At 44.4% G+C, this 72,089-nt stretch overlaps 1 protein-coding gene across 2 annotated transcripts; it reads right to left on the bottom strand.

The window, feature by feature from the left end:
- Positions 1 to 24,979: 24,979 nt before the first annotated feature.
- LOC147456044 (karrikin insensitive 2 receptor CA-like) lies at positions 24,980 to 64,888 on the bottom strand. Of its 2 annotated transcripts, XM_086514620.1 has the most exons (4): positions 64,775 to 64,888; positions 63,793 to 64,226; positions 25,663 to 25,867; positions 24,980 to 25,568 (listed from the first exon to the last, which is right to left on the bottom strand). In XM_086514620.1, the coding sequence occupies exons 2-4, from the start codon at positions 64,158 to 64,160 to the stop codon at positions 25,485 to 25,487; spliced, it is 657 nt and encodes a 218-aa protein (XP_086370746.1). In that variant the 5' UTR covers positions 64,161 to 64,226; positions 64,775 to 64,888; the 3' UTR covers positions 24,980 to 25,484. The 2 variants fall into 2 exon arrangements, with proteins under 2 accessions (XP_086370746.1, XP_086370745.1); XM_086514619.1 differs by having other exon boundaries at positions 24,980 to 25,867; positions 64,775 to 64,887.
- Between the last annotated feature and the right edge of the window lie 7,201 nt (positions 64,889 to 72,089).

Genomic DNA, 72,089 nt, shown 5'->3' with positions numbered 1-72,089 from the left:
GTACGGGGCGGATTGTACGATGGTTCATCATACTGCTTGAGTTTCACTTCACGGTTGTAGTCAAAAAAGAAACTACACACCAAAGAGCGGATCATTTATCTAGAATGGTGCATGGAGAAAACCCTGTAGGAGTTGATGATGATTTGCCAGATGCATATCTCTTCAACATAGAAATGGTTCCAAGATGGAGCGAGGATGTAATTCCTTTGTTGACTATTGGGTCATTGAATTTGACAAGACAACCATCTAACATTGCAGCATCTAGATCATTGGTAATGCTGGCTGGAAGGCTATACAAACAGGGATCGGATCAAATCCTTAGGCTTTATGTTGAACCAAGTGAACAGGACTTGTATCTAAACTAGGCGCATGTACAAACAACGAGGATTCACAATAGGCATGCACAGACGTATCAAAGATTGATGAGAATGGGCGTATATTGGTCGAAAATGCAACAAAGTGTTCATATGCATATCAAATCATGTATTATCTGCACTTTTCAAAAGCCGATAGAACACGCGACTCTATTCAAATTATCTGTAGCACCCAGATGGAGAAACTACATTGTAGAATACCTCACCACTGGAATACTGCCTGAAGGGATGAGTAGATCACGTATCAAAACGATCACAAAAGAGGCAGAAAACTATGTATTGATTGAGGACAATCTTTACAAGAGGGGAAAAGACAATCAATTGAGAATGTGTGCGACAGAAAGGAATACGTTCCTATCTTAGAGCAAGCACATGGTGGACAAGCTGGAGGACATTTCTCAACTGACAAAACGGCCAAAGCAATTCTTATTGCTGGCATATGGTGGCCTACACTATTCATGGACGCCGAAGAGTTTGTGAAACGATGTGATGATTGCCAGAGGACAAAGATTCCTAGAGCACGAGATGACATGCCCTTGAGACCAATGATGGGGGCAAGAGCGTTTGCAAAATGGGGAATAGATTTTGTAGGACCGATTGCGCCTCCTGGATATAAAACACACGCTCAATACATTATTGTGGCAACAGATTATCTAACAAAGTGGGTTGAAGCGAAAGCAACAACCAAAAATGATGCAAAAACGACAACACAATTTTTGTATGAGAACATTTTCACTAGGTATGGCTTACCAATAGAGATAGTGAGCGATAGAGGGACTCATTTCGTCAATGAAGTGATCGAATTCCTATTGAATGAATTCATGGTAATTCACAAGAAGTCAGCTCCCTATCATCCACAAGCTAACGGCCAAGCAAAAAGTACAAACAAGATTTTGGTGACAATTCTCACGAAAATTGTTAGTGAACCGAGAGCCGACTAGGATCAGAAGCTGCATTCAGCTTTATGGGCATATAGAGTGGCGTACAAAACCTCAATCGGAACGACTCCGTTCAACATGGTTTATGGAATTCAAGCGATTTTGCCACTTGAATTTCTTATCCCCACACTTCGGGTAGCTAAAGAATTAGAATTGACGGGCCATGAATTATCCAGTCAAATAGATATCCTGGAAAAACTGAATGAAACTAGATTGAGAGCAGTTACATCAATCTAAGCGCAAAAAAAAAACATGAAATCATTCTTTGATCAACATGTTATCAGCAAGGAATTTGCTACGGGGGATTACGTCTTAATGTATACCCTGAAACAACATTCTCGTAAACTCAAAAAGCGAGGCAATGAACCCTATGTGATTCATGACATATCATCTAGCGGTGCCATTAAGCTTGCGACATTAGAGGGAGAGGAGATGCCTAATTGGATTAGTGACTGCAGATTAAAGAAGTACAACCTACCACTAACCTCAGAGATGCTTGCCAAAATCCACGCTGCGAAGGAGTGCAAGAACAAAGCAAATGAGACAAAGGCTCAAGCACAAGAGGAGGCCAGAATCAGGATTTTAAAGCGAATACAGAAATTACAACAACAAAGACTTCCTCAACCAGCAAATACGGCTCAAATTCCTCTTTCTATAATTCACACTGACGAGCAATGGGAAATAGGAATTGATGTTCGCATCAATGTCAGACTTCCGAATGGCAGATATCAACGAGCATTGATTGACACAGGGACAAGAGTCAATGTGGTCAACTTCTCTACTTACAAGATGCTTACCAATGAACCCCTAGTGCAATCCACATGAGATTTACAAGCCGCAAACGGGGCAACAATGCCAACATTGGGAATAGTAAACTTACCAATCAATATTGATGGAAATAGTTGTCCTCATCAATTTTTCGTAATGAAAGACAAAGGAATCAGAGAATCACTTTGTTTGGGAGTTCCATGGATGAGAACGTACAATGCAGTTACCGAATGGTCAGAACATGCATTGATGTAAATACACAACTCTAACACGTACATTACTCGCCAAAACAGATCACTCGTGGCTGATTATCCCCATCGACAAAAAGCAATCAGCTCATCAGCCAGAAACACCGAAAACGGCTGTTCGAAAAGTATGGATAAAGAAAACCGTCATGCAGAACAAACAAAGACAGATATGGCTACCCAAGTCACAGCTCCCAACGACAGCAACACCATATCAAAGGCCTTCAAGAGCTAATACATAGTGGAAATGGCAACCAAAGCTGGAGACAACCAACAATTCGGCGACAAAGATCGAAGGAAGACCAAACAGTCAACACAGGAAGCTTGAACTAACAAAATGGCAATGGAAACCTAAGAAAATTCAGGAACCTACATTAAAATCAGCAAATATGAAAAAAACTAAATACAAATGGGTTCCAAAAATAGTTGCCATCAAAAAACCAACAATCAAGGAGAGAGCAATTAAACTGCAAGCGCTTCTGTTCCATAAACAGCTAGCCTCGCCATCCAAAGCCACTGAAAATTACATTCAGTCCCCACATTTTTCACAACACTTTGTTTCCCAATGCATTCTCTCAAACATGAGGATAGGGCCACATGACACGGCCGTGCATAGACACAGATTTCAAAACCCATGCACATGCACACAACCTTCGTCCGGGACGACTCAGTTTAGGAAGGGGGGAGTAACTGCTGAATCTAGCAGCAGTCAGGACCATTAACACTAGAATGGTAACAGGACACTTTTATGTCCTTGGACACTTTTGTGTCCTGTTAAGTGACCATTTTACTTGAATTATTTGAAGAGTGTGAGAATGAATTTCTAGGTGCTATATATCCACAAATTTGCCTTATGAGCTGAAAAAAACTTAGCATTTTTTTTGGAGTATCGATCTCACCATTAACCTTACTCTTGCACAACATTTTTTAGCCTAAACTATGTGAAAAAACGGGTCCTGTTTTTGACTTTTTTCCAAGTTTTGGCAACTATACCACTCTAAACTTCATGTTTGTGAGGTTTAGATGGCTAGAGGTTAGGCCTTCATAGTTCTCAACATGTTTTGATGCTTGTAGGGAGAGCTAAGTGTTAAAATTGAAAGTTATGACCAATTTACAAGAATTGCATAATCCTATTTTTTGGCCAAAATTAGCACTTTTATGATTTTTTTGGTGGCTTTCTTGATATCCAAATTCAATTTTGATTGTGTAAGTGTAATGTATAACATAAATCTAATCTTCCTTGAGTTTTGGGGGACCTAATATGCTATATAGCATAGTATAAGATGATGGTTGAGTGTTTTGATTGACTGAAGAATACGATACATTTTAGAGTAGCAAGTATAACTTTCTCAATATTGCTAGTTTCTTAGGCCAATTGTGTGTATTTTGTAGGTAGTAACCATATCTAATCATAGACTACAACCTTGGCTAGATATTGAGTAGTTTCGATGGGTTTCTAGAGGTCATAATGCTAAACCCAGTTTTTTTATGTTTGCTGTATTTAGCACTTTATCATTGCCCCCAAGGTTCCAATTGTAAGAGATCCATTATCTTTTTGACATGCTCCATGGCTCCTTTTGAATCCAAAGGCCCAAAGGGAACTAAGAAAACATGTATATAGTATCTGTATTGAGCGTGACTATAGAAACTTTGATAATAGGTCCGTAGAATGGCAAAAATACAACTTTTTTGTACCTATTTTTTTTGCCAAAAAAAAATTAGTGAGGTAAAAGCAACCATATGTTTTGGTCACCAACCCATTGAAGTTAACGGGGCATTTTATCTCATGTCCTACAAAAATCCCCACTCTTATTTATATGCAGTCAACCGTAAGAAATTGTTGTTTCGGGCAAAATGCACTGGTCCATCAACTTTGGAGGCTTGTAGTAACCAAGGGATGAGTAAAATTACAAGTTTTCTCATTTTTTTCATATGAAGTAGTTATTGAACTATAAGCTCATGAAAGGATTTTTCAAAATGAGTGGAGCTACTATGGTTTTGGAATTTTTTCCCAAAACCCTGAAAGGACACTTTTATGTCCTGTTAGGTTACCATTCTAGTGTTAAGGGGTCCAACGTGTATATATGTACATAATGCGTGTGTTTGTTGTTTTTTTTCATTTATTAGAGTTCAATTTCGAACAAATTTGATCAAAATCTGGCATTTTTTAGCGTTTTTATAATCCAACCAACGTAATAATGAGCTGTAATGACAAAATCTGGAGCATTGGGATGCTTCTAGTGAAAATATATGCTTAGGGGTGAGTATAATAATTTTTGGCTAATTTTTGTCAGTTAATAAGTATTTTCAATTTATTTTATTTTATTTTCGTTAATAATCTTTCAAAAATCAAAAAATATCACCCACAATGTCAGAATCAAGTTCTGAAAGCAAACGTCGAAGTATCATGATAGGCTTATCAAGCATGGAAGATATGAAGCTAATCTGAAGATGTCGAATTTCAGCCTTAATGATCATGACTACATTTCGCCAGAATCGCATCGAACGGTGATACGACGCTAGAATGATGAACGGTTCGACCCACAGGTGGTATACAAATTATCTCGAGATCAAAGGTAAGGAAAATCGGCCCTATGTCATGAAAACCTCTGGAAGATATGGGTCAGGTAGGCCAAATTCTAGCTCATTGTTCATTTTCACATTTTGAGAGAGAAGAAGAGCTTCTTGACCTAGAGCGAGCTGCCACATTTCTACCCCATACGGACGTTTTGAGAGAGAAGAAGAGCTTCTTGACCTAGAGCGAGCTGCCACATTTCTACCCCATACGGACGTTCGGAGCCAGCATTTCATACCAGATTTCACAAGTATGTTCCTTATCAAGTAAATATCAAGTCTATTACGCATGCAAGCGTGAATCATTGCACGAACGGGCAAATGGATCAAATCAAAGTCGGATTGAGTCAAATAGGTCAAGGGCCCTTAGAGGCATCATGACAAAACTTTTTCAGGGACAGAACACATCAATGTGTTCCCCACAATGTCAAGAACAAAGCCATGTGATCAAATCTCAGTTTGGTGATGGTACAACGATCGCAATCGGTGTACCCCATTGACCAAAATTGACACAGAATTTGCAAAAAGCCTCCCCTCAACTTTGCCAACAACCTGCAGGTGTCAAAAATTAATTTGGGATCTATGGTACGATCGCGATCGGTGCCCCCAGGATCAGATTTTGCAAATTTTGGCTTGGCCCAGGCTTAGAACTCAGTGAGGGATACACTCTCTTGGATTTTCATTAAAAATGCACAAATTTTGCTCATAGAATGGGCCAAAATTGTCAAACACACCGAAACGGGAAATTTGACCTACAACTACCAAAATTCGACTGAAAATTATGACGGGTGGTTTGAAAGGCATACCTGTCCGACCAGGAGTCAGCACGGTAGTAGAAAACCCTGATTCAGTCTCGAGTGATCACACAAGGGAAGAATTTGGCCGAACTAATGTCAAAGACTAAAAGGCAACTTAGAGATGCCCAATTATCCCATTGGTATCCAAAGAATGTCTGAAAAGTGCCAAAGTCTGGAAAATCTCCAAAGACGGGGTAAAAAGTGCATGACCAAGTCAGAATCAGATAGCTGAGTAGGCTGATGATAGCAACACATCATGGAAGCAGTAAAAGCTCAAAAACTAACATCACCTAACTCCAGGCTCCAACCAGAATTCATCAGGAAAAACCCAATATGGTTAGACTTAGTAAAATAAGGTCAAACAGTGAAAAATTGCTCTAATTTGTTCATTTTAAGTCCAAACTTGAAAATAAATCATCAGTGGGCTAGGCAGGCATAGGAGACTAAAGCCATCTAGTTTTCACCCAAAAAAGCCCAGGTACTGCGATCGCGATCGGTGTACCTCAGCATCAGATTTTGACCAAAACCTAACCGATCTCTTGTACACATCTTGTTCAAGTCACACATCAAGCTTCAAGCCAATTGGACATCAAAAACCCATGAAAAATCAAAGTCTAGTCCAAAACTCCCTTGTAACCCATTGGGACTTATAAACTCAAAAGTGGTTCAAATAAAAGATAGAGTGGACCAAAATGACCCTCTAGCTATCAGCAAACCACTCATGTGATCAAATTTTATTTTGGCCTCTGTACTACGATCGCGATCAGTGTACCTCAGGCCCAGATCTGGCTCAGATTTCAATCAGTCATAGCTCTAGTCTTCCTAGTCCCACTGGTGAAATATGGAGAAGAATGGATGAGATTTGTTCAAGTTATGATCAGTTTTAACTTTTGAACTGCTTTTTACTAAAAGTCTAAATGCTACTGGTTGCGAAAGGAAAATCCTGACAGCTTGTGATTCTAATGACACAGAATGCCTCGCCAAAAGCAAGCAAGGCAGTGGACAGCAGCACCATATGAAATGGATGAGCTCTCTACGAACAAAAAATCTCACATTTCGGATGAAACACTAGCTCAGATCCCTGCTCATATTTTCATCGCAAAGTTTAGGGATGTTGATGGTGACATGCTAAAGACGACTATCATGCCACGGGAAATATGGAATCTCCACCAAAGGCCGGAGGTCACCGAAGTCGTGCGGCCTGTTCATTTGGAGCAATTTTTCATATTGCAGCCATGGGGAACAGACTACATGAGGGCCCACGAGCTCATGAGCTCGATACAGTATGATGGGCAAGCAATGCTCACCGACAAGGGGATGGTTCAAAGGTAAAAGTAAAGATCACAAAAGAAATCATCAACGAAGCTTTGCACTTCCTTCCAGGGCAACATGACTTGCTAGCAAAGACCAAGTCACTGGATAACGAGAAGGCATTTATCAAAGCAAAAGGAAACAAGTACAAGTACAGTGACATGATATACGGTGAGATGGAGTTACCAATGAGATTGATCTCTCAGCATTTCAGGGTACAAAAGCCTCCTCCCTACACCGAGCCAATCCTGCACATCGCAGTAGTCATGGATCTAGCAACAGCTCAAAATAGAACCATCCGATGCGATTATGGTTCTTACATCTTGGAGAACTTGGTCGAAGCAAATTTGAAAAGCTCGGCAAAGAACAAAAGCTACATGAGTGCAGGGCCAATGCTAACAAGAATAGCATACCAAGATTTGGGCATGATTAAAGACCTGTCGGCGGCCAGTTCTCAAATGGCCTTGATTCAGAAAGCAAAGATGGTTGCTCACTCAGTAAGGACGACCACTAGCGCAACATCATCGCGCTTGGCCAAGGCATCCAACAAAAGCTCAAGTGATGAAGAAAAGACAAAGACTGAAGACGAGGGAAACTCTCAAGGGTCAAAAGACAAAGGACCATCGGAAATTGAAGAAAGCGAGGAGGAAGACTCCACCACACCGCTTGAGAGAAGAAAGTGGGAAAGAAGTTTTCATCGCGATCTTTGTACCTCTCCAGAATGCTGTGACAGTGATAGGATATGCTCCTGATAGTCCCCTATAGCTTCCCTTCAAGTTTCGTGCGAATCCGATATGATTTGCATAGTAAACGGGCATGATGACTATAGAGCTGTGTAGAAGGACATAGGCAGATTACTTGGCTTTAGTGCGTTTGATTTTCTTGTAGAGTTAGTAGTTGCATCTCTTCGAGTTCACTTCATTAGGATTGACACCCTAGTGAGTTTCCATGCCTCATCCTGGTCGCTTCCCTTGTATTGATATTTTATGTTGATGCATGAGAGCTATGCTATGGACGTCCATCGCGGTGACCCGCAAACACTGTAGTGATCCTTCGTTTTGAGGCAATGACGGCAGGGAGGGGACCCTTTTGGCAGGGGGCATTTTCTTTGTTAATGCCCATATTCCCCGCATCTGTAGCACAAAATGGGCCGATTGAAAGGGCGAGTCGAAGGACGAGGTGGTCCTTGCTCCTGGTGCATTGAGTTGGAGTTGGAGGTGGAGGCATAGAAGCTTTGAGGTGATGAGGGAGCATGGGTATGATAAAAGCTCTGAGAGGGAAGAGTGCTCTGCATACCTTGCATAGGAGGGGCTTTCAGCAAAGGTGGCATATGGTGTGGATGGCCACAGGGAGAAACCATGTTAGATGCAGGTGCTGGCCCTTGCTGAAGAGAAGGACCAAGACTTTGTTGTATTTGTCACAACTACTTGAGGTAGTAATAATCCTTGTCCTCATGTCCAGATTTTTCACAGAAGTGGCAGTATTTCCGAAGGGGGCATTCCTGTGGAGGGTGCCTTGGAGAGCGGCATGAGCTACACCAAACCGTAGCCTTAGTCTCTTGCTGACACTTGAGCTCTTCTAGCTCGCGCTTAATTTGTTCCAATGCCTCATGATGTGGAGGCTTCTCTTGTCTAAGAGAGAAGGACCTCTCCTCTTGAAGAGCTTGCTGTAACTTTAGGGCTTCCAGTTCCCTGCGTAAAGAAGTTAAAGGATCAGAAGGACTTTCCAAAAACACAGAGGGGGTCTCTATGTGAAAGGGGTTGGTGAATAGCTTCCTAGCCCCCTCTATCCTCGTAGCAGCTGCGATGAACTCCTCCAAAGTGGCGTCGGGTCGGAGACTCTCTCGTAGTTTTTGCTGAGAACTTTTGGGAAGCGCCTTCTCTACCCACTTCTTAACCATAAATTCACATGGTTGCTGGGGAAGCTTGGCAACCAAAGACTTGGTTTTCGTCATAAGTTCTGAAAAAGTCTCCTCTGGCTGGAGCACCATGTTGGCTAACTCATCCAACACCTTCTCCATGTAGTCACCATGCCTGAAAGCTGCACAGAACTGTTGCCTTAAGGCTGCCCAGGTTGCAAAATGGTTCTCTGCAAACTGGCTGTACCATTTGTCTGCTAAGCCATCCAAGGTGGATGGAAAGAGTACCAAATAAGCATCTTCCCTGTTAAGACCACGACCCCTACAGAGAGATACAAACCTCCTTGCATGGTCGTCAGCATCTTCTGAAGAGAGTCCTTTGAATGTAGGGAACTTGATGTTTACCTTAGCCAAAACGCTAGCCAACGGCTCCATGGCCCCTTGCTGAGCCTGTTGCTTAGTAGCCTGCTGTAGCAGAATAGGAGAGAGCTTTACTGGAGAATGTGATCTGGAAGATATGGAACCCGAGGGAGGAATGGGTGATGTCGTATGTGGAGGTATGATTGATGAGGTTGATGGGCTTCTAAGAGGTTCCAAGGGTCGTCTTCTATTGTAGTACTTCAGTGGACTCAGTAGTGTGCTTTGACGCTCGACTGACCTCCTTGTATGGGTCATGCAGCGACCACCAAACCAACCAATCTTTTGGGCAAGAAAACTTTGAACTGGTTGAAGACTGGTCTAGACTCTACTAGACTAGGCAAGTGACTAGACCAGGCTGGACCAGGGACGAGGTACAAACCAGGGTGAGAGATGACTAGTAGTTTGACCAAGTTAGGTGTTAGAGATCTTCTCTTAATACCATGGAAAATGCCTTCCTAATTGTCAATGGTTACTTTAGGCTCTTAATCCGATTTAGGCAGCATTGTGTACAATGTACTAGTGCTTTGCTTAATCCCTCTTGATCTGAGTTTACTATTGTGATGAGCCTGGGGAGGGTAACAGTGTCAATATGACCCCCCAAAGTTACAAAATTGTAAGGCAATGAAAAAAAACAAACAAAAAACAAAAGCGTCAACAATGTAAAATCTTGATTTGATACTTCACTCACATGTATTGCCTGTGGTACTAGAGCCCTAGAGGTTCCCAGTGTGGGCGCTTTTCCTTGAAAAGCAAACAGTCCAAGGCATACAAAATAAGCACACACATCAAAAATTGAATCAATTTGTGTACCTACTCACTGCATATGCTTTTTAATTATATATGGAATGTAATTACTATGCCATTTTTGGTTGATTTTGCAGTGTTTGAAGAAAGCTCAAGACTACAAACTCAAATGCTCTTCCACCTCGACGAACGGGCTTCATCTCACTAGCTTCTGAGGACAGAATCTACCTCAGGAAGGGGAGTATGGTAACCGTCACGGACACCCTATCACCTTCGACAGATGCCTTATCATCATTTATTTGAGTCATGGACCGGGCTTGTCGGTCCAATAGGTGTGTAGGTGATCCCCGATGAGAAGCACACCACTTATCCCAATCTTTACATGATTTTTACTATGATCAGCCACTGTGGACGCCCATGTCTGAATGGGTCAGGCTCTTATAAAAGGACCATTTTGACTTAAAATCCTCATTCTTTGGGGTACATGCTAAGAAGTGCTCTTGCTCTACCTCTATCTTCTGGGTGAAAGCATGAAAAGGTGGTCAGGTTTTGAGGCAAAATTGGTGGATCACTTTGGTACTTTCATATTGTGTGAGGGTCAATCTAAGTCAATTAGAAGGTACCAAGATTTCAAAACATCACTTCAAGATTTCATCATTTTTTGAAATGCAAGCATGCAACAAAAGGTAATTTGCTCAATGCCAACACGCGCCAAGGTCGTGTTGCATGGATTGCTCCTACTTGCAAATCTTTCGGAGCTCACTTTCTGTTGTGTTGTGCCACTAGTGCCACGAGACTACTGACAACCATTTCTTCCTCAAGGTAGTGAGCTCTCTCTCTCTCTCTCTCTCTCTCTCTCTCTCTCTCTCTCTCTCTCTCTCTCTCTCTCTCCAGTTGATACTCGCTCATCTTTGGGTCAGATTTCCTTGCGTTTCTAGACTATTGAAATGCTGGATTTTCTCTCTCTCTCTCTCTCTCTCTCTCTCTCTCTCTCTCTCTCTCTCCAGTTGATGCTCGCTCATCTTTGGGTCAGATTTCCTTGCGTTTCTAGACTATTGAAATGCTGGATTTTCTCTCTCTCTCTCTCTCTCTCTCTCTCTCTCTCTCTCTCTCTCTCTCTCTCTCTCTCTCTCTCTCTCTCTACGTTGAGGGTGTTGCATTCATTGTTGGATGAGGGTTAATAGTTTTTTTATTGGGACACCAAAAATGAAGACACCACCGCGAAAGTGCACCTTACCAAACAAATCACTGGTTGAGGTGTCATCCACTAGCTTGCATTCCAACAGTAGCAAACGGCCCAAGAGTGGTGCAAGGGTTGTTGTCAAAGGACACCTTTCTTGCCTCTGATAAGAGCAATGGTAATCACCCATTTCCTTCAATAAATTAGTACTTTGTGGTTAAAAAATTAGATGCTAAAGGTCTGTCTTTCCCATGTCCACATTTCATTAGTTTTATTACATTGAATGCATAGTTTTACATGGCGATGGAAGTGTTTTGACTAATCCCGTTCCCTCTGAATTTTTGTGCTCAATAGTAGCATCTCGAAAGAGCAGACCAAATTTTGCTTTACACGACATGACCTACACAAGGAGTACAGTCTAAGTTTGGAAGGTAATTTGTACCAACATTTGTCTAATGAGGATGTGACAGATGAGGATTGGCTCGCAGTCTTCACAAAGAAAAGGGAGAAGGGTGCCAGGATCTTCTTGCATATGGTGCCACCTGAATATGCAAAAGAATGTAGGTTATTGTTTCACAAAGTATATCGAGCCATACCAACCAACAAAGAAATCACACACAAGTTTTCAACCTTGTTTGTATATGAGAGATGCCCAGCTGCCATGCAGAGTCCAACGGGTCAGCGGAAGGTTGCATGGGTTGTTTTGGTGAACAAGTCCTAGATCACTTCAAGAAGCTCCCAGGCGGGATGGACAAGAAGCTCAAGAACTAGATTGACTACAATGAGAATGGTCAGCATGTGACTCGGACCAAACAATCCACTCCAAAGGCTCTCATTGACCATGGCGGGATAATTCCTATTTCTTGCAGTTTGGGCCCTCACTCATTTTTGAATTACAGCTCTGTTAATCTCCAAATTGTGGTGAGAGTGGAGTAGATATTGGCTGCAAGAAAGAGTACACTAGAGAGTGTGAAAATCACACTAAATGCATCCCAAGTGCAACTACAAGAGAAAAGTCAGAGCATGTGGAAGATAGAGGGAACATCTTCAGCTACAGCAGTGCTTCAAGGGCAATTGACCGAGCTTCAAACACTGAAAGACAGCATGGAGGGAGGAGCATGTGGTGCATCTGATTTTGAGCTGATGGTAGTTGATGCAAAGATCATTGCTCTCTCACGTGCATTGATGGCTCTAGGGGCTGATGCAAGCAACTCAAAGATTAGAGACGATGTTGACCGTATAGAGGTATGCAATGTAAAACTAAACCTTGCATTTAGGTTTTTAAGTGCAAAATGTAAGTACCATGTGAACTTTCTAAGTGGTTCATAGAGTTTTGTAGTTCTATGAACCACTTAGAAAGTTCACCACCTTTTTGGAAAATTACCTGACAAGTACAACTCTCAAGATTTGTTTTGTACTTGTCAGGTAATTCTCCATCTTTTTGAAGAATTGCCTGACAAGTACAACTCTCAAGATTCAACACCTAACTCTGCTTATGTTTTGCATGGTACTTTCCACAAGTCCCAATGGAGTTTTTTTGGTACTTAACAAGGCACAAGTAGATAGAACTACACAAACTCCACCATTTAACAAGGATTAAATATGTTATGGTACTTTATATAAGTACCAATGGATTGGTATGGGTGCTTCACAAAGCTTAGGGATGGTAAAAACGAGACAGAACTCTCAGATTCCACCATGTGATTTTAATTATATACACCATGATACTTTTTTTAGTTACCATTGTTGGTGCTTCATAGAGCTTATAAATGGTAGCAAATAGGTAGAACTCTCAAAATCCAACATTTGACTATGATTGAGTAGATCATGGTACTTTTTGTAAGTACCAATGCAAGTTTATTGACCAATAGTTCACAAATCTTAGTGATGGTGGTGGAAATCACAAAGTCCTCCATTAGAATAGGATTAAAGGTACTTTGTGAGGCTAAGTAATATGGTAGCTTTTTATATGGTAGTTCGAATTCAAGGTACAACCAAGAGTACCCATAGGCACTTTGTACATATTGTTGTATTACTTGGTAGAGTTTATAGTACCTATCATAGGTACATTGACAAAATATATGCCTTTATCTTTCAAGGTACCTTTCATAGGTTGACACTTTTTGAAAGTACATATGTCCTGTTTCCAAAGTACCATGCATGTGTTTATACATTGTGAAAGTACATTTCTTTTTTTTCCTAAGCACCATGCATGTGTTTGTACCATTGGAAAGTACATATGCCTTTGTTGCAAAATGCCTTTCATATGTGCTTGGTAAGTTCATATGATTGGTACTCTGAGCTTGTCCTTGGTACTCTCATAGATACTTAGAGTGTATCCTTGGTACTTTTTTGACATGGACTAATATTTACTTGTCAAGTGTGGTGTAGAAAGAACTAATTGAGCTGGCAGCACCAGAAGCTACATGTGCTGCTCAAGTCACATTTTGCAAGAGCTTGCTGGATCAAGTGAAGTGAGGTGACTCAATGTTTCTACGATCGACAGTTGGCGAGCATGGGAGTCACCGACAGGCCAAGTGACTATTCCAGTAGCATGTGTTGCATGTGGTTTAGGTTTTGTGGCTTCCGAAGTAGTGTGTGTATACACGATCATGTGGCGATACATACCATGCTTTGTGTTTTGCTGGATGGGCTGGGTCAAAGAAAGAATGTGCCAACCCTGCCTATAATCAAAGTATTCCGGAATCGGCAAAGTGGATGCGTGTGCATAATGGTTGGTTTTCTATTCTCCATGTCTATCGAGATTAATAGAGTTTGTTAAGAATGTAAGAATATTTTTTGATTACACAAGCTACAACTTATGTGGTGTAGTTGCAGGTTCCATACATATGCCGTATGTGGCAACATTATCAGCTGAGGTGCCAAACCTGAATGTTGATTGATCCATCTCCGAACGCCCACACCATAGACAATTGGCCTCCATTTCTCTATCTCTCAATTTATTGCAATCATCACACTTGTTTTGGTTAAAAAGTGCTTAGTCTACTCCTTGAAGTATGTAAAACCCATTTTACAGAGATACCAAAAGAAAAGGGGGCTCTCAAAGTTCATGTCAAAGAAATAATAATTATCAGAGATCCACCCCCCTATATTCCAAAAACCATCACATTGCTGCCATTTGATATCCCCTCACGACCAGCATTAGTGTTTGATCTTAATGGTGTCCTCTATACTTCATGGATTGAAGATCCTGATAACCCGGATGCTCAACCACCGGATCTTGAAACTGTTGGGTTCCACCTCATCAACGAAAAGGATGACATGTTTGACTGAGGCTTTGAAGTATTTTTTGCATGCCCACAGAGCGGGAATTGTTGTCTTCAAGTACCTCTTTGTTCCCAAGGATGCAAAACAGTTCTTAGCTTGGGCTGTGGGTTGGGCAAATATTTACATCTGGACTTCAACATTGCTAAACAGAGTGGACATAATAATCAAGGTAGCTTTTGGGGGGCTTTGTGACTTCTTCAGCGGATGCGTTGTTGGACCACAGTTATGTGATGTAGCCACATTCAAAATGGTAGGTGGAAAACCAATCTTTTTCAAGAATCTGTGAAATTTTCTAAAGCTGGTTCCGCAATACGGTACGAGAAATGTGTTAGTGATAGACAACAGTCTTTATAAATGCCATTATAATTTGCCTAGTTCCTACATCATTGTACCTGGCCTAGAGGATCGGAGTATTGAATTCCTGTTCAGGGATTTGCAATAGGTTCTTGCCAAGTGGCGTGATGCTATGAGTCGGCCAGCTGAAGCTTTCACCTTCAATGTGAAGCCTACATCGGAGGACAACTATGTTAATGTTGTACTCAAGTGAGGTGGAAAGACGACTAGTTATGGAGAATACTTGACGGGGCCATATTTGATGCCAATAAAATTTTAGCCATAGTATCTCAGCCTTAAAAAGCTAATGTAATTTTAGGAAGCCAAGCTTTGTAGAAAACCCTTGTATTGCCATGTTTTGTCATTACAGCTTAATGCTCTCTACTAACCCATGTATATGCCTACTTCCCATGAGGGATGGTTTTTTGGATAACATTTTGAATGCCTCTATAGTGAGTGATCAACATGTAACTTATGGGCAACACGAAAGTTGAATTTATAGTTTTCCCATTATGTCAGTTTAACATGCTTTGGACTTTAGTTTTTGTGCTTTGGACTCAATTTATGTTGTGGGTAGTGGGTAGTGTGTGTGTGTTTGGTTGTGGATGTGGATGGTGCCAGACACGTAAGTAAAGTGTTTTTAAGGCCATGTTGTGTAGTCATTAGAGGCCTCTTGTCATTACAATCATGTGTTTTAGCATTCTAGCACTAGAAAGTAACAATACAGGTACCAACCAAGGTACTTGGTGTACCTCATGTGCAGGCAGGTATTTTAAATGGGAACTTTCAAAACACCCACAATGGTAGTTTAGGGTACCCTATCTGCAGACAAATACATGTGAAGAATGATGGGAGACTAACAAAAATGGTACTTAAAGTAACTAATCTACAGATATGTTCCATGCATGTTACTTTAAGTACCTAATCTACACACATCTACATTGTAGAACATGCACTAAAAACATGTCATTGGTATTTTGAGACTACCTGGATACCCCCGTTAAGTACCTGAACAAGCAGTCAGATGCTTGAAACCTGAACTGTAGTAAATTTTAAATTATTTTGAAGTACACGTGTTGGTATAGTAAATGGGAGATAGACAGTTTGTTGTCAGCGCTCTAATATCATGTGAGAAGTGGTGGTGGGAGAGAGAAACACACCACACATGGACTGTAGAAAGAGAAAAGAGAACCAAGAGGCTACATTTGTGATTAGGTGTTTTGGGAGGACTTGGGTACAACAAACAAAAATCGCAGCAAAACAATTGTTTATTAGGTTCAAAGATACAAAGACCTACAAAACCATCTGCATGCTGTTGTACACACTTTCGTAAACTCTGGAGATAATCTAAACTTATGTGGCTCTCCATGCAAGGGTTCCAAAGGTATCTTGATGGATTGAACCAAGTGCGATGCCAATAACACTTTTGGCTGGTCAGGAGGTATGTAATAAACATCCATGGTACCATTGACTAGCTCATAGTAGTAGCCCTCAACCAAATAGGAATTTGGAAAAATGCAGTTGTCCCAAGAATCTCTTAGAGCTCGTGTTGTTTTGTATTTCTCCTTTGAGCACCTCAAGAGGTAGAAGTCTGATCCGTCTTCGTTCGTATTCGTGGGAAAGTTGTCACCTACACGCAGAGCATCAATAATGGCATCATGATGTCCACCATGCATACGCAAATATGATCCATCATCGTCACTTGACTGATCACTTTCTTCGTCATGGTTGTCCAAGGGTTCTATGTTGAGATACTGCCAATTTTCAACATGTGTGTTGTTAAGGCATTGCCTCCAACATTGTGACATACAAAACTGACAAAAACATGAGAGAGCTCTGTAGCAAAGTGCACACTTGTCAGTCCTAAAGTGTCCATTCACACAATGCAAAGAGCGCGACCCTTCCACTCACTTGCAATTCCATTTCCTCTCCCTCGTCACATCTGCCGCTTCGACGTCCCAAAAAACTCGAGTCACCTCTGACCGGGTGTTTTCATCATGAAATTTATGTTTCAAGAAACTAACGACATCCTTGGCACACTTCATGTGCCATGCATCATATTTCAATTGCTCATGTGTTAGATCCTTTTTGACAATTGCACCGACCCCATCATGCTCTCCTTTGCCATGGCCCGATGCAAAGAAACTCCATAGCATCTCAATGTGCATTTGATTGGATTTCATTTTTCTCCTTGAAAGAGTAACTCTCAGCAAAGTCTATAACAGAGACTACCACATCTCTAGGAAACCTTTGACTGCGGTTTTTGAATTGTTGAGATTGCCACCTGGCAATTAAACTGTGTCTGATGTAGGTGGTTAGATGCTTTTTAAGGAAGGATGTAAAATCTGCACATCCCATTTCCTTGACTAGTAGATCCTTGCGCTTCTTGCCTTCTTGATGGGCTGATGGAATGTCTTCAAACACCTTTACTGAAATCTGGAATGCATTTTCAAATTCTTCTTTTGGACAGAGCACTAACCGCTACGATCCACATTGATCACATTCTCCCTTCAAGCAAGAGAGCTTATGAAACATAGACTCATCTAGCTTTGGACATAATACCATCTCATCCAATTTTTTGATGCTATTGTGCGTGTATGCAATAGCTCCACACTTTCCTTGATCCTCTTCTATGAAGCATACTTGACACTTGCAGCCACACCATTCACTGTCCACTCCTGTCTTGCTTTGTCTCATCTGGTTGAATGCATCCTTGAGGTATATCATCTGTATGTGAGCAATGCAATAACAAGTGTACCTATCCTTCAACTTGCGAACAAACCAAGGCTTCAATTCCTTAAAACATCTGAGAGAGATCTTGACGTGTGAATATTGCATTTGGAATCTCCTATAAAATTCCACCTATCGAATGAAAAGAAAATCTCATCAAAACTTTGAGGCCGTGAAGTGAAGGTAAAGTCATTGCAACTTGAACATGCTACCTAACATGGTACTTTTTAAACCTTTTGTCTTAGGTACTAAAGTACCTAAGCCACTGTAAATGGTACTTTATGAAGTACTAGTTTTTGCAAAGTACCTAAGTTCTTGAATAACACAAAGAGTACATTTAAAGTACCTATATACCTAGAGTTTGTATTCCAAAAGTACATGTTGGTGGTCTCATGCTAGCTTCTACCTAATCAAAGTACTTTGGAAGCTTCCAAGTAGCCCAAGAGAGCCTATTGGTATGTACTTTCATAGTTGTAAAGACCTATGAGTTTACAAGGGTGGTTGTAAACTACCATTAAATGTACATCCGTTTTTCCAAGAGGACCCTAATAGAACTCATGAGTCTACATTGGTGCTTTTGAGAACCAACCCCTTTGACATGGTAGTATTATTAGCATCTACATGTAGACACTCTAGGCAATCTTCACTGTAATGTATTTCTACAAGGTACCTGTAGAAAAATTGGAAGTGTTGAAGTACCTAGTCTATGCACTTTGGCCCAATGCACTTTCTTTGCCTTTATGTATACTTGAAGTACTTGTTTGACCTCATGCTAGCTTCTACCCAGGGTGAAGGTGTTCTTCATGGTTCTAAGTATTTTAGGAGATCCATGAGTATATATTGGTAATTGAAGAGTTTGTATAGACTATACCTATGGTGCTTGCTATGGTGAATATATTTGAGTTTATATTGGTGCTCCAAGAGTACCAAAAGATTGCCTTTTGGAGCGTACACACCTCTGAGGCTTCACAGACAACATTATACATGATGTAATACTACTTAAATGCAGTTACTACCTATACGCATGGTACCTATACTAGAACATGCTAGAAAACAAGATAATTCAAGCACTTTTAAAGCATACTTGGGACTCGTCAAGCAAATGTATTGGATGCTTTATGTAAAATTTATACCCCAGACGCTTTCGACAAACATCCTTTTTGTTTGGGGACACTCGCGTCTCCATCTGCCAAAAAGCAAACACAATGTTTCTTATCTCCTGCGTGATGCAATGAATTTGAGGTTGTTGACGTCAGCATAATGCAATGGAAATACTCATGCTTCAGCCTGCTGTAATCGTGAATTAGTTGCTGCAAAATTTCGTCGATGCAACCCTGTGAACCTCGCCATCTCTGAATTGCTTATAGAGCTTAATGGATCCCCTTTGCTATTCACCAACATCATGCATAAAGCTCTTTTTAGCTTCAGCTCCTCCTCAGACAATGATGCTTTTGACTTTGGTGATTGTAACTTGTATGTTGGAGAGTATAGACTTCTATAATCTACAGTGCAGTCATCAAAAAGCTGGCTTCTCTAGAAGCAATCGAAAGGTGGCTTTCTTAGCTTCGCAATTCATGCCTACGGTAGCTTCTTGCCAGCAAAGCACCATTGTTTTGCAAATTGTACTCATATCTTCAAGCATTGACAAGCATGCTGCATCCCGTTCTCTTTTTCTTTGACAACTCTCTCGTTTCATCATGGCCCAATACTGTCGCATCCTATGTGTGGCTTCCTGGCGAATCGTGGTCGAGTAATCAATGCAGCCATGAGGGGACATCCCATCATTTCTTGGATTGTCCTCGACATGATCCTAAGATCGGTGAGACCACCCCATTGGATTTGAAGCTTGCTGATCGTAACCAAAACCATTGTCTGCAATTATTGGCTGCCCGATAATGTGGCGATCATTTGGAGGATGTTGTATTGCTACTTCCACGGACGTGGGCTGCAATGAAGAGGAGCAAAGGAGACGTGTGTGGGCCTTACACGTAAAGATATGTGGCCTCAGAGACCAAGATAATGTGGATAAAGAGGTGAAAGAACTCATGACTCTGGTGGGGGTCAATGAGTAGACCCATATGAGGACTTGGAGGGTGGGCACTAAGAAAAGTGGGAACAACGGAGAAACCTCGAAGGAAAGGGCACTCATTCTCCGCTTCCCCTCCATGGAAGCGAAGAAGAACTTCTTGAAGAAGAGACCGACTCTAAAGAAGACTGTCATCTTTCTTGGAGATGACCTCACCCTCTCGCAGATTGCTCATATGCAAGAAGTAATGCCGCAAATTAGAGCAGCAAGGGAAAAGGGGAAGATTGCTTTTTACAGGATGGAAAGGTGGTGATATTGGAGAGACGCCCCGCATGACGGTGTGAGACCTATGGGACCACACTAAAGATGGCAACCTGGAATTGTAATGGATCATTCTGTCTTGATATAGAGGCCTTTGAGGATAGATTCACGGGGAGAGACGCATCAAGCACCTCGGAAATCCATGCCACAGGTGAGCGGATATAGATGGGAGATAGCCTGCAGACAACAGACCATATTGGAGCATCGAGGATGGGGCTCAGGGGGAGTGGCAGTTCTATTCAGGGAGGAGTTGCAGCCACTAATACATATAGCACACAAGGATGAACATGCTAGGTACATGTGGGTGAGGCTCAGGGCAGAGACGAGCAGATGCCTCTACATTGCTATTTGTTAGTTTCCTCCTAGCACGTCTGTATATGCATCACCTAGAGGACAATCCCCCTTTGCTATTTTGGATAATGACATATGGGAGTTTTCCAAGGATGGTGACATTATCATACTAGGGAATTCCAATGCTAGGACTGACCACCACCATACAATATTTTATGATACTTCCGAGGAGATGCTTAGGGAGCTGGACGTCACAGAGATGGGTCTATCCAAATTATCACAAGATGAGGAATACACTGATATGGCAGATACTTGATAGATATGGGAACTGCACATAGATTGGCCATTGTGAATGGCCAATCTATGTGTGAAAGACTTGCTTTCCACACCAACATGGTGCCAGCACTGTGGATTATGTTATGGCCCAGCCAAGTCTCATTCCATTCTTTCAGGATTTCATGGTCGGTACTAGGCCAGTTGGAGTAGCAGTTGATCATGCTATCTTGTCTTTCACCCTGACCTTTCAATTCGATACAGCTCCATTAGGAGAGGTCCCCACACACACTCGGTATACCTTCATGAGGGAGACGGATTCTATGTATATGGATGAGATATACAGGCAGCTATGCACCCAGGAGCCGGGACAGCCATTAGATGAACTCACTCAAATACTGACAGAGACGCTCCATAATGCACCATCAGAGGCATATCCCCACAACCAGCCGACATGGAGACGATCTAGGAGCATGCCCTAGAACAGTTGGTATGATAACGAGTGTAGAGAGACGAGGATCAAATTACACAGGGAAGTGCTCATGGGTATTACCACACATAGACAGTCACAGATTATCTTTCGCTGCCTAGTGCGACGAAAGAAAAGGGCTTATCTATCTCAGTTAGAGCGGGATTTGTATTGGCTATTTATAAGTCAGGACTCAAAAAAAGCATGGAGGCTATTCCACGAGCATTCACCACCACCAACGGTCACCTCCACTGAGACATGGGGGGAATATGCCACATCTCTCTACACAGCGAGACATGTTCTTTCTTTACTGCCAAGAGGGTAAGGAAAGCCATTGACAGGATGAATACAAGGAGAGCACATGATCATGATGGTCTGGTAACAGAGCACTTCATCCATGCCAGAGATATGCTTACAGAGCTCCTGGCTATGATGTTTAATTGAGCCGTGTATGAAGGCTTCCCGGAGACTTGGAGTATGTCTATGATTGTGCCTATTTTCAAGTCAGGAGATCCCATGATTCCCGCGAATTATCGCACCATCGTGATTGGTCACACATTAGCTAGGTTGTATGCATCCGTTCTTGATCAGGAGCTGAGTAGATGGGTAGCACGAGAGGGCATAAGAGCACCAGGGCAAGTAGGTTTCAGGAGAGGTTTCTCCACTCTTGACCACATTCTGACACTCATAACTATTATTGAGGAGGGTAGACACCATGGCAAGAGGATCTATTGTAGCTTTGTGGATTTCTGCAAAGCTTTTGACATAGTGCCGAGAGCCAGACTTATACGCAGACTACAGGACATGGGTGTGCCTACAGAGCTGATATGGGATATTCTGGCTCTATACAGGATAGTGATGGGGCGGGTACGCACCACTGAGGGAATGTCTGACATGGTCCACTCCACTATTGGAGTAAAGCAGGGATACCCCCTATCCCCGAATCTTTTTGGGATGTATGTGGATGAGTTTTTGGACTATGTAAAGCGTCAGGGGGACAAGGGGGCTCAGCTAGCAGGGACATGGGTTCCGTTGTTACTATATGATGACGATATTGTGCTGATTTCTGACTCTCCAAAGGGGATGCAGCGTCATTTGGATGCTCTACATACATTTGCTCCTGACAGTGGATTGTTTGTCAACCTGGGGAAAACCAAGATTATGGTGTTCAACACCACACCATAGTGGGTCAGGAGATTGGCACCCACATTTACGTATGGTCAGGAGACTGTGGAGTACACAGATGCATATACTTATCTTGGGGTAGTCTTCAGTGGACCGGTGTTTTCACTAAGGAGAGCATCAGAGACTAGACTGACGAGAGCATATGCAGCTTTGGGAGGACTGGAGAGGTTGTGTTTGCAGGTTCAGTTTCAGGAACCGCAAACAAATCTTTGACTTTTTGACACTCTAGTGACTCTAGCTATGCTCTATGGAGTTCAGGTATGGGGAACCTCAGTAGACCACCATGGGAGATCTGGCAACACAGATGGATGGAGATGGATGGAGAGGCCTCTGGTCTCTATGATCGCTCGGATGATTCGGGCTAAGGCCTCAGTACCACATGAGATTATTCGAGCCGAGCTAGCCCCCCCCCCCCCCCCCCCCCCCCCCCCCCCCCCCCCCCCCCCCCTCTGTGGTGGAGGCATTGACTAGATCAGTATCCTTTATGCACGGTCTATGGGATCTCCCTAGGGACAGATACACTCGGCTTGCCCTAGAGTCATCTCGACAACTAGCTCTACAAGGCGATACAGCATGTTGGCATGGACGCATGACATCATGGTTTCAGTCGCATGGTCTCAACATAAGTAGATTACCTCCACTTCAATACTCCCTAAATGCACCCTCCCTGTCTCTCACACGGACAGAGATCACCAAACTCATACGTCAGGATCTGATTCAGCTAGATACCAGGAGCACATGGATACACTCGACATAGGAGTTGGGCACGAAGATGGCCTTCTACACAGAGCATCTTCTCCAACTCACGGAGGACGGCTTTGTGACTAGGCTTGCATACATGGATGGATACACACTTATCTCATAGGATAAGATGCGCTATTGAACAGATACGCACATCCTCACATCAGCTTCAGATCAAGACTGGCCGATTTCGAGGGATGTCGACAGGGGTCAAGATATGTCACCTATGTAACTTAGAGCCAGAGACAGAGCTGCACTACACATGTCACTGCCCGGCATATTATGAGATACATGGTCGCTTCCACTACCTGTTCAGAGAAGGTTTCGGACCTTTTTCTAGAGTCATGAGATACAAGGATCAGAGGTGTCTCGAATTGTTCCTACTAGAGCTGCACAGACTTAGGGAGAGCTTGCTAAGGACATCAGGGGAAAGATTGTCTCAGAGACGAATCACATATTTCTTTACACCATCCAAAGGAGAGCCAACGAAGCAATCATTACAGCAAATCTCAGAGCCTACTCATACTAGAGGTACGCTACTTAACCGAGCCCAACTAAACTTGGCAGATCCAGACACCCACGACCTCAGGGGGTCCCCCACTACTGACGAAGGCTGCAACAGAAGACACAGATCACTCTAGCTCGACATGCAAGACGCCCAACCAGAATACTGACCATGAAGGAGGTCGATGAGATCCGACAGTGACCGATGAGAGATTTCATCTAAACCCACACACCCCACCTGCCCCCCTATTTCCTTTTTCCTTAGTGTTCTAGTGTTAGTTCTTTGTTAAGTTTGTAATTTCCATAATTTGCATAATTTCCATACTCATACATGGTATCAAATTCACCAATTGTAACTTCTTGGCCTCATAGGTAATTTTGGCCTTTTGAAGACGTTAATATAACATATCATTTCATTTCATTTCTCTCTCTCGAGCAAGGCATGGCTACCTATCTGCCTTTAGGCTCGCCCGACACAAAAGAAACGTGTGCATCTTCAAGATACGCAGAGAGGGGATGGGAGCAGGAGTCGCGTGAGGGGAGCCCAAAGGGTGGTATTCGTAGGGGCTCTCCGTCTCTCGCTCTCTTGCTTGCAACACGTCCACAGAGAGTGGAGGTTGACGTGGATTTTCCTTTGGGGAAGGGTGTGGAGAGAGAATATCCGTCAACATCTTATAAAGAAACTGAGTTTCTTTATTAGTATGCTAGTACGTACGTATGTACACACATTGTAACGTACACGATGTACGTGTACGTACCATGTACGTTACAAAGTACGTGTACATACTAGGTCTCTTTATTCAACCCCACATGCAAGACAACATATGGCCAAGAATTTTTGCAGCTAACAATGAGCCTTGGGATGCATAAGGAATGACCGCCCTAGCTACTCATGCACGACAATCCGTTCAGATGGAACAATGGCTGAACAAGTGGAAGGGGCGTGTTAGAACGGTGGCACCCTCCCCACCTTGCTTTCGGTGTTGGTGCTTATGGTAGTGTTTGGTAGGCAAGGGCTCTCATGCACGAGTCAATGGCTACATAGGCTATTGAGGCTTGAGAGGGAGAAGGGAGAATCCAGCAGTATCTCACAAGCTCACACATAAATAGTTCACCCAGCTCGCTCAGTGAAAGACATGGGCTTGAGTCCGTCTTCCCTCGCCAACCACAAATTTTGTCTTGTTTCACAAAACACCCTCGAGAATTGCGTGCAACCCCAGCCGTCAATCCCCTCACTTGAGATGGGTGGAGGATTGTGTCACTTGTGCCACTTTTTAATATGCAGTACAAAAAGATCTACCACAAGCACATCCGTGATATCACAACTTACAAGCACAAGCACTTAGCACAAGCAATCAACAGTTCACTTCAGGGGTTCAAGTTGCGTTTGATAATCTTCACACTAAGATGTCAACTAATGAGCTAGCACATGTACACCAGGTAAATGTAGATGGCGAGGACACAAACAATGACATGACAAAATACAATTGCGAAAATCAAACATAGGCTCTACATCACTTACCTGCAGCACTAAAATAAAATTTACATACACAGTAGTAGTTCACAACTGCTCGAATCTCATTTCTTCACACATAGGCACAGACCAACAGGCGTTAACATCGTCTTAATTACACCCTGTTGGCTCTAATTGCATTGGCTCAAAAAGCAAAAATAACTGACATATGCTCAATAATGTCCCTTTACCGATGATAAGCACATGATTTTTGCTGACAGAAAATGAGAGAGAGAGAGACAACTAGTTAAATAATCTAGATCCACAGGGACCGTTGGGTCTTTGGGTCAGAACTTTTGGCTAGGGCAAAGAGGTAGCTTAACTTCATACCTAAATAAGAGCAGCAAAATATGGAGGCATCTATCTGATATCAGCAGGTAGAAAGTCCAGTGACAAGATCAAGTACAGATGTACGCAGACAGATGATTGTAGCAATCAGTAAGGCTTTGGGATAATCATGCAAAGCATGAAGGGGGTGGAGATTCAATCACAAGTTACAACATTGTACTAACTGTCTGTCTGGGGAATAATAACCACCAGAGTAATCATAGTTCAAGAAGTAGGTGCCGTTGCAATGCAGGAACGACAACATTCGGAGAACTCAATTGTGGCAGGTGCCCTTCAGTTGGTAGAATCTCCACAATGCTCTTTGCTCCAAGAGTCTGATGCAAATAATCAGATACAACTACAGGCACTGCAAGATCTTTATTGCTTTGTAAGATATGGCACGGGATCGTCACGTAAGGCAAAACACCCCGAAAATCGCTCTCAAAAATTACCTTAGCAACTCCATATGCTATGTCAGGCCTCACGCTAAAAAGAGTTCTGCTAAACTCTTGTACTGCAAAGGAATCCATATCATCCCCCACAGCCAACGGAGCAAAACCAGACACCCATGCTTTGAAGTTAGACTGCATTGCCTCAAAAAGCTGATCCAAATCATCCTGTTCAAATCCTCCAAAGTAGTTGACGTCATTCAAATACCTGAAACAGGTTTTATGAACCGTTTAGAGAAAAAGTTTTGTTAAGATACTATCACTTTGGATTCATAAACAAGATCAAAAGAAAAACACCGATGCACATAAAGGAGTGGTCTACAAATTCTTGCAGTTAGCTGACAGCTTACAACAAACTGATTGGGTACAGCAGCAAATACTGTACTTATTCAGCAGATAGACTGGTCATGCTGATTGGAGTTGAACTTGGTTATCTACACATCAACACAACACGTGGACACGGGGAAGGGGAGGGTAGCCATGAAGTTTCTAGCGAAGTTACATGGAACAGGAATTGGGAACCGGAACGGCGGCCTCTAGAACGTTTCCGGAACGGGGGGGGGGGGGGGGGGGGGGGGGGGGCCTAGAACAACGGAATGGGAACGGGCGCTAGAACGATAAACCTAAAATATGCTTAAATTAGGTTGGATTCAACCTATATGTTAGTGGAGAGCCCATTAGTCCTAGTAGAATCGTATTTCGGAATGCTTTTCATTGAAGCTTAGGGCTTACACGCGATTGCGCCGCACGCTACGCTGCAACCGGTTGCAAACGCACTACACACAACACATGACACGAGTCACAATTCATAAAAGCATCTTGATTCTTCATAGAAAGAACATTAACTTAAAGTTGAATAGAGTCCCAGACTCCACACAAGCTTGGAGCAAAAAGAAGATAGATCATGACGATGGCTTACAAGGCAAGCGAAGGCACTACAAGTGGCTACAAAACAATATGTAGAGGCTAAAGTGCAAAATAAAAACTTTAAGAGTCACTAGGAGACGGGTCTAGACTCAATCACTCATGTAGTGGTGCAATGCACAACAAGTACAAAGGAAACAAAAGCCAATGAGCAATCAGTCACGACTCATGCCTCATGTTCACCCCTGGGTAAGAGCAGAAGAGCCTCTTGCCTCCCAATCCGTAGTGGTTTCTTGGATGTCATGAACATCATCCCAATCCAAGCATAGGCTCATCCTCATGCATAGATCCTCCTCTCCAAGCATCTCTGCCTTTGTCTCCATCTCCCATTGTAGAAAAGGGTCTATCACTTTGGATGCTCACTTGCAAAGCATTCGTAAGTTTGCATTGACAAAAACAAGTTCATTTGCTTTCTCCACTCCAAGTCCGTTTCTCGTTCTAGATGCAATGTGGCTATAAAAATATACACCTAGACGAATCCAAGATAAGCCCAGATTGCCCCTTAAAGGAAAGTGCAAGGTATACACCCATGGTAGACCATAAGTTCATATTAGTCTGAACTCACAAATTATAACAGGGGATAAAACACTCACAAAACTACAAAAGCAAGGGACACAAGAAAACAAGGGAAAAAACTTTTAAATCACTTTATGCTACTAAACAAAACTAAATAAAACAAATCATTATTAACTTAAAAATGTTTTAAGAAAAGGCATAAGCAAAATAAGTTGGAAGCGGCTTACTTGGTTAAAACTTGAAACAAGCACCTAACTTTAAACTAAAAAGGATAAGACATCTCAAAGACTTAATCCTAGAAATCAGACTCCACACAACAACTTCTAAAGGAACAAATTCTAAGTCTTAATGTAAGGTAAATACTAGAACTGAATATAATATTACAAACCTATGAAAAAGAGGCTGAAAATAACCAAAGAAGTACAAAGATCCAAACTTGACAATATGTGACCTCAACTTCATTGCTTATTCAAACAGAATGAATAAGATTATCACCTTTATCATGCATAGCTTGAACAACAGCTATGACATCCCTACTCACGTCGTCAGTGCCCAAGGGTAGATGCAGGTTTGTATAGAGGTCAGTCATGCTTTTAACGTACTCTATAAAACCAAGTGATGGGCATACTCGGCGATGATAAAGGCTAGCATTTGTCAAGCTAGAGCAAAAGTACTAAAAGCGCTAGAGATCAAAACATCAAAATAGTGTGTTACTAAGTCAAGCAATAAATGGGCTCACCACTTTTATTGAATTTACTACTGATCATCTTGAACATTCCAAAACAAGAAACATTAAAAATAAACTTACTATGATGCAAAAATGAACGAATGTTTTTCATGATTCTTTTGAATGAGTATGAATGAGTATCCTTTCTCAACGAGTAAAGAAATAAGATGGCACGACCAATCAACACAAGCAAATTTACTAGAACAAAGACGAGAAAATCTAAATAGTTGAGAGCAAATGACACCGTATTTAGCTAAAAGAAAAATGTTCAAAAAATTGTGAGGCATACAGATGATATTTAGATTGGCATATTCCCGTTCAATGCGTTTATCATAGATATCTACTTCCAATTCCAAGAGAGTTTGAAAAATCTTAAGGTCTAAAAGGGCACAACACTCACTTTTGTGGTACAATTAAGTTCACATAACTCCTTGTGATAAATTCCTCCACCTACAGAACTCGTACTCAAGTACATAGAATCTTTAAAGAAGAAACGTCAACCTTCGAGAACAAAAAGATCATCTACAAAGCATCTTACATTGCATAACTTGTGCAAAAATATTGGGCAAGTGTTAGCAAGGACAAAAGGCTCCATAAAATCAAACTCATAAGTAAAAAGATAGAAATTAGCCAGAAAAAAAATTGGTGCCCATAGGGATACCAATTGTTTGCTTGAAAAGAGTCACCGATGGTTATATATAAACTATCCAAAAGAAAATCTAACCAAGATATGATGTCAATGTCATCTACAATTCTGGTGAATCTCTTTGTTCCTCTGTCTACATCTACATTCTTACTTTTTAACCCTAAGAAGTCAAAGTTTAAGGCTTACTTTTCTACTAGCAATACCTTATACCTATCCTTCTCAAACTTGTATGCGAAAACTTTTGAAATAAGAGACTTGACTCTGAATTTAAGGTCCTCCAAATTTAGCTTCGTATATAGTGTTGTAAAGTCAAAAGTTTGGAGACATAAAGGAGAAGATTTCTCCTTAATGCTTCTTGAAGAGTTCAAAAACTTTATAACAGGAATCACACCTACTGAATCATTTAAAATCCAACTTGAATCGGTAGGTACGTTTGCTTCCTTTAGTAGATTTTTCCAAAGTTCATATACACCAGGTAAAATGGCTTTGAAACAATAACTAAGCCATTTGGAAACCTTTATCAAAGAGGTGTTACAAGAAACAGCTATAAATCTCGATTTTATAGGATTTTTGTGGAACTTCCAAACGATATACAAAAATGGTAATTTAGGCTGACACTTGAAACCAAAAGACTTACATATCACGTGCACATCTAATCCTATGTGTACGTCGACAAGCTACTTCATGACAAGGGTTCAGTTCAATTCAGTTAGCCTAGTTTAGGAAGTGTTCTAGCACTTTTGTGAGTCTGTTCGCAGGCCGTGCATGTCCAGGCACTTAGAGTAGATGCATATCCTCTGGTTGCACACAACATGATCATTAGATTACCATCAGAACCCATCAAGAGCATTTTTACAATGCGTAGTCCTATTTTCCCATTTTTCACTTATTATTAATACGTGACTTTGTTGGGAAACTGAGTAGTGCAATTTGACTCACCAAGTATATAAGAAAACCTAGCGCTAGCACTTTCTGGCAGAAGAGACAACAGGGAACCCAGTTCTGACAGTGTACCTTCTCAGCAAGACCGGCAGGAGGACTTAGCGTTTTTCAGCCATCACGAAGCCCAACGTTTTCAGCAATTGCAGATCAGCCCCAGCGTTTTGCATTTGCAGATCGACCTGGCGACAGCAAGACACAGCAAGACCATACCGTTTTTGCATCAGGCCCCAAATCAGCCCAGCATTTTTGCATCAGAATTTCAGCCTAGCGTTTTTGCAGTTTTCCAGCGTCATCACCTTCTCTGCATCAGCGTTTTCAGCGTGTAGACACCGCTTTGCAGCCCCCAAACCTCGCAGATCTCACCTTCCCGCTGCAAATTCTCGCCGCACGGTCAGATCAGCCAGTGTTTGCAGATTCAGCCCAGAAAACGCATATTTCAACATCTGCGTTTTCAGCGCATCGTCATCGCATCGTCGTCACCGACATAGAGTCAAAATTCAGCAGACAAAGATTTGCAGATTTCAACCATTAGCATTTTCAGATTTCAGCCCGTCTCGTCGTCGTCGACAACGTCGGCAAGTCCAAAGCATTGTAGAGATTTAGCGATAGACCGCTCTCGCCATAGAGAGTGGGGCCTTCGGAGGAGGGTTTGACAACATTCTGGTGTCGTATTCTTCTCTCTCTATCTCTCAATCTCAGCACCTCATTCACAGTGTTTACCACTTTGTTTGTGATCATTTGCACTCTCTCACTAGAGAAACGGAAGGCTCTCCCTTCCGTAAGTAAAAGGAACCTTGAGCACTGTTCGGAGCACTTATCTTGAGCAAAGTCCAATATTCACATCCATTGCACCTGACATTGGTATTAGAGCTTTGGCAGTGTTCTGTATCACTCAAGGAAAGAGCCACATAAAAAATTTTTGCTTGTTGCGGTCGCACGTAACCCAAGTCCACTTGGGCGTGTCGATTCCTAATCGTGTTTTTGAAGAGTGACAAGAAATCCAAGAAAGAAGGGCTTGTCCAACCTCCCCTTGTTTCTCTTTTCACTCATTGAGAGCAGACCGTGCACTTAGTGGCCGCCAATCAACGTGAGGTGGGAAAAAGCAACCTTGGTGTAAGCGCAAGGCCAAGGGGTGCGTCCGCAGGGAAGAGTATAGCTCGGGTAAGAGAAGATCCTTCTCTAACACAGATTGCAAGCTAAAGAAGAACCTCAAGAACTCAAGACCCTCAAGAACTCAAGAATCCAAGAACCACAAGAACCCAAGTTCCTCGTGAACTCTTAACCCACGACTTCAGTGTATGGTCATCGCTCGAAGCGGAATGGATACTTCGCATGGAGGTGGCTAAGAAGAATTAAAGAAGAACCTCAAGAACTTAAGACCCTCAAGAACTCAAAAACCCAAGTTCCTCGTGAACTTAAGAACCCACAACTTCAGTGTATGGTCATCGCTCGAAGCGGAATGGATACTTCGCATAGAGGTGATGAGCATGGAGGTGGCGAAGAAGAATTTTCCCCACCATGAGGTTTTTCCGACCCTCCCCATCTACGCCAAGAATTGCACCAAATCCTATAGAGGCTTTGGTCAAGACGATGATGGACATGATGTTACGACAAGAAGCGTGGCACGAACAAAGAATGGCAGCCTTAGTGTCATGTGACACATCCAACCCTATGTGTCCGTGGACAAGCTTCAGCATGACCAGGGTTCAGTTCAATCAAGTCAGTCTAGAATAGGAAGTGATCTGGCACTTTTGTGAGTGTTCGCAGACCATGCATGACCAATCACTTAGATTAGATGCATATCCTCCGGTTGCACAAAGCAAGATCATCAGCATTCCCATCAGAATCCATCAAGGAAATGCATTAAACCTATTTTCCCTATTTTTGACATTTTTCACTTATTTATTAAGTGACTTTTGTTGGAAACTAGGTAGGGCAATTTTGCTAAGATAATATATAAGCAAACCAAAGCTAGCACTTTTTGGCAGAAGAGGCAACAGGAGCATTGCTCAACAGGCACCTTCTCAAGCAAGACCAACCACAGGAACCTCTAGCGTTTCCATCACCTCAGCCCCTTCAGCGTTTTCAGCCTTGGAAACATCAGCCATCATCGCTTGAAAGACCCAGCAGTATAGCCCCTTCTGGTGCATGCTGTCCGGCGTTTTTCAGCCAGCCTATACAGCGTTTTCAATCAGCCTGTCTAGCGTTTTTCAGCCAGGCTATCCAACGTTTTTACTGCACCATAGACAACGTTTGTTGGGCGATTTACAGCAGGTTGTTTAGCGTTTTGGACAGCATTACAACAGAGTTTGAAAGCAACAGAAATCAGCCAACCTTAGCGTTTTTGGAGCAGCAGAATCCAGCCATAGTCAACGTCGAAGCATTCAGTTTTCAGCCATAGTCTCGTTCCGTCGTCACCATCGTCGGCCTCGACATAGCCAGTAGACTTGCATCAGTCAGCTTCCACTTACACTTGTATCAGATTGTGCAATCAATAGTAGACCACTCTCGCCATCGAGTGGGGCCTTCGGAGGAGGGTTTTACGTCTCTGGTGTCGTATTCTCTTCTCTCTCTATCTCTCAGTCTCATTCACCCTCACGCACAGTGTCCATTCACTTTGTTTGTTTCCATTGCACTCTCTCATTAAAGAACAGAAGGCTCTCCCTTCCCTAAGACCAAGGAACCTTGACCACAGTTCGGAGCACTCATCTTGAGCAAAGTTCAACATTCATTTCCGTTGCACCTTACATTGGTATCAGAGCTTTGGCAGTGTTCTGTGTCACTCAAGGAAAGAACCACAAGAACCACAGAACTTTTTTTTTTTGGCTTGTTGCGGTCGCACGTAACCCAAGACCTCTTGGGCGTGTCGATTCCTAATTGTGTTTTTGAAGCATGACAGGAAACCCAAGAAAGAAAGGCTACTATTGAGCGGCCGAAGCATGAAAGGCCAACTTGGAGCAGCTCGCTTGGCGGCCGAAGAAAGAAAGGCTACTATTGAGCGTGAGCTTGTGCAAGTGCGCTTGGCGACTGACGTAAGAAAGGAAGCGGCCGAAGAAAGAAAGGCTACTATGGAGCGTGAGCGTGAGCAAGTGCGAGCGGCCTTGGAGTTAGAGCGTGAGGCCCAGAGAGAACAACGCATGAACGACTTGGTACTGCATGTCCTCACCTCGAAACCCAAACCGGCCAAAGACGGTGTGGTTCATCAAGTAGCGCAAGCCGGGACGTATACACCAAGCTCGTTGCTGCTGCCCCCCCTTTTCGCCATCGCTGCCTGCCCCTCTGTCCCTCCGTAGCACCCTCGCCCTCACCTCCTCGCGCAGCCCTCCCTACCCGCCCCCTGCACAGCAAGCCCCCTGCACGCCCCTTGCGCACTCCACCCTGCACAGCAAGCCCTCTGCACGCCCCTTGTGCACCCCACACTGCACGCATGCTGCCACTCTCTCGCTGCCCAACCCACCCCGCCTGCTGCCCATTTCCCCCTCAGCCCGCTACCCCCCACCCCCCCCCCGGCACTTTCTTTGCTCTCTGCCTTTTTTTTCCGAAGGTTTCCTTCAATTGGCTTTGACAGTGCTGGTTTTTTGGAGAGTGCTCGTCACTGTTTGTTGCAGCGAAATTACTCTATCCGCTTCTCCGACACAAGTAGTAGACACAGATGGAGGCTCCAACTCCGCCACAGAGGGACTCTTCCGAAGCCCCCTCGCCTGACCCATTTGAGCCCACCATTCGACTTACTCTTTCACCGATAGAGCAAGCGAGCCTAGCCGCAGAGGTAGAGCGCTTGCATGCGACTTCTGTCATCTGCAAGATTCTCGGCACCCGACCCAGCAGAGGAGAGCTACGTGACCTTCTCCAAGCCCGCCTTCTCGCAGAGGTGGGCAAGATCTTGGACGTACAAATACTCGGACGAGGCTACTATCAGATCGAGTTTGAGACCTCCGAGATGGCGTCCAAGGTCATCACCATGAGTCCATTGACCATCCGAGCAGCTCGAGCCCACTTTCGACAATGGAGACATGATTTTGACCCTGCTTCGGATGTTCTGGTAGAGGAGGCAAACATCCTCATCTCTGCTTTCCTGGTTTGCGGAGGGAGTACTTACCACTTTTGTCCAGGACAGGCTCAGCGATTGGGACTATCCTGGAGACACCTTGCACGGCCGCCTCAGTAGCTACCAAGGCGGCTGGCATTCCCTCAGTTCGCGTTCTAGTTAGGGACACTCACACGCTCCCGAAGGTCATTCTTCTGTCTGGGTGAGTGGGGGTTGGTTTAGACAGAGCGTGGAGTATTCGGGCTTCCCGAACCGGTGCTTCATTTGCCGACAGATGGGCCATCTCGCAAAGGCCTGTCCACGGAGGAGGCCTCGACCTATACCACAGACTCATCCCGAGCCTGCAAGGGCTAGCCAGCAACCACAGGCAAAGACACAGCGCACACATGCAGAGCCGCCCTCTGAGCCTAGGGCTCCAGCGGAAGAGGGATGGCAGCAGGTCCGTGGTGGACGACGGCAGGGGCCACAGCGACAACTTGGCACTCAGAGTGGTCCTCAGGCACCTACCCAACAGCAATGGGTTCCCACGGAGAACCGTTCCGGTCCTCTTGAGCAGGATGAGATCCCTGCTCCAGTCCCCACCTCAGCTTCACCCTCAACAGCCCCTCCCTCCCCCAAGAGTTCCCCCCCTCCTCATCATCCTCCCCCCCGCCTCCTGCTCCCACCGCCTCTTCCCCCTGCCCCTCTTCTCCTCCTCTTCCCCCTGCTCCTACTCCCCCCCCCTCCTGCTCCAGTTTCACAGTCGTCCCAAGAGGCAGGGCCATCTCCGGCTGCTAGGAGATCTCTTAGCAGCGCCTTTGCCACGAGTCGCTTGGCGAGAGAGGGACAGCCTTTCTTGCGACCCCCTCTACAGGTACAGACATCTCCCTTCGCAGCTATCCCTCGTGGTCTGACGAGCATCGACATCCGACGCCCATGGGACTTCTTCGACTACGACTTTACTCGTTTTCTCGGCGACCCCTCAGCAGACCATGAGGCAGCTTGCTTCAGGGTCCATGTTCTGTTCCTTGCAGCTAGGGGGACAGAGGCCTTGGACTCGGCGGTTGGCTTCTCTTTTCCCCTTTGCGGCAGAGACCAGACTGAGTGGACTCTTGACTCAATGTTGGGGTGGTTGCACACATAGGTCCTAGAGTTCTCTCACCACATGGGCAGACTTTGTGGCCATTGGCCAAGTTTGCGGTGACCCCTCCAGATAGAGCAGGATGTAGACACATTGTGGTTTACTTCTTTGCCGATACACAGTGCTTGCCATGCTATGTACACATTCATGAGGACTCCTGGACAGAGGAGGTTGCTTTACGTACGGCTCGCTCTACTTGGGCTTGGGCCAGGCACTCGTTGCAGTCACGCCTATCTAGAGGACGCTCGGATGCGGATTACCCCACATCCAAGCCAGCCTCGAAGATAGCACATTTAGCTGCTGCGGCAGCAACTGTTCTCTTTCGCTCCCCATGAGGATCGTCCCATGGAACGTGCACGAACTTGGTGGGCCCAGTTTCAGCGTCAGCGGAGCTGACTGCGCCAAGAGCTTCAGCGCTGCCTTGTGGGAGGAGAGATTGATCTCCTTATGCTACAGGAGCACCATCTGTGTGAGCCGCATTAGACGTTGTGGTCAGCTCTTGCGTGGACGATATGATACTTTTTGGTCAGTTGCTTTTGGACCTAGAGGCATCCAGGGTGGGGTATGTATGACTATTGCGGATTCTTTGCAGCAGGCCATTGTGAGCAGAGGGATTATAGTGCCAGGCAGGGCTCAGTGGATCACTATGCAGGTTCAGGGTTGCCTTGTGGGCTTCCTGAACATCTATGCGCTCAATGTGGCGAGTGCACGAGCAGAGTTTTGGTCACAGATAGTTGAGTCTCTACCGCAGGCAGAACACTGGTGCATAGGGGGGGGACTTCAACATGTTGGAGAACCCTGCTGACAGGATTGGTGGTAGCCATGCTACTGTGCATGGAGTTGAGCTAGCAGCTTGGGAGAGGTTTTGTATGACTCTTGAGGGTCTCGGATGTGTGGCAACACTCTAGTTTTGTGAGGCCCCCAGACAGCCTAGCCTTCTCTCGTTTGGACCGCAAAGTGGGAGGAGTGAATCTATCGCCGATAGTTCGCTTCTACACTAGTGACCATTTCAGTGACTTGGGTGGGAGAGTTGGCATTCTGGCAGGAACTTCCTTCTCGGACCATGCACGAGTGATCCTCACAATGGCAAACAAGCAGAGGAGGGGGAGCACGATGCTTCGCATCTCAGAGAGGGTCTTGCTGGACTTTGCACTCAGAGAGAGAGTTGAGGCTCTCTGGACAGAGAGCTTGGACATGCAGGTTTCTCCTGCTGACAGAGTGGCCTCAGGACTAGCTCAGATTAGTCGTTTCTTTCTCCAAGATTCTTTGGCTCGCCTGGCTGCAGCGAGAGAGAAGGAGCAGCATCTCAAACGGGGCATTGCTTCGTTGCAGAGGATGCACGAGCAACATCCAGACAGTCCTTGGTTGGAGGAGCAGCTACAGCAGGCTCGCTAGGAGCTTGTTAGCATAGAGGAGCGGCGACATGAGTTTGCTTTCCATCGACAGGCATCTCAGTGGACACAGGTGGTCGACAGAGTGACTGGTGCTTTCTTCGAGGCAGTGGGACCTCAGCATTCGCATGCCAAGATCAGTCAGTTGAGGAGGCCCGACGGGCCAGTTGCTTTTGAGCCAGAGGACATGCGTGGAGTTGCTACTGACTTTTACCGTGAGTTACTATCTGCAGAGCCTCAGTCAGAGCGTCAGGATGCGTGCAGGAAGCAGGTGTGGAAACAGATGCCTTGCCTTGTGACTGAGGAGATGCATCAGAGGCTTGAGCTGTCACTTCAGCTTGAGGAGCTGCACACGGCTCTTAGTGCACTCCCCCGTGGTAGCTGTCCAGGTGAGGATGGATTGACTCCCAGTTTTTCTTGGAGTACTGGGACTTGCTTGGCCCAGATCTCTGTAGTGCTTTTCAGTACATCTTGCACACAGGAGTGATGCCTGACAGCATGAGTGAGGGTCTGATCTACCTCATTCCCAAGGAGGGTGACTCCCTGGATGAGATTCGACAGTGGCGCCCCATCACCATCCTCAACTCAGCCTACAAAATTCTTGCTAAGGCTCCGAGTTTGAGGAATACATGGGACTCAGACAGGTTTTGTCAAGGAGCGCAATATCCTTGACAACATCTTTACTTTTTGGGAGGCTTCTTTCCTAGCGCGGCTCCATGGTGAGGACCTGGTGATTCTTCTTCTCGATTTTGAGAAGGCATACGACAGAGTTGACTGGGACTTTCTAGAGGGCACTCTATGCAAGATGGGCTTCTTTAGATGCTTGGATCAAAGGGGTGTCCGCTTTGTACAGACAAGCACACAAACAGGTTCTTTTGGCAGGAGGTAGAGGTGATCGTTTCATGCTCACACGTTCGGTCAAAGAGGGTTGTCCTCTTGCCCCCTTCCTCTTTGTGTTCTATGCTGAGGCGATGAGCAGGTTTTTGGTGTCGCAACAGGTTGGTCTACGGGGCTTAGCACTCCCTGTTCGGGGAGATGAGCTACTGGACGCTGAGTTTGCTGACGACTCAGCCTTGTACTTAGATGGCCAAGAGGCCAACCTTCACAAGCGTGAGCAGGCTCTTGATACCTTTTGTTGTGCATATGGCGCACTGATCAACTGGAGAAAGACTGTGGCTTTCTCGGTTGGTAGTGCTTTTGTGCCCGACTGGATGCCAGGTGAGGGTTTTAGGTGGATTCCCCCAGGGACTGCAATTCGGTACTTGGGTTGTCAAGTTAATTTGGACTTGTCTCCCGAGCAGAAGATTGCTCCCCTCCTTCTGTCCATCAGGAGGAAGTTGTTACATTGGAGCTCCGTACGACTTTCTTTGGCTGGCAGAGTTGTAGTGGCCAACCAGGTGCTGTTGGCTACTATGTGGTACATCACTTCTTACTAGATCTTCTCGAGTTCTTGTATCAACCAGGTAGAGCGGCTGATCAGGAATTTCCTTTGGTCAGGGCGAGACACTTTGACTGCCCGAGCCAAAGTGGCTTGGCAGGTCATCACTCTTCCTTGTTCTCAGGGAGGGCTTGGGATCATTGACCCCGCACAACAGAGCAGAGCCCTTCTTGGGAAGTTCGTCGTCCGAGGTCTTCTTCCAGGTGAGGAGACCTGGAAGGAGTTCTTGTTACAGCGGCTTTGTGCTAGGGTGCCTCAGGCAGGAGGCCCCTGGCAACCTTCGACTGTTCCCTCCTTGTTTTTCGAGCTACAGGGGGAGGGACGCTTACAGCGAGTTGCAGTAGAGGCCCCGCAGGTGGCAGAGTGCTGCTTTCAGAGGATTCGAGTGGTGGGCATCTGTGGGAGGACTTGTGTCATCGATCTTGACCCAACAACTCTTGAGATTGGACATTGGAGGCTATGGGCGGTGGAGTGTTGTCCACTGGCACGAGTACAGTGGGACCCTGGAGAGTGGCTCTGGAGCGACCCTTGCTCTTCTGCAGACCACCCAGGTGTCCCTTTCTTTCAGTACACTATTCGACTAGGACGTCACATACTGGCAGCACAGAGAGAGGCTCGCCATGTTGCCGCACCTCATTGGAAGGAGGAGGGTCTCACAATTGAGCTTTTGACAGCTTTTTGGGAGAGGTTGTGGGACTCCAGACAGCAGAGGCGAGTCACTTTGTTTCAGTGGTTGGTCACACACAGAGCTACAACAGTTGGGAGTTGGCTGGTACATAGTGGTCTCTCGGTCGCATGTACAGCTTGTGGCCACCTTGTAGAGAGTCAGCGTCGTCGTCTTTGGGATTGCCCTTTGGCACAACAGGTGTGGCTTCGTGTTCTTCGGTTGATGCCTGCTCTTTCCACGGCTCGGCAATACACTTGGGGGGCAGCGACTTGGTCCACTCTCATAGGCCCGACACTTCAGTTTGAGCTATCTTCCACCAGAAGGATGATAGTGATGCAGGGGAGGCGGCCTACACTACAACCTACCACAGAGCTTACTCCACAGGAGTGGTGCAGTGAGAGAGAGGAGTGCTGGGAGCTCATCAGTGGCCTGACACTCTGGTTCATACGGTGGGCCCGCTGTTTCCGCATCTTTGAGGCTCGCCCTATACCACCAGCAGAAGCAAAGACTGTTTGCGATCTTTGGCTAGAGCTGATCCACACTCTTAGAGGACAGCTAGAGAGACTCCAGCGCAGCTCCGACCGGATGCGGGAGTGTAGAGAGGCCTTCCTTCGACTCTGGCATCCTAGGCCTTTTTTCACCATGGTCCAGGGAGTACTCATATGGCACTACCGTCCACCTGTGTGGCTTTTCCCTCCTCCCATTTCTTGATTTAGCCCCATTGTACATATGTTGTTTTTTCATTGGGAGAGTCTCCCCTTCATGGTTGTTGTAGCCCTCTCTCGAAGAGGTGGTTGTAGCCATGTGGGCAGTTTCACTAACTAATAGAAGGATCTTTTTCTCCGGAAAAAAAACGTAGCACAAGCCGGGATTCGGACTCCAACAACCCTGTCACCAAGAAGTTGACGTTCAATAAGTATGATGGTAAGATGGATGCTAGTGTTATTCATTCTTGGTTGCATCAATTTAATGCTTATTTTGCGACAACTAAGAAGACAGGGAATGGCAAGGTTTTGACGGCAGCTATGTACCTTGTCGGTGATGCCATCGATCGGTACCACGCATGGCGAAAGGCACAGCTAGCCGCGCACCTAGAGGAAGCCGACGGAGACGCGCCCCTTTTCTTCAATTGGGCCAACTTCCAAGACAAGCTCAAGGCACGGTTTACGCCTCCTCAGTACCTAGCACGATTGAAAGAAGATTGGCGCAATCTCAAGCAAAATGGTATGCCAATCGTATCTTTTTCTAACCGTGTTTTGTAGCTAAGCACTCAATTACGCAAATCGGATGATGAGCGCAAAGAGGCTTTCCTTTTTGGGTTGGACGAATCTATCAAGTTTGATGTAGAAGTCTTTGACCCCGCGGATCTCAACAAGGCGGTAGCGATTGCTCTCTCCCAAGAGATGAAGCACAACAAGGGCAAGCCTAAGGAGAACAAATCGTCTCAAAGTGCATCCCAGACTTCGCAGAACCCTAAGAACGATAAGAATGGTAAGAACGGTAACCCTTCTAACCAATCTTCCAATAGTCTCTCAGAAAAGAACTCTCAAAGTGAACTTACGGATAAAGCTAACACAATCGCTAAACCTAAGCTCACTCCTGATGAAAAGGTAGCACAAGGAATTTTAGGAGGATACCTCACGTAGGAAGAGCAAAGCACTTATTCTAAGGAGGTCGTTGTTTTCATTGTCACATTGTCACAAAGTGATGATGTGGCTGCCCGAGAACAGAAACCCTTACTGGTGCTGAAACCCTAAAATTTGAGAAAAACCCTAAAAACTGCAAAAACCCTAACCCTAACCCTAAAAGGCCAGTAGGGAAATCCAATGAAATGCGCAAACATGCTGACGTGGCATCGTACGGCAAGGCCCACAAAAAGCGACGGATTTTGCGCTGGGGAAAAAGATGCTTTTTGCTCTATGCAAATTGCAAGGAGAGAGAGAGAGAGAGAGAGAGAGAGAGAGAGAGAGAGAGAGAGAACTACATTGCTTTATTTTTGAAACTCAAGAGAGTTTGTGAGAGAAAAGATCCTTTGCTTTACTTTCAAGCTTTTGATTTGAAGCTTTTGGGGCACTGCTCTTGGCATCCCTTGTAAACAATAACTATGTGGTTTGGGCTCCCATTCTGCAGAGCATCTAGACGCAGAGTCTGAGAGTGAGACCCGAACCACTCTTGTACTTTGAACGTTGATTAATACAAAAAGAAATACCGAAAGGGGCGACGGTCTTTGGGGTCAATATCTCTAGGCACAAAACTCCGCCGAGCCAGTGCAAATCTATTGTGAACTGTGAACTGTTTGAAGTGGTTATTTAGTGCTGTCGCGATTGATTCTTGACTTGGAGTGTCCAAGTCAGCTACACACATTACGGGTCACATAAAAAGAACATGTCCTAAGCTTGACTCTAATGAATCTAAAGAATCCATAGAACCCACTTCCTTTGTCAATGCAATCAATGACATCACGAGTGTGCCCCAAGCTTCTCACGACCCTCCCATTGATGAGTCTCTCATTAAATGTTATGGTCATATGACGGGACAGCGTTTTGTCATATTGTTTGACCCAGGCAGTATGCATGCTGTGATCAGTCCCTCCATTGTTGAGAGAGTCCGCCTAGAGGTAAGTCAGAAATCTCCTCTTGAGGTCTCTGGCTTCGCTCCCAGTATAGACTCTCTCATCACGGAAGAGTGCCTTGATGTGTTGTTTATAGTTCAACAAGCTACTTTTCGTAGAAAAAATTGTCTCTTCTCTCTCAGGATGTGATATGATTTGGGCATTCGATGGTTTCATGAGCATAACCCTCTCATTGATTGGGCGGAAAATACGTTCACTTTCAATGTCAAAAGTGACTCTCCCATTGTCATTCGTGAAGAGCAAGTTGTTCATTCTCCATCTCTCATTTCTAATGTGCAGGCGAAGATTGAACGGATTCAGGAGAAGGAGACTCGCTCAGTCTCTTTTTCTCCAAAGCATGACACACAAGATTTGCATGTTGATAAGCATGATGAATTGCATGATAATGATGCGTATGATGATTTGGATGATAAGGACAAGCATGATGATTTGCATGATGATCACGATGGATTTCTCACAAGCATGATAATTTGTATGAGCAAGACGTGATTGTTCACCAGGATGATCGTTTGATTGATGCTTTTTCTAGCGAAGCTAGCCTCGTTGCAGATTCAATCGATCACGAAGAATCGATCTTGGCTTTCGAGTCGATGTCCACAGCAAACCCCCAGGCGGATTCGATCAAAAACATGACGAACCGATCTTGGCTCTCGAGCCTAGGTCCAAAGAACCCTCACAGGAAGTACTATGTGTACGTATGATTAGTCAGCACGCATTGTACGAGTGTTTCATTCGTGATCGTTTCCTATATTTTAGTCCACGTCTTTATGTGATCCCTTTTCCTAGGCATGACATATTGTACGTTGAGCACGTTTCACTCATGGATGAGCACGAATGTATGCGGATTATTCATGAAAAGCTGAAAAGTATGCATTCAAGGAAGTCACATTCCATGTCTCTTACATGGCACGACACAGTCGTAGAAAGAGCACAAGAAAGTATGTGTTTGCGTGTGTGTGGTGAACGGTTTGGCACTCCGTCTATTTGTTCATCTACATTGCATGCACAGTCTTTTAGGAAGACCAGTCACCTTACATGGAATAGGTATATTCATGTTTTTGTGTTGGAAGTGGTTTCAAGAATTTTCAGCCATGGAGATTTCTTGAAGAAGGAAGAAGCATGACTCTAGACGAAGTTGAAGCATCGAAGGAGCCACAGAAGACTATCGCTTTCGACGCGGCCCAAAGAAGCAACCGTTGCAAACCTTTATGAAGTTCAAGTACCGCATGACCCACACATCAGAGTGGGCCGGCGAAGAGTCCCTTCCAGGATTCCGGATGCTATTGGCGAGCTCCCTCGACGCCATACAGTTCGGTACCAGTACCTCACTTTGAAAAGGAGGGGATGTCACATGACACATCTAACCCCATGTGTCCATGGACAAGCTACAGCATGACCATGGTTCAATTCAGTCAAGTCAGTCTAAAATAGGAAGTGATCTGGCACTTTTGTGAGTCTGTTTACAGACCGTACATGACCATGGTTCAATTCAGTCAAGTCAGTCTAAAATAGGAAGTGATCTGGCACTTTTGTGAGTCTGTTTACAGACCGTACATGACCAGTCACTTAGATTAGATGCATATCCTCCAGTTGCACACAGCAAGATCATCAGCATTCCCATCAGAATCCATCAAGGGAATGCATTAAACCTATTTTTGACATTTTTCACTTATTTACAGGCACCTTCTCAAGCAAGACCAACCGCAAGAACCTCTAGCGTTTCCATCACCTCAGCCCCTTCAGCGTTTTTAGCCTTGGAAACCTCAGCCCCTTCAACGTTTTCAGCCTTGGAAACATCAACCATCATCGCTTAAAAGACCCAGCACTATAGCGCTTCTGGTGCAAGCTGTCCAGCGTTTTTCAGCCAACCTATACAGCGTTTTCAATCAGCCTGTCTAGCGTTTTTCAGCCACGCTATCCAGCGTTTTTACTGCACCATAGACAGCGTTTGTTGGGTGATTTACAGCAAGTTGTTTAGCGTTTTTGGACAGCATTACAACAGAGTTTGAAAGCAACAGAAATCAGCCAACCTTAGCGTTTTTGGAGCAGCAGAATCCAGCCATAGTCAACATCGAAGCATTCAGTTTTCAGCCATAGTCTCGTTCCGTTGTCACCATCGTCGGCGGCCTTGACATAGCCATTAGACTTGCATCAGTCAGCTTCCGCTTACACTTGTATCAGATTGTGCAATCAATAGTAGACCACTCTCGCCATCGAGAGTGGGGCCTTCGGAGGAGGGTTTTACGTCTCTGGTGTCGTATTCTCTTTCTCTATCTCTCAGTCTCATTCGCCCTCACACACAGTGTCCATTCACTTTGTTTGTTTCCATTGCACTCTCTCATTAAAGAACGGAAGGCTCTCCCTTCCCTAAGAACAAGGAACCTTGAGCACAGTTCGAAGCACTCATCTTGAGCAAAGTTCAACATTCATTTCCGCTGCACCTTACACTTAGAGCGTAAGCGCGAGCAAGCACGCTTGGTGGACGAAAAAGAAATGGCAGCCATAGAGCGTGAGCTCGAGCAAGTACGCTTGGCGGCAACAGAAAGAAAAACAGAATTGGATCACGAGCAAGTTGTTCATTCTTCATCTCTCATTTCTAATGTGCAGGCGAAGATTGAAAAGAATCAGGTGAAGGAGACTCTCTCAGTCTCTTCTTTTCCAAAGCACAACACACATGATTTGCATGATAATGATAAGCATGATGATTTGCATGATCAAGATGTGATTATTCACAAGCATGATGATTTGCATAATCAAGATGTGATTATTCACGAGCATGATGATTTGCATGATCAACATGTGATTATTCACGAGCATGATGATTTGCAGGATAATGATGTGATTGTTCACAAGGATGATGGTTTAGTTGATACTGTTTGGTGAAGCTAACCTCATTGCGGATTCGATCAATCACGAAGAACCGATCTTGGCTCTCGAGTCGAGATCCCCAAAACCCCCACAGGAAGTATTCTGCGTTCGCATGATTAGTCGCACGCATTGTTCGAGTGTTTCATTCGTGATGTTTTCCTATATTTTAGTCACCGTCCTTATGTGATCCCTTTTCACAGGCATGCCATATTGCACGATGAACAGGATATTCCTTGGCACGACACAGTTTCCGAACGAGCACAAGAAGGATTGAGCATCAAGCATCGGCATTTCCATTATGATTTGACATAGTTGATAGATTTAGATAAGAAAGACAAGTTTCGATTCCATTGTTAGCGTGTGTTTGATGAACGGTTTGGCATTCCGTCTCTATGTTCATCTACATTGCATGCACAGTTTTTAAAGAAGACTCAAATTTTTCCAGTCACTTTACATGGAATGCATGTTTATGTTTTTGTGTTGGAAGTGGTTTCAAGAATTTTTATCCTCGGAGATTCTTGAAGAAGGTAGACGCATGACTATAGACGAAGTTGAAGCATTAAAGGAGCCACATATGACTTTGTGTCGCTTTTGGCGCGGCCCAAAGAAGCAAGCGTTGCAGACCTTTATGAAGTTCAAGTATCGCATGGCCCACGCATCAGAGTGGGCAGGCGAAGAGTCCTTTCCAGGATTCGAGACGCTAATAGCGATCTCCCTCGACGCCATACAGTTCGGTCCAGTACCTCACTTTGAAACGGAGGGGATGTGACGTGCACATCGAACCCTATGTGTACATCTAACCCTATGTGTACGTGGACAAGCTACTTCATGACATTGGTTCAGTTCAGCCAGTCTAGCTTAGGAAGTGTTCTGACACCTTTGTGAGTCTGTTCGCAGATCACGCATGTCCAGACACTTAAGAGTAGATGCATATCCTCTGGTTGCACACAGCATGATCATCAACATTACCATCAGATTCCATCAGGAGCATTTTACAGTGCAGAAAACCTATTTCCCCTATTTTAGCCATTTTTCACTCATTATTAATAAGTGACTTTGTTGGGAAACTGGGTAGGGCAATTTGGCCAAGTGACTATATAAGAAAACCTAGTGCTAGCACTTTCTGGCAGAAGAAGCAAAGAGAACACAAGCAACCTTCTGCAGCGGGCTCTCTAGCAACCTTCTTAAGCAAGAACCCCCTGCAAGCCCTGGCGTTTTTCAACAATTACAGCAATTCCAACGCCAGCGTTTTCAGTATATCAGTATAGCACCGTTTTCCAGCCTGCTGAAATTGCATATTTCAGCCCTGCTGTCCAACGTAAACCAACGTTTGTTCAGCAGATGGAACCAACGTTTTCAGTCAGCCGTCGTCCTCGTCGTCACCAACTTAAAACCTCATTGCATCGTAGCGTCAAGAACTTGCATCAGCATCTTGTATCAGATTGTGCAATCAATAGCATAGACTTCTCTCGCCATTGAGGGAGGAGCCCTTGGAAGAGGGTTTGACAACTTGTCTCATGTCGTATTCTTCTCTCTCTATCTCTCAGTCTCAGTACTTTCATACACAGTGTTTACCCACTTTATTTGTGATCATTTACACTCTCAAATGAAGGCTCTCCCTTCCGCAAGTAAAAGGAATCATTGAGCACACTTCGGAGCACTCATCTTGAGCAAAGTTCAACATTCACTCCTGCTGCACCTTACATTGGTATCAGAGCATAGGCATTTCCATTGTGATTTGCCACAATTGATAGATATAGATCAGAAAGACAAGTTTCGATTCCATTGTTTGCGCGAGTTTGATGAACAGTTTGGCACTCCGTCACTTTGTTCATCTGCATTGCATGCACAGTTTTTTCGAAAGAATAGTCTTTCTCCAGTCACTTTACATGGAATGGGTTTGTTCATGTTTTTATGTTGGAAGTGGTTTCAGGAATTTTCATCCTCGGAGATTCTTGAAGAAGGTAGACGCATGACTATAACCGAAGTGAAGCATTGAAGGGGCCTCAGATGACTTTGTGTCGCTTTCGGCGCGGCCCAAAGAGGCAAGCATTGCAGACCTTTCTGAAGTTCAAGTATCGCATGACCCACGCATCGGAGTGGGCCTACGAAGAGTCCTCTCCAGGATTCAAGATACTGTTCGCGATCTCCCTTGACGCCATACAGTTTGGTACCAGTACCTCACTTTGAAAAGGAGGGGATGTCACGTGCACATCTAGCCCTATGTGTACGTGGACAAGCTACTCCATGACAAGGGTTCGGTTCAGTTCAGTTCGCCTAGCTTAGGAAGTGTTCTGACACTTTTGGAGTCTATTCGTAGGCCGTGCATATCCAAGCACTTAGAGTAGATGCATATCCTCTGGTTGCACACAACATGATCATTAGATTACCATCAAAACCCATCAAGAGCATTTTTACAGTACATAGTCCTATTTTCCCTATTTTAGTCATTTTTCACTTATTATTGATAAGTGACTTTGTTGGGAAACTGGGTAGGGCAATTTGACTCAGCAAGTATATAAGAAAACCTAGCGCTAACACTTTCTGGCAGAAGAGGCAACGGGGAACCCAGTTCTGGCAGTGCACAAGCAAGACCGGCAAGAGGACTTAGCGTTTTTCAGCCATCAAGAAGCCCAATGTTTTCCATTTGCAGATCGACCTGGCGACACAGCAGGACCATAGCGTTTTTGCATCAGGTCTCAAATCAGCACAGCATTTTTGCATCAGAATTTCAGCCTAGCGTTTTTGCAGTTTTCCAGCGTCATCACCTTCTCTGCATCAGCGTTTTCAGTTTTCAGCGTGTAGACTCCGCACCGCAACCCCCAAACCTCGCAGATCTCACCTTCCCGCAGCAGATCCTCGCCGCACGGTCAGATCAGCCAACGTTTGCAGATTCAGACCGGAAAACGCAGATTTCAGCATCTGCGTTTTCAGCGCGCCGTCGTCGCATCATCGTCATCGAAGTCGTCACAACATAGAGTCAGAATTCAGCAGATAAAGATTTGCAAATTTCAGCCATTAGCGTTTTCAGATTTCGGCCCGTCTCGTCGTCGTCGACATCGTCGACAAGTCCAAAGGTTTGTAGATATTTGTGCAATAGCGATAGACCGCTCTCGCCATAGAGAGTGGGGCCTTCGGAGGAGGGTTTGACAACATTCTGGTGTCGTATTCTTCTCTCTCTATCTCTCAGTCTCAGCACCTTCATTCACAGCGTTTGCCACTTTGTTTGTGATCATTTGCACTCTCTCACTAGAGGAACAGAAGGCTCTCCCTTCCGTAAGTAAAAGGAACCTTGAGCAGAGTTCGGAGCACTCATCTTGAGCAAAGTTAAACATTCACATCCGCTGCACCTTACATTACAAAAGTCTCGATGTTTCACAACCATTGTAAGTTTGAGAGTTTACTTCACCTAACAAGCATTCTAAATAGAACTTTATGCATGTAACAACAAAGTTGAAGTTATGCCTTCCTTAAGAAACGTTTCTAGAGCAAGATGCTAATTTCAAAGAATCTTTCTTGAGGATTACAAACTTCCAATGCGTAAAAACACCTTGGACTGGTAAAGACTCTCACACTTTGCTACGAAACTAGAAATTCCTTCCTCTATGGCTCTAAGAAGGCAAGAGTCATCCGAGGAAGGGAGCCTATATTTAGTACCTCTAGAAAAAAGGTCTTTCAAGGAATCAAAAGGAAGAATAGAATACTCAGTAATAACTACATGACCCAAAGCTCCACAAGACAATTTAACCATCAGCTCCATCATGCATAATATTGACTGAATACCACGAAATCCCCACTAGCGTCGTTAGTACCCAATAGTGTGCGCAAAACTAGGTACTAAGTTACTAACATATGCTTCCAAACACAACACACACCACATGCACATACACATGAGCATACATCAGCAGAAAGTTCAACATATTGAGTTTTTGTCATTCACCTCCGAATCGTGCTCTTATCTTGCACCCTGGAACTCTGGATCCAACACAAAGGCTGCACCATGAAGAAGAAGTTCCACCTGTTGCTGCAAAGGTCCTTGATTTCTTCGAGCCTATCTAGCCTTCTCAAGATCTTCAAGTGCCTCCACCATGCGGTCCATTGATTCATAAACCTTGTTAATGCAAAGCCGCATACCATCCCCATCAGTCTAAACAAGTGGACCACTAGTTTTTACATTTTTTTCAAGAACCTTGAGACTCCCAGAACTCAGGATCCTCTAGCTTCCCTATACAAAGGATTCCTGTGACTGTACTTGCATGAAGTCTCAATAAACTCCATACTGATGAAGAGTTGCCGCACTCCACTCTTGACGCTCTACAAAGAGGGTCTCACAATAATTCAAAAGAACTTTGCTCCCCAACCGCTTCAAGAACTCAACACGAAGAACGTTGTTGTTGTTGACAAAAGAAACTACTTTGGCCATAGATGCAATGAGAAGCTCTATCCAAGGTAGTTTGCCGAAATCTTTCAGGAGATTGTTAAGGCAATGTGCCATACAAAAGACGTGTTCATGGTGGACGACATTGTTTATACAAGGACAAGCACCTGCTACATGGGTATAATTTAAGCAAATGTTTGCATCTACGTGGCTGTCAAACGAATTTGAAGCCGATGTCATGACGGATTGGCACCAACTTACTGCCTCTACTTGCAAGAGCTTAGAGGAGTACAATCGGAAGTTCTGTAAAGCGTTGCTCTCAATAACTTCCTACACGTTCGTACCATTGACAGAGCAAATAGAGAAATATTGTTGCGGGCTGCCTAGAGGGCTCAGAAAATATTGCACAAAGAACAAAGTGGCCACCCTTCCCCAGCTTATGCAGGTTGCTATGTAAGGTGCAGCGGAAATGAATGTTGAACTTTGCTCACGATAAGTGCTCCGAACTGTGCTCAAGGGTTCCTTTTACTTATGGAAGGAAGAGCCTTCCGTTTCTTAAGTGAGAGAGTGTAAATGATCATAAACAAAGTGGAAGACACTGTGAATGAAGGTGCTAAGACAGAGTGATAGAGAGAGAAGAATACAACACGAGAATGTTGTCAAACCCTCCTCCAAGGGCCCCACTCTCTATGGAGAAAGAGGTCTATGTTATTGATTGCACAAATCTCGTACAATGGTCTAAATGTAATGGCCTTGCCGACGATGTCGACAACGATGAGGACGGCGACGAGACGGCTGAAATCTGAAAACGCTAAGGGCTGAAATCTGCAAATCTTGTATCTACTAAATTCTGACTATATGTCAATGACGATGACAACGACACGACGACGATGCACTAAAAACGCAGATGCTGAAATCTACGAATAGCGGGCTGAATCTGCAAACGCTGGCCGATCTGATCGTGCGGCGAGGATTTGCTGCGGGAAGGTGAGAACTGCGAGGTTTTGGGGTTGCGGTACGGAGTCTATATGCGGAAAACTGAAAACGCTGATGCAAAGGGTACTTCTATCGACGGGAATCTGCAAAACGCTTGCTGTCCCAAAAACGTTAGGATTGGTCTAATGTCTGATGCAAAAACGCTATGGATTCTGTTGTGTCCTACTATCGCCAGGCTGGTCTGCAAATGCAAACGATGGGCTGATCTGCAATGCTGAAAAACGCTGGTCCTTGTTGGCTGAAAATGCTAGGTTGCCTATCGGGGGGTCTTGCTGAGAAGGTGCACTGTCGGATGCCTGGTCCTTGTTGCCTCTTCTACCAGAAAGTGCTAGCGCTAGCTTTTCTTATATATATCCTTAGCCAATTTGCCCTACCCAATTTCCCAACAAAGTCACTTACTAATAATAAGTGAAAAATGGCTAAAATAGGGAAAATAGGTTATGTGCACTGTAAAATGCCCTTGATGGTTTCTGATGGTAATGCTGATGATCATGCAGTGTGCAACCAGAGGATATGCATCTACTCTAAGTGCCTGGATATGCAAGGTCTGCGAACAGAATCATAAAAGTGACAGAACACTTCCTAAGCTAGACTAACTGAACTGAACTGAACTGAACCCTTGTCATGAAGTAGCTTGTCCACGTACACATAAGGTATGTGCACGTGACATCCCCTCCTTTTCAAAGTGAGGTACTAGTACCGAACTGAACTGAACTGAACCCTTGTCATGAAGTAGCTTGTCCACGTACACATAAGGTATGTGCACGTGACATCCCCTCCTTTTCAAAGTGAGGTACTAGTACCGAACTGTATGGCGTCGAGGAAGATCGCCAACAACGTCTAGAATCTTGGAAAGGACTCTTTGCCGGCCCACTCTGATGCGTGGGTCATGCGATACTTGAACTTCATAAAGGTCTGCAACGCTTTCTTCTATGGGCCGCGCCGAAAGCGACACAAAGTCATTTGTGGCTCCTTCAATGCTTCAACTTCGTCTAAAGTCATGCGTCTACCTTCTTCAAGAATCTCCGACGATGACAATTCCTGAAATCACTTCCAACACAAAAACATGAACATACCCATTCCATGTAAAGTGACTGGAAAAATTCTAGTCTTCTCTAAAGACTGTGCATGCAATTAAGACATAGACGGAGTGCCAAACCGTTCATCAAACACACGCAAACAATGGAATCGAAACTTGTCTTTCTGATCTAAATCTATCAACTACGGCAAATCACAATGGAAATGCCGATGCTTGATGCTCAATCCTTCTTGTGCTCTTTCGGATACTGTGTCATGCCAAGAAAGAGACATGGAATGTGAATTCCTTGAATGTAAACATTTCATCTTTTCATGAGTAATCCGCATACATCCGTGCTCATTTATGAGTGAATCATGTTCATCGTGCAATATGGCATGCCTATGAAAAGGGATCACATATGGACGGTGACTAAGATACAAGAAAGCATCACGAATGAAACACTCGAACAATGCGTGCTGACTAATCATTCGCGCACATAATACTTCATGTGGAGATTCTTGGGACCTCGACTCAAGAGCCAAGATCGGTTCTTCGTGATTGATCGAATTTGCAATGAGGTTAGCTTCACTAGAAAAAGCATCAACTAAACCATCATCCTTGTGAACAATCGCATCTTTATCCTGTAATTCATCATGCTTGTGAATAATCACATCATTATCATGCAATTCATCATGCTTGTGAATAATCACATCTTGATCATGCAAATCATCATACTCGTAAATAATCACATCTTGATCATGCAAATCATTATGTCATGCTTTGGAGAAGAAAAGACTGAGAGAGTCTCCTTCACCTGATTCTTTTCAATTTGCTTCTGCACATTAGTAAATAGTAGGACCAACTCTTGCATGTGTTGGTCTCTCTGTGCTTCACGCTCTAACCGTCTTTCTTCGCGCTCGTGATCCAATTCTGCTTTTCTTTCTTTGTGCTCACGCTCCATGGCTTCCATTCTTTCTTTGTGTTCATGATCAAATGCTACCTTTCTTGCTTCGCGGTCGCGCTCAAAGGCAACGCGTTGCGCTTCTTGTTGTAACTTCATCCTGTCCATCATCGTCTTGACCAAAGCCTCCATAGGATTTGGTACAATCCTTGGCGTAGATGGGGAAGGGGAAGGGGAAGGGAAAGAATACGACACCAGAATGTTGTCAAATCCTCCTGGTGGGGAAAATTCTTCTTCGCCACTTCCATGCTCATCACCTCCATGCAAAGTATCCATTCCGCTTCGGGTGATGACCATACATTGAAGTCTTGGGTTCTTAAGTTCACAAGGAACTTGGGTTCTTGTGATTCTTTAAGTTCTTAAGGTTCTTGAGTCCTTGAGGGTCTTGAGTTCTTTAAGGTTCTTCTTTAGCTTGCAATCTGTGTTAGAGAAGGATCTTCTCTTGTCCGAGCTCTACTCTTTCCTACGGGGGCACCCCTTGGCAGCCTTGCGCTCACACCAAGGTTGCTTTTTCCCACCTCACGTCGAGTGGCCGGCCGCTAAGTGCACGGTCTACTCTCAATGAGTGAAAAGAGAAACAAGGGGAGGCTAGACAAGCCCTTCTTTTTTGGGTTTCTTGTCACTCTTCAAAAACACGATTAGGAATCAACACGCCCGAGTGGACTGGGTTACGTGCGACCGCAACAAGCAAAAAAAAATAATCTTGTGGCTCTTTCCTTGAGTGATACAGAACACTACCAAAGCTCTGAAACCAATGTAAGGTGCAACGGAAGTGAATGTTGAACTTTGCTCAAGATGAGTGCTCCGAATTGTGCTCGAGGGTTCCTTTTACTTATGGAAGGAAGAGCCTTCCGTTTCTTTAGTAAGAGAGTGCAAATGATCATAAACAAAGTGGAAGACACTTTGAATGAAGGATGAAGGTGTTGAGACTGAGAGATAGAGAGAGAAGAATACGACACCAAAATGTTTTCAAAGCCTTCTCCAAGGGCCCCACTCTCTATGGCGAGAGAGGTCTATGCTATTGATTGCACAAATCTCGTACAATGGTCTAAATGCAATGGACTTGCCGACGCTGTCGACGACGATGAAGACGGTGACGAGACGGCTGAAATCTGAACACGCTAAGGGCTGAAATCTGCAAATCTTGTATTTGCTGAATTTTGACTATATGTCGGTGGCGACAGCGATAACGACGCGACGACAATGCACTGAAAACGCAGATGCTGAAATCTGCGAATAGCGGACTAAATTTGCAAACGCTGACCGATTTGACCGTGCGGCGAGGATCAATTGCGGGAAGGTGAGATCTGCGAGGTTTGGGGGCTGCGACAGAGTCTATATGCTGAAAACTGAAAACGCTAATGCAAAGGGTAAGTCTATCGCCGGGAATCTGCAAAATGCTTGCTGTCCCAAAAACGCTAGGGCTGGTCTGATGTCTGATGCAAAAACGCTATGGATTTTGATGTGTCCTACTATTGCCAGGCTAATCTGCAAATGCAAACGCTGGGCTGATCTACAATGCTGAAAAACGATGGTCCTTGTTGGCTGAAAACGCTAGGTTGCCTGTCAGGGGGTCTTGCTGAGAAGGTGCACTGTCGGACGCCTGGTCCCTGCTGCCTCTTCTGCCAAAAAGTGCTAGCACTAGCTTTTCTTACATATAACCTTAGCTAATTTGCCCTACCCAGTTTCCCAACAGTCACTTATTAATTATAAGTGGAAAATGGCTAAAAGAGGGAAAATAGGTTCTATGCACTGTAAAATGCCCCTGATGGTTTCTGATGGTAATGTTGATGATCATGCTGTGTGCAACCAGAGGATATGCATCTACTCTAAGCGCCTAGACATGCACGGTCTGCGAACAGACTCACAAAAGTGCCAGAACACTTCCTAAGCTAGGCTAACTAAACTAAACTAAACTGAACCCTTGTCATGAAGTAGCTTGTCCACGTACACATAGGGTTAGATGTGCACGTGACATGCTAACACTGGAAACGACTTGTTGAAAGGAGAAGATAATGGATTCCAAGGCAACGTGAAAGGGTGCCAGCCCAAGAAAAATTCAGCGAAGAAGCCTTTTGCAAAAGCGGCTCCTGAAGCGTCCCAGGGGCTAGAAAAGGCAAACAAAGGTAAGGATTCAGCCGAGACTTCTGGAGCGCAGGCAAAGAGAAAATAAGAGAATCTTTTGTACGTAAGTCCCTCGAGAATAAGAAGGTCTCGATGGCAGAGAATAAATGCTTTATATGCGAGCAGCTTGGTCACTTTGCTACAGATTGTCCAAAAAGAAAAAGACCAGCTGATTCATATGATAAAGAGGACAAGAAAGAGAAGAAGTCCAAGCCCACGCCAAGTTTATCTCACCAGAGTTAGCTATGAAGTTGGGCATCAGAGCTGAAGAAATGGGATACACGACATAGGCAGGGTTGGCTTGTCTTGGCTGCTCAAAGTGTGTTACTCTCATTATTGGAAAGTTGTGTTGTAAGGTGCAACGGAATGAATGTTTGAACTTTGCTCAAGATGAGTGCTCCGAACTGCGCTCAAGGTTCCTTTTGTTCTTATGGAAGGGAGAGCCTTCCGTTCTTAATGAGAGAGTGCAATGGACACTAACAAAGTGAATGGACACTATGCGTGAAAGTATATGAGATTGAGAGATAGAGAGAGAAGATAATACGACACCAGAGACGTAAAACCCTCCTCCGAAGGCCCCACTCTCGTCGGCGAGAGTGGTCTACTATTGATTGCACAAACCGGTACAAAGTGAATGCATGTAACTGATGCTAGTCTAGGCTAGATCGATGACGACGACAGGGATAACGAGACCAATCCAAGGGCTGAATTATGTTGTTCTTGTACTGCTGTCCAAAAACGCTGCTAGCTGAATTCTGCTACTGCTGAAAACACTATGGAAAAATGTTGATTTGCTGGTCTTTATGGCTGAAAATCTGCTCTGCTGTCGCCGGTCGTCTTGCTAGGCAAAATGCTAGGCTGATCTGTTGTTGCCAGATCGCATCAACGCAAAAACGCTGGATACTTCTGCTGAAAACGCTAGGTACTGGATGCCGACAACGCTAGGCTGGCTGCTCCAAAAACGCTAGGTCTCTTGGGGGGTTCTGCTGAGAAGGTGTCTGTTGAGCGTGTGCTCCTACTGCCTCTTCTACCAAAAAGTGCTAACTTTGGTTTGCTTATATACAAACTTAGCAAAATTGCCCTACCTACTTTCCAACAAAAGTCACTTAAAAATAATAAGTGAAAAATGTCAAAAATAGGAAAAATAGATCTATGCATTGTAAAAATGCTCCTGATGGGTTCTGATGGAAATTTGATGATCATGCTACGTGCAACCAGAGGATATGCATCTAATCTAAGTGTCTGGACATGCAGGGTCTGTGAACAGACTCACAAAAGTGCCAGATCACTTCCTATTCTAGACTAACTTGACTGAACTGAACCCTGGTCATGCTGTAGCTTGTCCACGGACACATAGGGTTGGATGTGTCACGTGACATCTCCTCCTATTCAAAGTGAGCTATTGGTACCGAACTGTATGGCGTCGAGGGAGATCGCCAACAACGTCCGAAATCCTCGAAAGGACTCTTCGTCGGCCCACTTTGAGGTGTGGGTCGTGCGATACTTGAACTTCATAAAGGTCGGCAACGCTTGCTTCTTTGGGCCGCGCCGAAAGCGACACAAAGTCTTCTGAGTCTCCTTCCATGCTTCAACTTCGTCTAGAGTCATGTTTCTTTCTTCTTCAAGAATCTCCATGGCTGAAAATTCCTAAAACCATTTCCAACACAAAACCATGAACATACCTATTCCACGTAAAGTGAGTGGAAAAAATCTCGTCTTCCTAAAAGACTATGCATGCAATGTAGATGAACAAATAGACGGAGTGCCAAACCGTTCACCAAACACACGCAAACAATGAGATCGAATCTCTCTCTTATGATCTAGAGCAATCAACTCTGGCAATTCACAACGGAAATGCCCATGCTTGGTGCTCATACTTTCATGTGCTCTTTCTACAATTGTGTCATGCCAAGGGAGAGACATGGAATGTGACTTCCTTGAATGCATACTTTTCAGCTTTTCATGAAAAATCCGCATACATTCGTGCTCATTCATGAGTGAAACGTGCTCAACATACACTGTCATGCCTAGGAAAAGAGATTACATGAAGACGCTGACTAAAATACAGGAAACGATCACGAATGAAACACTCGTACAATGCGTGCGTACTAATCATGCGAACACATAATACTTCCTATGAGGGTTCTTTGGACCTAGGCTCAAGAGCCAAGATCGGTTCTTCCCGAGGGGGTTCTTTGGACCTAGGCTCGAGAGCCAAGATCAATCCTTTGTGATTGATCGAATCTACAACGAGGTTAGCTTCGCTAGAAAAAGCATCAACTAACTCATCATCCTTGTGAACAATCACATCATCTTCATGCAACTCATCATGCTTGTGAGAAATCACATCTTGATCATGCAAATCATCATGCTCGTCCTTATCATCCAAATCATCATGCTTCTCATAATCATTCAATTCATTATGCTTCTCATAATCATGCAAATCATGTGTCATGCTTTGAAGAAGAAGAGACTGAGAGTCTCCTTTTCCCGAATTTCTTGCATCTGTGCCTGAACTTAAGAAAAGAGTCGCAAGAATTCTTTCATGTGTTGGTCGCTCTTTTCTTTGATGGCTTTGTTCTCGAGATCAAATTCTGCTTGTCTTGCTTTGTTCTATGCTTGTCTTTCTGCACGCTCACGATCCAATTTCACTTGTCGTTCTTTGGCTTCCAAGCGTGCTTGCTCGCGCTCACGCGCTATGGCTGCCATTCTTTCTTGGTGTTTGCGCTCCATTTCTGCTCTTCTTTCTGCGTGTCTGCGATCCATTTCTGCTTTTCTTTCTGCATTTCTTGCTTCGCGTTCTAACTTCCTTTCCATAAACATCTGCTCCAACTCCTCCATAGGAGTTAGTGCAATCCTTGGCGTAGATAGGGAAGGGGAAGGGCGGAAAAACCTCCTGGTGGGGAAAATTCTTCTTCGCCTCTCTCATGCTCATCACCTCCAAGCGAAGTATCCATTCCGCTTCGAGCGATGACCATCCACTGAAGTCGTGGGTTCTTGTGGATTCTTGTGGTCTTGGGTTCTTAAGTTCACGAGGAACTTGGGTTCTTGAGTTCTTGAGGTTCTTGTGGGTCTTGAGGTTCTTGAGTTCTTGAGGGTTTTCTTTCGCTTGCAATCTGTGTTTGAGAAGGATCTTCTCTTCACCCGAGTTCTACTCTTTTCCTCGGGCGCACCTCTTGGCGGCCTTGCGCTCACACCAAGGTTGCTTTTTCCACCTCACATCGATTGGCCGGCCGCTAAGTGCACGGTCCGCTCTCAATGAGTGAAAAGAGACACAAGGAGAGGCTAGACAAGCCCTTCTTTCTTGGGATTCCTATCACTCTTCAAAAACATGATTAGGAATCGACACGCCCAAGCGAACTTGGGTTCGTGCGACCTCAACAAGCAAAAAAAATTCTTGTGATTCTTGTGGTTCTTTCCTTGAGTGATACATAACACTGCCAAAGCTCCGATACCAATGTAAGGTGCAACGGAATAAATGATTGAACTTTGCTCAAGATGAGTGCTCCGAACTGTGCTCAAGGTTCCTTTTGTTCTTATGGAAGGGAGAGCCTTCCGTTCTTAATGAGAGAGTGCAATGGACACTAACAAAGTGAATGGACATTGTGCGTGAAAGTGCATGAGACTGAGAGATAGAGAGAGAAGATAATACGACACCAGAGACGTAAAACCCTCCTCCGAAGGCCCCACTCTCGTCGGCGAGAGTGGTCTACTATTGATTGCACAAACTAGTACAAAGTGAATGTATGTGGCCGATGCAAGTCTAGGCTAGATCGATAACGACGACGGGGATGGCGAGACCGATCTAAGGGCTGAATTCTACTGTTCTTGTACTGCTGTCCAAAAACGCTGCTAGCTGAATTCTGCTACTGCTGAAAACACTATGGAAAAACGCTGATTTGCTGGTCTTTATGGCTAAAAATCTGCTCTGCTGTCGCCGGTCGTCTTGCTAGGCAAAACGCTAGGCTGACCTGCTGATGCCAAGTCACTTCAATACAAAACGCTGGACTTCTTCTGCTGAAAACGCTAGGTACTGGATGCCAACAACGCCACGCTGCTCCAAAAACGCTAGGTCTCTTGGGGGGTTCTGCTGAGAAGGTGTCTTATGAGCGTGTGCTCCTGCTGCCTCTGCTGCCAAAAAGTGCTAACTTTGGTTTGCTTATATACAAACTTAGCAAAATTGCCCTACATACTTTCCAACGCTAGGTCTCTTGGGGGGTTCTGCTGAGAAGGTGTCTTATGAGCGTGTGCTCCTGCTGCCTCTGCTGCCAAAAAGTGCTAACTTTGGTTTGCTTATATACAAACTTAGCAAAATTGCCCTACATACTTTCCAACAAGAGTCACTTAAAAATATTAAGTGAAAAATGTCAAAAATAGGGAAAATAGGTCTATGCATTGTAAAAATGCTCCTGATGAGTTCTGAAGGAAATCTGATGATCATGCTATGTGCAACCAGAGGATATGCATCTAATCTAAGTGTCTGGACATGCACGGTCTCCGAACAGACTCACAAAAGTGCCAGATCACTTCCTATTCTAGACTGACTTGACTGAACTGAACCCTGGTCATGCTGTAGCTTGTCCACGGACACATAGGGTTGGATGTGTCACGTGACATGCGTCTACATATTCAGCCATATGTGGACACAGAAGAATTCTATAGCATGCCATTGGAAGGGTGCGATGTGCTGTTGGGAATTCCCTGGATGTTTCAAACACATGGCGTGCTAGATGTCTACGACAAAACGATCACCCTTCAACATAGGGACAAAACTCATGTTTTGGATGTTAAGCTTAGAGGGGAGTATGTCCCTATTGTATCTGCTTCGGCTATCACTTCTGTAATTAAGAATCATCTTTCTGCGTATTTGATTTTTGTACGTGATGTTTCAGATAATTGTCGGTCAAATTTATATGTATTAGATAAAGAAAGGTCAGCATTTTTGCAAGAGTTTAATGACTGTTTTTCTGATTCATTACCGTCACAAGTGCCGCCGGAGAGGCCCGAGGACCATGCGATAGATTTGGTGCCAAGGTGTAGCCCACCAAACATACCTTCCTATAGGGTTAGTGCGGCTCAACAGAAAGAGATTATTGGCCAGGTTGAGGAGCTTTTAGAGAAGGGGCTGATTCAGCCTAGTTCATCACCTTTTTGCTCCACAGTGCGCCTAGTGCAAAAGAAGGATGGCTCTTGATCATATTCTTGACCATTTAGAGGGTGCTACAATTTTCAGCCTTAAGAGCGGGTACCATCAAATTCGTATAAGGCTAGAGGATATGCACAAGACTGCGTTTAGGACGACATTTGGTCTCTATGAGTTTTTAGTGATGCCATTTAGTCTTACAAAAGCTCCTGATACATTCAGTAGGATGATGGACCGGATTTTCCACTCGCATCAAAAGTTTGTTGGCACATTCTTTAATGACATGATAGTCTATTCAAAGAGGAGCATAGGCGTCATTTGACCATTGTGGTCAAAGAGCTGCGCATTCATAGGTTACTTGTCAATTGTAACAAACTGCTGACGTGTCAAAGCCTAAAGAATGGAGCCAACTTACAAATGCCGCCGAGGGGCCTAAACCCTAAGAAGAACAAGTAACAAAAGAAGAAGTCCTACCAACTTATGGGGACCTCGTCCGATGGGGCCCCAAGTGACAAAGGATTAAAATAAAGCAGGACCTGCATGCACACACACAAACTAATGACGTGGAAGATTTCCGAAAATTGCGCTGGCATGATGATGTGGCAGGCTGCACGGATTTCCGCGTTTTGCGTTGGTTGATGGCATGGCAGATTTACGTGATTTACGTTGGCAGCTTTTTGGCTTTGCTTTTGGACCAGATGCTTTTGAGTTTGAAGGCTTTTCACTGTAATTGGTTTTTAGGCAAAGGCCCTTTAAATATGTAGTTAGGGCTCATTCTCTGGCATGCTTCCTGGAGAAGGTGCAGAGTGTGGAATACCGGCTTGTATTGTGTGGATGCAATATAAAGAAATACCGAAAGGGGCGCCAAGGTTTGGGGCCAATACTCTCTATGGTGGAATTCCGCCACTCCGTGTCGCGTGTCGTCTCTCTCTTTCAGTTCAGTTGTTATTGAAGTGTTAAAAGTCTGTTCAGTCTGCTCTTTTCTATTGGCACGTGGTGCCCGTCTTGTGACATCAATCCTAAGAAAAGTGAATTCTTCTTGGAAGAGATCCACTTTCTTGGCCACATAGTGTCGAAGGATGGTGTTTGAATGGATCCCGCTAAGGTTGAAGCCATCGAGACATGGCCAGACTTCAAGACTCTGCACAATGTCCAAAGCTTCTAGGGATTGTGCTTTTGCAGAGATAGCTTCACCTCTTCACGCTTTGCAAAAGAAAGAGATCACTTTCAGATGGACCCAAAAAGAGATTTCAGCTTTCAGGCTCTTAAAGGAGAAGTTGACTTCAGATCCCGTGATTGTTTTACCAGATCTTAGGAAGTCATCTGTGGTCCAATGTGACCCGTGTTGCAATAGCATCAGAGCAGTGCTAATGCAAGATGGTCGGGTAGTAGCTTACGAGAGCAGAATCTTGCAAGGGCCCGAAAAGACTATGCAAATCTACGAGAAAGAGCTACTGGCCGTCATTCATGCGCTCTAGCTGGAAGCACTAGCTGTTAGATGCCGATTTTGTTGTCCAGACAGATCGTCAAACCTTGCGATACTTCTTGACAAAGTCAAAGCTATCCGAAAAGCATATGCGATGGGCAAACATTCTCTTTATGTTCCACTTTCACATTTTGCATGTGGAAGGCAAGAAGAATGTTGTGGCTGATGCGTTATCAAGAAAGCCACAAATTTCAGTTGTGTCAATTCCTTATCATCATGAGCTTGATGACATGAAGGAAACATATGCTACAGATGAAGGCAAGTACTTGAAAAGGCCCGTAGTAACGCATGCTGAGCTTTTTTTTCCCTGCCCTTCATCCTCTTCAACCTTCAAACCGTAAAAGTACCCAATCACCAAGTGAAAACAACAATTCACGTCGGTGACGATCAGCAACCCTTTTTTGCTTAGCTTTAGGCTTCTCCAAGGCAAGCTTGATCTTCTATACATTTCATCCATGTTCTCTACAAATCAATCTACCTCAAAAATCTTGTCCTTTGTGTGCAAGAATAGGAGGAACCTTTTTGCCACCCTCAACAATCTCAAAAGGTGCCTTGCTTGTTGACGAATGCATTGTATTGTTGTATGCATACTCAAGCATGGGTAGATACTGTTCCCATTTGCCCTCATTATCTGACACATAACATTTCAACAGATCCAAGACAGTAGAATTAGCCTCTTCTGGCTATCCATCTGTTTGTGGATAAAATGAGGATGAAAACTTGAGCGTAGTGTCCATGTTTTCAAACAAGCCTCTCCAAAATAGGCTGGTCATACGAGGATCACGATCACTGACAATAGACTGTGGCATACCATGGTACTTGAACACATTATACATAAACAACCGTGCCATCTGGTCAGATTTTATCTTCTTCCTGACAAAAATAAAATGGGCATGTTTGCTAAACCTGCAAGTAATGGTCCATATACCATCATTCCCTGTCGGCGTTCTTGGAAGATCAAAGGTAAAATCCATAGCAATGCTTTCCCATGGCTTACCTGGAATAGACAGTGGCAGTAACAACCTTGGTGCCTTTTGCTTGTCAAATCTGAGCTTTTGGCAAATCATGCATGCTAGCACAAAGGCATCCACATCTCTCCTCAAATCCAACCAATAAAAGAATGTCTCGACCACTTTCACTGTCGCATCTATACCACAATGCCTTGCATACGATGGGACATGGTATGGCCTAGTGACACAGTCTCCACTAGATACAAAGCTCAAAGAGCCGTGTTGCTACTAGGGTGGCCAATGGCCTCAAGCAACTTTAACCACTTTTTTCTCCAGGCATTGACACTGTGATTGGCTACCGCCCGAGAGGAGGAAAAGCGACTACATCAAGGCATTCCCTCCTAACAGAGGATGCAAGAGCGGCACCCAAGTAGCCCCTAGATGGAGGACCAGATGCAACAGACTCAAAGGAGTTGATCACCATTGAGAAGCGGCGCCATGAGTTTGCCTACCACCGTCAAGCATTTCAGTGAACCCAGGTGGGCGCCAGCGTTATTGGAGAGTTTTGAGATGGTGGGTCCCCACCATGCGCATACCAATGTTTGCAAGTTGCGGAGACAGGATGAGTCAATTGCCCTAGAGCCTGAGGAGACACAGGCAGTAGCTACTAACATTTATCGTGAGCTCCTCTCAGTAGAGCCATAGTCAGAGCGCAAGGATGCATGCAGAGCAGGAGTGGACATAGATGCCTTGCCTCGTCACTGAGTAGATGCGACAAATGCTTGAGAGGCCTCTCCTGCCAGAAGAGCTTCAGAAGGCTCTCAGGGCACCCCCTTGTGGTAGTTGCCCAAGAGAGTGATTTGAGTCCATAGTTACCGGGGAACACCACCCCATCGGCAGGGAACATCGGAATGGCGTTTCGGGGGGGGGGTTACACGGCCCGAAACAGCCGGACGTTTTGCAGAGGTGTTTGATACCGGAACGGCTCGAAACGGCCCGGAACGGCTGGGAATGGGCAGATTTTCAGATTTGGGTGATTTGACTTGTGAGCCTTCCCCTTATTAAATGTCCCTTCCCCCATCCCTTACCTTCACAATGCACACAAGCTTTCAAGGGCCAAAGCTCAAGCTCTACCATCTCGAGTCTCGATTCAAGCTCTAGCCTCTTTCAAGCTTTCAAGTCTAGAATCTACAAGGCTAAAAGCTCTCCCCCTCTCTCTCAAGCTCTCTTCCTCTCTCTCAACTTTCAAGCTCTCTCCCCCCCCCTTCCCTCTCTCCCCCTCTCAAGCTCTCAAGTCTACACGACACACGTTTGCCATAGTAAGGTTGAATGGTCTTCAAATCAAGTGTTTTGTGAGTGTTAAGAGTCAAAAGGACTCTGATACTACTTCTATTCAATCACACAGAGCTTAAAATTGCATTATTTGGGTGTTTTTATGCCTCCTCTCCCACGCTGTTCCCATTCCAGACCCCTCCTCATTCCCCCGTTCCCAAAAATCCCGTCGTCGTTCCCGTTTCCGTTCCGTGTTCCGGGTAACTCCGAATTTGACTCCTAGCTTTTTCATGAAGTACTCGGAGGTGCTTGGACAAGACCTATGTAGTGCATACTAGCACATTTTGCGCACTTGGGAGATGCCAGATAGCATGAGCAAGGATTTGATCTACCTCATCCCCAAGGAGGGCGGATCTCCAGATGAGATTCGACAGTGGCGGCCCATCACCATTCTCAACTCAGCCTACAAATTCTTGCAAAGGCTCTAAACCACTACTAGAGAGCATCATACATGAGACTCAAACGGAGCAAGATTTCCATCTGCTGACTGTGAGACTCTAAATGCAAGACACCTTGTAACAAAACCCATGGGAGAGTCGCTATCATAAACAATGCCTCGAGGTGAGTGCTGATGCCTTCAAAGAATCTGTCGTTCAAGCAGCAATGTACTCAAAGGAGACTGGCACCCCTTAAAGGGCCACATCCATTCACTAAAAACCCATATCAATTGTGCAAGGGGACTCCATCCCAAATCCGTAACCATCAAAGAGCTGCCTCCTCAAAGGGGAGCACAAGATCAAACCAAGACCACTTGCCAAGGGAGCCTACTACTTGAATAGATTGTCAATGGACGTCCGGGTGCTCTGGAAGTGCAGCCAGCCCCTATATAACAACCATGGTGACCACTCTCAACGATCGAGAAAGCAAGGGTCCTGCAACAAGCGACAACCAACTGACCTGAGGAGTCAAAGAAAGCCTACCATCCCTCATGAGAAGGCAATTCGGACCTATTAATATTCGGTTTGTCCTTTGTGCGAGGCATGCCAATCAGCAAGCATAACATCATCAATCTCTATAGCATGCGAGTAGCAACCCCAATCCCATACACAGCACCAATGAAATCTGCATCCAGAAAAGAAGCCTCAGACAAGCTATGTATAGACGCCAGTCACTGTCAAATCAAGGCAAACAAATCCTCAACAAGCAACACACGAAAGGTGACATATGAGGCATGTCTAGCGAAGCATCGAAAAAAAAAATGCAATGAATCATCATGATCCAAGGGCCATCACTATCCATAGAGCCAATACAGGGAACAGCCCGAGATAAGGCATACTACAGAAATTGCTTCCAAGGCTACGCCCAAGGAAACAAGCCTTAAACACAGTTTACAGCTCATTTTTGCTGCCAAAAGAAATCAACAAATCAACTCTTGGGGGTTTGGGGTGGGGTGTATCATCTTGCAATAGCTTACTACTTAAAGTCAGCTAATTTCACTTTCCCCCACATGATGTCAATCAACAAACATCAATGAGCAAGAGTTATGTGTGTTCGCATTTATTAACATTAACGCAATGCAATTGAACACCTACAATCGCCCTCAATGTTTTAACTTTAACATTGCTTGAAAGGATGAAGCTGTCATGGACTGTCCCGCAGGAGTGTGTCCAGGATTGTCTCTTCCATATAACAAGAAAACAGAAAGCTGCGCATGCACCCAACTATAAATAAATAAAAGTCAAAGCTATTTAGATTTCTAGATAGAGCCATGAGCTAAAACCTAGACTAAAACTGCAAATCATCACAACCAACAAGCATACCAAAAAGTTGATCCAAGGGGTATCTAACTATGGACAGTAGCAAAAAATATTTTTTAAGCAACTTGCCTGGGTGAAGCTGACATAAGAATCAACTTAGTGAAAAGATCAGGGCGTTCGATTGATGCCAAGCACCCAACCATACCCATGACAGAATGACCAATATAGACGCACGAGCTGACTTGAAGTTCCTCCAAGATAGAAAGAAGGTCATATGCATAGCCATGTAGACTAGAGTATCGATCAAAGCTAAAGTAATCAGGATCGGTCGTTCCTGCTCCCATGCTGTCAAAGAGAATTAGGCGATAGTCATCTACAAGGTGTGGAATCACTTGCTTCCAAACTGATTGGTCAGAGCCAAAGCCATGTCCCAACACAACCACATCCTCTCCTGTTCCCGTCACTCTCACATTGTGCAACTCAAATAGTGATGGCATGTCTCACTACTGCACAAATAAAATCCTTGGTTGACTAACGCCCGTACTATATCAAGCCTCTTTTGCCTGCCAGAAAACCAAAAGACGAAAGAAAACTGAATCCATAACAAGCACTTGTGCACTTGCAAAGCAATTTATCCCTCCCTCTGTAGCATAACCCAGTTACTTTAAAAGCACACATTCATTGATCGTGCAAAAACAAATTTTGCTAGATGAAGCATTGTGACATTATACTTTCAAATCAAACAGCCAGGACCCATAATGTGAAGAAGACGTGCAGTGGGATGCTGATCATATGAAAGGGCAAGTAAATAATACGTTGCCTTGCATTTTCTGTTTATCAAAAGAGAACAAAACAGCATGGATTTCGCACATAAACCCCATATATGAAGTAGCATTCTACAAGTTTAGGACAAAAATTAGGTGATCGTCACTGTGTACAAAGATCAATGGACACCAGGGTCCCATGCACGTGTGCAGAGCAGAAACGGAACGTTGCATCATGACTGCTTCAACAAGATGAACATTTGCTATGCCTAACACACTTGAACACACTTTCAGCTCGAAGAAAGAGAGAGAGAGAGAGAGAGAGAGAGAGAGAGAGAGAGAGAGACCTGCGCAAATGGAGGCTATGGCGCGAACGTCGAGCATCCTGATATTTGTGAAGATGAATGTGCGATGACATTTAATTAAGTGATGCTTGAGCCTTTGGAAAGTAAAAATACATGGCATTACAAATAAAGATATCACAACTATGAAAAAGGAATCAAGAAAGATTCCGTGTGTAGTCCATATATGCGAGTAATTGTAGGGGCCATTTCAGAACCGGAGTTTGCATGGCTAATGACTCCCACTTTTGTTCTTTCTCTCTCCTCATTGTTGGCTATCTCTCTCTCCATGTGTGTCCCCCGTGCTCAATGTCCCTCTCGTCTTCGCCTTCCCTCCACCTTTGCATTGGTTGGCCAGTCTGCCTTCAACACTCTTGATGTATCTCAAGCGGCCCAAATCCATGCTAGTGTAGAACTATTTACTATCCTGCACCCTACATTCCGTACTGCTCGTCGGCTACCCTTGGCGCTGATCTCCACCCTTATCACCCTGCTTGGGCCTTAGTTCTTCCATAGCCGCATTCTCTCTCTCTCTCTCTCTCTCTCTCTCTCTCTCTCTCTCACACACACACACACACAGCCATTTTTTGACTTAGTAGGCAGCAGTTCACTCTTTTGACCATAACTTGCTCATCCGAACTCCGATTTAGGTGATCTATAGCCTCAATTGAAGAGCACGAAGCCCTCTACACATTGATGTAAAGACAGAATTTTTCTGTGTAATGAATGGCTTTGCTATAACAGCATCTCAGAACTGAAAAAACTGTCAAAACTTTGCGTTTTTGTTGCCGACTTGAAAGCAATGTCAGACAAAACTCGCAAGGGTGGAAAAGCCACACTCGCCATGGAGAATGATGCAAAATCTCCAAGGAATTTGGATGCTAATCCAACCACATCGTCTACAACAACGGAAGCAATGATCATGGCTTACTTGATCTCGTTACAAGAAACCGTCAACAAGCAAGGTGAAGAGTTGCGCGCACTTGCAATGGAGAATGGTACTTTAAGAGTTCTCGTTGTGGAGAATGAGCACCTCAAGAAGGTTCTTGAAATGCAAACAACACGCTTGATGCATCTTGAGAATGAAGTTCAAGAATGTAAACGCTCTCTTGTGGACATGAATGTAGTGAAAGAGCGCTTGAGCAAAGTTGAGAGTGATCATGTATTGAAAGAGGAAACGATAGATACAATACGACATGATGTATGTGAGATGAGAAATGCATCCAAATCATGGGCTGATATATGTAAGGATAATGTGGTTTCTACATCTCCTATCACGCAAGCCGTTGTCCAAGCAAAGAATGTAGAGAATGTGGACACTCAAGAATTGCAAGAACGACAAAAACGCTCAAAGAACATCGTCATTCGTGGAATCAAGGAGGAAAGCATGGAAACACCCCAATCTCTTGCGGTTGCTATTGAAGAGTTTTTTGCTACACACTTTGGCATGTCAGGAATCATGGCTTATGGTGCACATCGAGTTGGAAAACAAGGAGTCCCTCGCTCGGGAGAAAGACCTATTGTATGTACCATGGCTGATGAGGTAAAGAGAAAGATCATCCTTGACAATGGTTGGATCTACCTCAAAGGAACGGGTTGTAATGTATATGAGGATCGCACTCTTATGCAACAAAATGTACGTCGCAAAGCATACGAGGAAAGAAGCAAGAAGGTTAAGGTATCATCTCAAGAAGAAAAGTCACTTGAGGAGGATGCAAGTCCACCCAACAAATAGGGACACATGATCTATGAGACCAACTCACGCTTGCGATTAAGCTTTTGGAATTGTAACGGGTATCCATGGAATGCGGGAATTGGCATTGATGAGCTTACCAATGACTCCGATGTGATACTTCTTGTCGAAACATGGGAGCATGATGCGCAACAAATTCTTGGATTTGACAAATACGATGTACATTCTTTGATGTGGGCCAAAAATGCAAAGCAACGAAGAGGCCAAGGAGGCGTAGCATGTATGACCAAAAAGGGTTTGAAAGATGTTTCCATTGTCAAAGAAGATAAGTATAAACGCTACTTATGGCTGAAAATCAGCCCACCAAATGGTCAAGTCATATTTGTGGCCGGCTGCTACATTCCTCACTATGACTCCAACTTTTATGCTCGCTTGAATATGGATAGAGATCAGCCCTTTGTTGAACTAGAGGAAGACATTGCTCATTACAAGGATCAAGGTGAAGTCATTGTTTTTGGAGACATAAATGCTCGCACAAATATGTTACAACATGACACACAACAAGTCGACATGCCACATGTATCAAGAAGAGTGGATGACTCATACATGTATAATCGAAGTTCTAATGATGCAAAAGAAGTGGATCACTATGGAAAGTCACTTCTACATATGTGCAATAGTATCGGAATGCTCATTGCAAATGGTGTATCTCTATGGCAAGGCACCAATGACTTTACATGTAGAAAGCACAATGGTGCTAGCGTGATTGACTATATGTTGTTCTCAGAAGCCACTCTAGAATGCATACAAAGCTTTACACTTGGTGAATGGAATCCGGAATCGGATCATAGGATGTTATGTATTGACCTCAAGTGTGGTAAACGGCCCGAGCATGTAGCCTCCAATCATGATGTGAATCATTTGTACCTACGTCTAGACTTCAAACGAGCACTCATATATGCTGATATGGTGGACCAAATGTTAAGCATAATAGAGCATCAAGGGAGCCCAACATTAGAATGCAAGTGGAAAGTTTTCAAAGAAGTAATTTTCTCTTGTGAGAGGAATGCTTTTCGGTGAAACACATGTCTTGCAAAAGGTCTAAGAAGGGTAGCACCAAGAAGAAATGGTTTGACATGGAATGTAGTCAAGCCCGAAAACACTTGCTAAGATTGGATGCAATCAAAGACAAGGAAGTTTACTTGGAATGTTCACACACATACAAATCACTTGTTCAAAAGAAGAGGAGAAGGTGGGAAGTCGAAAAACAACTTCTTTTAGCACAAGAGAAAGCACATGCATGTGGCAAGTTTTGGCAAAATCTAAAAGGCAAGCGCGTTGAGAGCTTTGGTGACTTGACTCTTGAGGATATGTATATGCATTGTAAGAACCTCTATGAGCAACCCAATGTTGATAAGATGGAGGGTTGTAGCTCCCTTCCATTTATGTCTCCCTTCTTTACCATTGAAGATGTATGCCGCGCGCTTGAGAAACTTGCTACTCGCAAGGCAGGTGACCTTCAAGGTGTCAAGGCTGAAATGATTAAATGGACAAGCAAGAAAACACGATATTGGATATGCGATATGTTTAACCTTGCACTTCAGTATGGCATGCCTCATGATTGGAGTGCAAATTGGATCAAACCTTTGCACAAAGGAGGAGATGTAAACAATGTGAACAACTATCGCACTATAATGGTTGGTTCTTTGATGGCAAAGTTATTTGGATGTATCATGGAGATGAAGATAAGTGAATGGGCTGAAAAGAATGGCAAACGTGCGCTTGGCCAAGCAGGTTTTCGAAAGCATCATAGCACTATTGATCACCTTGTCACTCTTCGAGTTCTTATGGAAGCGTCTCGATTGAAAGGAAAAAAGTTGTATTGTTGCTTTGTGGATTTCAAGAAAGCTTTTGACATGGTACCGCGAGGAAATCTTTGGAGACGTATGCAAAGCCTTCAAGTGCCGAGAGAATTTATGCATGCAGTCTTTCGCATCTACCAAAAAGTGATATGTCGATTACGTATGGGAGATGGAATTTCAGAATTTTTTGCAAGCACTATTGGTGTCAAACAAGGATGCCCACTTTCCCCAACCCTCTTTGGGCTACTCATTGATGAATTGGAATACATGGTTCTTGATTTTATGCAGCAAGAAGGCATAGAAGAGGTTAAGATTGGAAATGCGGTGATCATGCTTTTGCTTTATGCCGATGATGTAGTGCTCTTGGCACATACCTTAGAAGATGCACAAAAGCTTATGAGTGTCTTGGAACGCTTTTGCCTACATAGCGGGCTGATCGTGAATGGATCCAAAACCAAGGTTATGCTTGTAAAGACCCTCAATGACAAAAATCCATGCATTGTATACAACAATGAGAAACTTGAAGTGGTAGATCACTTCAAGTACCTTGGCCTTGAGGTTCCATCCAATCATAAATGGAAGGGTTGTGCAATGCGTTGCTTGGAAGCCGGAAAGAGGGCTTATTATGCATTTGAGAACATGTGAAATGCAGGAGAGATCAAGTGTTGGGCTCTCAAAAAGTACCTCTTTGACACATTGGTGACACCGGTGCTTCTTTATGGAGTGGAGGTGTGGGGTGGAAGCATCGGGAAGTCTACTTGGAAAGAGTTTGAGAATGTCCAAAAGCGTTTTCTCACCAACTTTCTCCAAGTCAAGACACAAACACCCTACATGCTCTTACTTCTTGAGTCCGGATCGCTTCCCATTGAGGTCTTGGGCATGGAAAGGGTTGTGGAGTACATGCGTAAGACACAACGTAGCCCTTTGCATCGACTTCCTAGAATCGCATATGAAGCAAGTCAAAAGGTTCAAAAGACATGCAAGAGCAAAATACTAAGTTCGGGGTGGATGCTTGATATCAAGAAATGGTTTGGAAGATGGGATGCATGTCACTTGGTCAAGGATGCGTCGATCGACTCCCAAGTTAATGAGGCCTTCTTACAATGCCAATGTATCATGGCTTGGGAGAAATCCGGAGGTTCTCGCTTCAGCCATTACACCACACACGTTGCCCCAAACTACAAATCTCTCTTCTTCTCGGAACGAGGTAACCGAACCCATTCCTACATCCTTGAGCCCATCCCGTTGAGTGCGATCCGCACCATTGCCTCCATTCGTCTTAGCTCCCATTCTCTACGTTGCGAGACAGGACGTTGGGGCACTGGCGAGGAGTGTCATCGACTTTGCACCTTATGCCCTCGTCAAGTGCGAGAGAGTGAGTACCACACACTACTTGAGTGCTCAGCTTTTGACCACATTAGGTCCTCTTTTCCCCATATATTCAGCCATGAGCTCTCCCTACATACCTTCCTCTCCCAACCACGATGTGGACTCTCTATTGCGACGCTCATTTCAGCCATTTTTGAGCATCGAGAGTCACTTATGAACTCCACTCACACCACGTGACATGTTCATTTGGTCCCATAGGTCATATTTGACCTCCCAGGACGATAATAGAACTATCTATCTATCTATCTATCTATCTGTGTGTGTGTGTGTGTGTGTGTGTGTGTGTGTGTGTGTGTGTGTGTGTGTGTGTGTGTCAATGCTTGTATTTGGGTTCAGTGGAAGAATCCCGAACAGGTTTGAGATGATTCAATGGCTTTAGGGCCCTCAAATTCTTGGTCATGGAGGAGCAGTTGAAAGTACTTCTTACCTAGCTAAAGGTTTTTGTTCAGTGAGATTCAAAGAGGCCGCCGATGTGGTACAGATACTTGACAAAGGGCCCCTAGTATTTAATAGGACTACTGTTTGTGTGGTGCTTTGGGAGCCAGTGTTCGACTCAGCTGAATCTCTTCAAGGGTTTCATCCGGTCTGGGTTGAGTTTGTGGGATTGCCTAGCTGGCTATGGGAAAATATCACGATGCTTGGTAGTCAACTGGGCACTCCCTTATTATACCTAACAAGAGAGGATTTGGCAGAACCTCAAACAGGGTTTGTATAGGCTGGGATGTGTCTAAAACGCACCCTAAGAGCATGGTTATCAATGCCGGAGCTGGGCTTGTTACTATTCCGCTAAACTTTGGAACATACTTTGGAGCATGTATTGAATGCAACAACTTTGGACACTTCGCCAAGGATTGCCCCGTGAAGTCTAATGGTACTGTAGCTCCAGCAGCACAGGGCCCTAGTAAAATGGAAACCCCGATGGAAGGGCTGGAGAAGCAAGGAGGCAGTAACAAAGGGGCAAATGAAGGGAATGATAAAGGAGGTATGGTAGGTGAAAAAATGGATATGAAGATGCAGGGAAAGATTGTGGAGGAATCGATTCCCATACAACAAACTTCCGAAGGTGCAGGCAATAATAACAAGATCATTACTCCCGCTGCTACCCCGAAATTTATGACAGTGACAACGGTGACGGCTGTTCAAGTCCCTGGTCTGAAAAGAGCCAAAAGGGTGAAGGCAGTGGCAAGAGACTCCAAAGTGCTTCAAGTCTTGAGAACACTTGAGGTGAAAGGATCTAATCCATCCTCCACCCCTGTGAAAGGAGGGGGGTTCACTGTCCCACTGCACAATCCATTTGCAGCACTGCAAGAAAAGAAATCCCCTGACTTGGAACCCCGGATTCTCGTGAGACCAAGGAGAGGGGGGGGGGGGGATGATTTGGATGCTGAAGAGTTCGTTCCTCTATCCCCATGAACCCCTCATTACTAATGGAGTCTATTACTATCCAATTTTGGAACGTAAAGGGGTGGAAAACCCGTAAGAAGAGTACTCTATTCTGGGAGGAAATAAAAAAGGAGAAGACAGTCAACTGTTGGGCCATCCAGGAACACCACTTAGATGCCCATAGCAAGAGAAAGTAGGTGCTAGGAAAGTAACTGGTATTCTGTGGAGAAGGAAGTAACGGTTTCAGTGGCATCCTCAGCATTGCGGACAGAGAATTGGAGACGAAGTTGGTTCTTAATCACCCATCGGGCAAAATCCTGGGGATAGAATCAGATGGGAAGGGCATCCCTTCACCATTGTGAATGTGTACGGCCCTTGCAATGCAAAAGAGAGAGCTAAACTATGGATGCATCTAAGAGATACTCCTATTGAAGGTGAGTGGTTGTTGGTTGGCGACTTCAATATGGTAGAAAAGAGCAGGGATAGAACAGGTTCCTCCAGTATGCTGGCTGGCTCAGAAAGGCCTAAATGGCAAAGTTTGTGCGAAAAGTGGGCGATGATCGACTTATGGGAAATTGGCCCATGGAACAGCACACGTGGATTCACCTACACAAGCCTCCAGTATGCCCGCACTGCCTCCAGGCTGGACAGATGCTATTGCTCACACCAAGCTGACTGGATACCGTTGTTGATGGAGATGAAGGTAGTCCCAACAAAAAGCCTCTCGGATCACATACCTCTGCACATACATTTTAAGAAGAATAGAGGGGAGGAGCACACCCAAGAGGTGGGAAAAAATTGTTAGTAACAGAGGCACACCTATTCAAAGACCCTCTTTTCAGAAATCTAACCAAGAAAGCACTAGGTAAGCTCAAAAAAGATGTCGACCTCAACAAACACAATGTGTGGAACCTCTTTGCTCGGAGCATCCAGAAAGCAATCAAAACCTCGGGCCCCCGAATCAAGAAAGTTAGGGAGGTACACCTTCTGCATT

The sequence above is a fragment of the Adiantum capillus-veneris genome, chromosome 6 (assembly GCF_014529385.1).
Source record: "Adiantum capillus-veneris isolate H3 chromosome 6, ASM1452938v2, whole genome shotgun sequence".
NCBI lineage: Eukaryota > Viridiplantae > Streptophyta > Polypodiopsida > Polypodiales > Pteridaceae > Adiantum > Adiantum capillus-veneris.
The sequence above is the reverse complement of the archived record's forward strand: the minus strand, read 5'-3'. Positions and strand labels throughout refer to the sequence as shown.

Coding starts and splice junctions, on each gene's coding strand:
- LOC147456044 (XM_086514619.1), bottom strand. CDS start 64,160: ATGCCATCACTATTTGAGTTGCACAATGTGAGAGTGACGGGAACAGGA. Junction 25,868..63,792: donor CTTATGTCAGCTTCACCCAG/GCAAGTTGCTTA, acceptor AACCTGTTTCAG/GTATTTGAATGACGTCAACT.